General features: G+C 42.2%; 1 protein-coding gene and 3 long non-coding RNA genes across 6 annotated transcripts in view; 1 reads left to right on the top strand and 3 right to left on the bottom strand.

The window, feature by feature from the left end:
* The first annotated feature begins 7,450 nt into the window (after positions 1-7,450).
* Positions 7,451-13,994, top strand: LOC138980686 (orexin receptor type 2-like). The gene is made up of 2 exons (XM_070353594.1): positions 7,451-7,568; positions 8,368-13,994. The coding sequence occupies exon 2, from the start codon at positions 8,400-8,402 to the stop codon at positions 9,525-9,527; it is 1,128 nt and encodes a 375-aa protein (XP_070209695.1). The 5' UTR covers positions 7,451-7,568; positions 8,368-8,399; the 3' UTR covers positions 9,528-13,994.
* Positions 13,995-38,577: 24,583 nt separating this feature from the next.
* Positions 38,578-43,400, bottom strand: LOC138980817 (uncharacterized). Its single transcript, XR_011460451.1, has 3 exons — positions 43,340-43,400; positions 42,514-42,575; positions 38,578-38,676 (listed from the first exon to the last, which is right to left on the bottom strand). It is a non-coding gene; the product is annotated as an uncharacterized lncRNA (long non-coding RNA).
* Positions 43,401-45,587: 2,187 nt separating this feature from the next.
* On the bottom strand, positions 45,588-49,862 carry LOC138979976 (uncharacterized). Its single transcript, XR_011460198.1, has 3 exons — positions 49,081-49,862; positions 48,198-48,288; positions 45,588-47,192 (listed from the first exon to the last, which is right to left on the bottom strand). It is a non-coding gene; the product is annotated as an uncharacterized lncRNA (long non-coding RNA).
* Positions 49,863-69,997: 20,135 nt separating this feature from the next.
* The window catches only part of LOC138979974 (uncharacterized), a 7,258-nt gene continuing 5,166 nt past the window's right edge, over positions 69,998-72,089 (bottom strand). For all 3 annotated transcript variants that reach the window (XR_011460196.1, XR_011460195.1, XR_011460197.1), the window contains one exon: positions 69,998-71,748. This is a non-coding gene — a long non-coding RNA (uncharacterized lncRNA). The remainder of the gene's footprint in view (positions 71,749-72,089) is intronic.

Raw genomic sequence — 72,089 nt, 5'->3', positions numbered from 1 at the left:
GTGTGTGTGTGTGTGTGTGTGTGTGTGTGTGTGTGTGTGTGTGTGTGTGTGATAACACGTATGTGTGTTTGTGTATGTGTGTGTGTTACGAACATGATTTTGATTAATTGGGTATAATATAATGTCAAGTGCAAGCACCTATGGATGCTAGGGTTGACAGCCTAAACACCCTCGGATTTTTGTCTTGTCACGTTGCACGTGAAGTTTTTGTGAATCCAACCCAACTGGTGGACGGGTGAGCTGTCCCGGTCACTTTTACCTGCATTGTCACAGAGGACGGATGGAAGTTAAATAGAGTGAATGACTTGCCGAAGTGAGGTAAATATTCTTTGATGTTGTATAACCGATTTAGTTAGAGTATCGAATTATTAGTAGTGTTTATGTAAACTGGCCAACTCCATGCATATGTATACAACATTGCCAGTTTACATACCAGAGACTTATTATTGTCGTTTTCTTTGTACGTCAGACAAAAGGGAGGAACCGAGGAAGTATGAATCCGGCAACCCCCACCGCCATAGTCTCCTTCGGCAGCGGAGAGCATGACTGTAACATAGCATCTACGTCTATCCAGTGTCACTCGTCATTCCAGCATGTCTACTGTCACCGTATTCATCTCTGTCGTCTACAATTGGTCCTGGTAACATGATTATCACCATTATGCACATCGTCTTCATCTTTACCCTGTGTCATTCGTCGTCGTCGTCATCATCATGGAAGACTCAAATGTGGTAACGTGAGAAAGTGAAGTATGCATGTGTGTGCGAGTAAAGGCCAGTTTGATAATTGATTTTGTGTATGACCAGAATTGACAGTTGAATAGTTTGCGTGTTGGCATTAGATGTATACATGTGCATGTATTGTGTAGTATTTGGATGCAAAGGACGAAAGTAAATTGTTAAACTGTTTTTCCCTTCTTGATTATTGTTATGAGTGATGTCGAACCTGGAATAGAGATTATCCCTCCCTCTGCTTCTTTCTTTCTGTAAACTTGTAGGGCTAGTTATTTTTCGGTAACTTACCCAACAACCAAAATCACTTACCCAACAACGGGCCTGAATCCTCGATAGCTCATGGGTAGAGACTGTACACATTGTGGATCTACTTTTTGCGACTCAAAAGTTCAGAACACTCTAATGTACAAAATATACATTTCTGGAGCAAACAATACAACCATACCGTATTTAAACCAGCAACTACAGACTTGAACACATGAATCTCCATATAAAATCCATGAGTTTGGTTGTTTTCTGAATTCAGATCTGCCGTGCACAATCGTTTATCGCTCGCAAGATTCCAAGGAAAAGTAACTCTCATACTTTGTCTAGCGACACGAGTAGTTCCCCTTCCAGATTTCGGCTGCACCGACAAGACTGCAATCCGACGGTCAGTTTTCAACAATATTTCATTTTATAAACAGATCACACGCAATCAATTGCAAACATTTAATCAACGTAAAGAACATGCAGCGGTTTCATACACTATTTTGCCCCAGAAAACTAAACTTCATACAGTTTTTAACGTTGGAACACGGGTGTAAAACTTCGTCTGCTAGTCACATTCGAAGAAAGAACATTTCCTGAGCGATACCAAAACATGAACAGAACACACACTATCTGCCTTTACCGCCACAGCAGAATGACAACATAACTGTGTACTTGATTTTAGTTCAAAACATGGAAACTGACAAGAAGTGTTAACAAAATTGAATGATTTGCACGGAACTATACAACCGCGCATTAATCGATCGCCTGCGCAGGTAGACTGGTTGGGTGAATATGATTCGATCAAACTTTCGCACAAAAACTCCTCTTTTCTTTGAATAACTGAAGAAAGGAGGGATAAAGAGGTTACATACCTCGTCTCAGTGATTATGAAAAATAATGGTCTCAGTTCGCGGTCATGAAAAAGCTCGCTGAAGCTCGCATTTTTCATGATCCGCTAACTTCGACCATTATTTTTGATAATCACTGAGACTCGGCATGTAACCTCTACTTATGAGTAATTTGTGAGTACATGTACATCATACGTAAATTTACAAAACCCATTCGTAACAGTGTGATTACACGTGTGTGTGGTGTGTGTGTGGTGTGTGTGTGGTGTGGTGTGGTGTGTGTGTGGTGTGTGGTGGTGTGTGTGGTGTGTGTGTGGTGTGTGTGTGTGTGTGTGTGTGTGGTGTGTGTGTGTGTGGTGTGTGTGTGTGTGTGGTGTGGTGTGTGTGTGGTGTGTGTGTGGTGTGGTGTGTGTGTGGTGTGTGTGTGGTGTGGTGTGTGTGTGGTGTGGTGTGTGTGTGGTGTGGTGTGTGGTGTGTGTGTGGTGTGGTGTGTGTGTGGTGTGTGTGTGGTGTGGTGTGTGTGTGGTGTGTGTGGTGTGGTGTGTGTGTGGTGTGTGTGTGTGGTGTGGTGTGTGTGTGGTGTGTGTGGTGTGTGTGTGGTGTGGTGTGTGTGTGGTGTGTGTGTGGTGTGGTGTGTGTGTGGTGTGTGGTGTGTGTGTGTGGTGTGGGTGTGTGTGTGGTGTGGTGTGTGTGTGGTGTGTATGTGTGGTGTGGTGTGTGTGTGGGTGTGTGTGGTGTGTGTGTGTGTGGTGTGTGTGTGGTGTGGTGTGTGTGTGGTGTGGTGTGTGTGTGGGTGTGTGGTGTGTGAGGTGTGGTGTGTGTGGTGTGGTGTGTGTGTGTGGTGTGTGGTGTGGTGTGTGTGTGGTGTGGTGTGTTTGTGTTTGTGGGTGCATGTGTGTGAGTGTGTTTGTGTGTGTGTGTGTGTGTGTGTGTGTGTTTGTGTCCCTCGACGCGTGACATTATTTTGAGTTATTTCTAATATGCTGACTGTTAGCAAATGATAACGGGCATGTCGAGAAAAAAGATATCATTATCAAGCATGAGCCTTTTAGGCGAATGCTGATATCGTTTGTGAGACATGACTGTTATCATTTGCTAACAGTCAGCATATTAGAAATAACGGTTTTATTACCGTTTAATTCGACCAGAACAAATTTCCAAGCGACCCCGCGAATTAGACAGAACAGCCGCAATGGGAACTTGAGCGCTCCTACCTGATTATGCCTGTCAGACAAAGAATTCTCGTGACCTGGGTCAGCCAATCAGAGTAATACTCCTGACGTGATGAATATTCACAGATCAAATGCGTTTGACACACAACAATCTCACAAGATAAACCATGTTGAACATGCGTTTCGGTTGCTTCGCTTTTTCTTGTTGAATAGAGAGCGACAGATTTAGAACCGACTCCAGACGGATGGGAAATGACGTAAAGATACATTTGACGTAACGCGAGTGACGCAATTTCACTTGATTTTCCGAACTTGGTAGGTAATTTAGATTTTAAGTGAGCCGGTCGGCATTTCACACTCAGAGGATGGGCGGTACCTTGCTGTTCCGTAAAGCACCCACCGACAAAACTCGCTTTTCGGTATTTTTTTAGATAAAGAGAGTATTATCTGACAGCATTTGAAGTGTCATTCTGTAGAATAAATCACGCTGATATTGTTGATTTAAATGTTTACTTTGTCTTGTAAATTTTTAGCTTGATAAACAAAAAGGGTCCCTGCCTGAACGTTATAACAGTTAACAGGTCACCTAGATTCCGTCCTGATTGGTCAAAAAGACATATGGGGCACTGAATTGGTAATAAATGCCAATAAGTTGAACAAAAACAGGGTTCAAGTGGGAACACCTGAACGAAAGCAGAAGGCCAAGGGGGACGGAATACACTTTATAAACTCAGTTTTTTACTGCGAAATTTTGGCCTGGGAGAAGACGCCCCATCCTAAGTTTTTCTTCACCTACCCGTGAAGTATGCTTTAGGGCTTGACTGGACAACCCGATTGCGCTCACTACACGGTATAAAGAGAGCGCCGTTCAACCCTGCCGATTCCTCGGCTGACGTCACGCGTCCAAGGGAAGTAATGTTCGAGAGGGCTGCATTGACTCAGCCAAGAATGCAAACTTTCTTCGATTAAAGACATTGTAGCATGTCTAAAATCTTCGGACTTGTGTTATCAAGCTGTTAAAATCACCAAGTAACTTTTAAATATAGTTTCAGTTACATGAAAACTCATTCTGATGAACAGATTTTGAGAGCCACAACCCAACAGCTGCCTTTTAATCTTGATGTTTTGATTTTCGTACAGTTACAATTCAGTTCCAATAGTGAGCTTCTTTTGGGTAGGGCGGCGGCCATATATATTGCGCATGGGGTTGCTGTTGAACCTGTCTAGGTCCCACAGTCGTGGCGGTCAACCCCAAACTTTTGTGCGGGTTATGTTATGTAATATTTTTGCTAAGGCATGGCTCAGGCTTAAGCCAATGCTGGATTGCATAATTTTTGTAAAAAAGGTTGTCATTGAATGTTAGTGCTCAACAGCACAGGTATGTTTTTTTTTTTATAATGTTGTGTTTTTATTTGCTGCAGGGTTGGTCCCGTATACAGATTACAAGATGTACATTTTTTGCAATATCAAAGTCTGTGTAGCGGGACCACCCCTATTTTAATACAACTGGCACTTTAAAAAAAATGTAAGTTGCCCTTCATCAATCTAACTTTGTACATGTGTCCTCTGAGTTTGTGCATAAATGGTTTTGTGTGATCGCGCGAGCATAAACAGAGAAAATGACAGAGTGAAACCTGTATTCGGCGCTTCTATATATATATATATATACGACTTGTGTCTCTCTCTGTGTGTGTGTGTGTGTGTGTGTGTGTGTGTGTGTGTGTGTGTGTGTGTGTGTGTGTGTCCGCGATGCACGGCCAAAGTTCTCGATGGATCTCTTTCAAATTTGGTGGCCATATTCAGGTACACCCCGGACACAACCTGGTCGATGAGATATTTCAACACGTGCTCTCAGCGCGCAGCGCTGAACCGATTTGGGTTTTTCTCTGGATCCATTCCCAGTAACTCTTCCTTATCTTCTCCAGTGTTTTGCGTTTATCTCCCTTCCTTCGTGTGGCGTCAATCCATATTCCCGTTACTACGTTACTATTTTTAGAATGTCACTGCACTATCCAGAACGCTTTCCTTGCACCCTTAAGTTGTCCTTACTGTAAAAGTGAAAAGGTCGAATCAATTTATAGCCACGCGAAAAATACACTGTCATCTATTTTTATTACCAATTCAGTGCCCCATATGGCTTTTTGACCAATCAGGACGGATTCTAGGTGACCTGTTAAATGTTATAACGTTCAGGCAGGGACCCTTTTTGTATATCAAGCTAAAAATTGACAAAACAAAGTAAAAATGTAAATGAACAATATCAGCGTGATTTATTCTACAGAATGACACTTCAAATGCTGTCAGATAATACTCTCTTTATCTAAAAAAAAATACCGATAAGCGAGTTTTGTTGGTGGGTGCTTTACGGAACAGCAAGGTACCGCCCATCCTCTGAGTGTGAAATGCCGACCCGCTCACTTGAAATCTAAATTACCTAAGTTCGGAAAATCAAGTGAAATTGCGTCACTCGCGTTACGTCAAATGCATCTTTACGTCATTTCCCATCTGTCTTGAGTCGGTTCTAAATCTGTCGCTCTCTATTCAACAAGAAAAAGTTAAGCAACCGAAACGCATGTTGAACATGGTTTATCTTGTGAGATTGTTGTGTGTCTAACGCATTTGATCTGTGAATATTCATCACGTCAGGAGTATTACTCTGATTGGCTGACCCAGGTCACGAGAATTCTTTGACTGACAGGCATAATCAGGTAGGAGCGCTCACGTTCCCATTGCGGCTGTTCTGTCTAATTCGCGGGGTCGCTTCGAAATTTGTTTTGGTCGAATTAAACGGTAATAAAACCGTTATTTCTAATATGCGGACTGTTAGCAAATGACAACAGTCATGTCTCCCAAACGATATCAGCATTCGCCTAAAAGGCTCATGCTTGATATCTTTTTTCTCGACATGCCTGTTATCATTTGCTAACAGTCAGCATATTAGAAATAACTCATACTATAGATATATATATACATATATATATATATATATATATATATATATATATATATATACGGTGTGTGTGTGAGGGGGGGGCAACACCTGTGGATTGTAGAGTTCTGTTTGTGATGTGGTATGGCGGCTTTGGTGTGTCTGTATGTTCAGGCCTTCCTTTCAGAAGCCATAACAGTTATTCTCAATCCCGTTTGAGTGGACTTCGCCTTCAAAGGTGATTGTGGTGTTTCGGCCCTCGGTTACATTTGGCGTCGTCGACAGCGATGGGACTCGACATGAAATGTTCAGGCCACTGAATCATTTTCGTGCTGTTCCCATTCCACCTGGAGGGACCTAAGCTTGGCGGGTCCATAATTCGGAACTTTGGGGACAAAGTTCATTCAAAGGGGGTCGAGTGTGATAGGGAGACTACCGTCGCCCTTCACAGCAGACTCTGCAGAGTTGTTCGCCTTAGAAGTTGTGGGCTTTCCTTGCATGTACCCGTAAGTTGTCCTCACTGTAAAAGTGCAAAGGTCGAATCTATTTATCGAAAAATCCACTGTCATCGATCTCTATATATTTATATATATATAGATAGATATATACGGCTTCTGTGTGTGTGTGTGTGTGTGTGTGTGTGTGGAGGCAACACCTGTGGATTGTAGAGTTCTGTTTGTGATGGGGTCTGGCGGCTTTTGTCTGTCTGTATGGTCTTGCCTTCCTTTGAGTGGGCACAAACTGGTGGATGAAAATGTTCACACGTGCTCTAAGACGGCGAACCGCCACGCTCTCTGTCTCGCGATTCACCCGGCGAAGCCGGGTATTCCTCTAGTTATTATATAAAGGCGGCGTAAAACATACATGGAGGGTTCTTAAAGATTGTTTTAACAGTCTTGCGCCAGGTAACATATGGGCCGATGTTGTTGTTGTCGTACCCAATCCTTACTGTGTACGGCCTTCAGATTACTCTGCACTTCATTAAAACACTTCGGTCGGCTCAGTGGCTTATCATTTCTGGCTAAGGCCCTGCATTTGTTTTATGACGGGAAGAGTCATGAATTTGCGCAATAAGTATTTTGGACATCCCGAGAGTGTGCGCGAGTGTGTGTGAGTGTGAGTGTGTGTGATAGGGTGTGTGTGACGGTGTGTGTGTGTGTGTGTGTATGTGGTTTGTGTGTTTGTGGTGTGTGTGTGTGTGCGTGCGTGTGTGTGTGAGTGTGTGCGTGTGTGTGTGGCGGGTATGTGTGTGTGTGTGTGTGTGTGTGTGTATGTTTGCGTGCGTGTTTGCATGAGTGTATGTATGTGTCAATGCGGGAGAGCACAGGCACGCGAAATGCGTGCATAGCATAAGTTGGGGTACGAATAGGTTTTGCAGAGTCTATTATGACATCTGGTGGTCTTGGTAAACGAGACTAATTATTTAGCATTACGTGAGGGAATTAACTAAGAGTACGTCATTACAACATGTTGTGATGTCATCGTGTTCTTACACACGAAGTCTGTCAGCCGACTTGTTGGGAGAGCTTTTTGGCGCTGAGTTTTCAACATTCTTCAAAAAGCTAGAAGCCGTGGATTTGTCTCGCCTGCTAAAGCGTGTTTCACTCTGGAACTGTGTATTTTGTTACTGACGGTAAGGATGTATTTCTTTGTTTGTTTGTTTAATATCGAAACTTTAATGCTTTTTCTCCGTCGCGATATAACCTTCGTGGTTGAAAACGACGTTAAACATCAAATAAAGAAAGAAAGAAAGAAAGAAATGCTTTCGTCTCACCATTAGTTCTGTTGATCGCATAAAACGTCAAAAAGTAGAGGTTTTTGCGTCAATTTTGAGATATGCCTAGATAAAAAGCGTTATATTTCAGCAATAACAGGGTGCATTGCTTTAAAACTTTCAGCATACTATTTCGACATTCACGAAATACTTTCAGAAAAAACTTATGTAGGCCTACAAGTTCAGGTATTTATGTTCAGATATTGTGCAACCTATCTGAAAAGAGTTTAAAAAACCCGTTACAGGTTTGAATATTTGCATACATCTAAAATAAACAAAACAAAATATAATTTTGCGTGGATGCACACAAGTAATACAAAAGTTTCATTTGAACGTGAGCACCGGTGTAAACTTGGATGTCATGTAAACACGAATGACATTATTTGGATTATTGCTGTACAACAGCGATGCCCAGTCATGCATGATCGCAGCGTGTTCAGAGACGCACTCAGAAACAATCGCTTTCTCTGGAAAACAGTTTAAAATTTCTTTTTCCTCGCATGTGTTTGGAAGACTAGAACCTTTTAATTAGTGAGTATGTTCAAATGAACATGTCGTATCCCTTTTAACAATCAGTTTGACATCGACACCCAGTCTTTAGCTAGTTTCGAGTGTACTAAACTATGTGCGTCTCACCAGCAGTCAATGTTTTCTCCAGGTTCTTGAAACGTCTATCAGCGTCTACAGAAGATGACGAGTTACACAACTACTCTCTCCCATGTCACCTTCGACCAGAGTACCCCGCCTGCCACAGACGACCCAATGACTTCAGTTTCAGGGTCATCCATCACTGGCGACAATGATTCTGATGATGAAAGAGACGTCTTCTTGCATGGGGAAAACCTGAAGTATATATCTTCCTTAGCACCAGGTATTACTTATCTCTCTGTCCTCATAGTGCTTGGTCTGGTGGGCAACACCCTCGTCTTCGTGGTGTACTACCGGAGGTACAAACCCAGCGTGAGCCGAGTGTACATCCTGGCCATGGCTGCGTGCGACTTCCTGAACAACGTCCTGGTCATCCCGATGCATATCGTGTGGGTCACTTTCCGCGTCACCTTCTACGCCACGTGGGGCTGCAAGGCCATCTTTGTAGGCAGCTCGGCTTTCGTTCTCTTCACGATGGCCATCCTAGTGGCCGTGGCCGTTGACCGCCAGAAGGTCATCTGCACGGACCGACCTCGGGCCCTGGGCTCTTTTCGCGGCGCGTACAAGGCTGTGGTCATTTCTGCCCTGTTTTCGCTTCTCGGGGCCTGTTTCTTCGCTGAACTCGCCGGGGATCACATTATAACGTTCCCACACTCTAACATCACGGGAGTCGGGTGCGCTACCGCTGACAAATATCAACACACTGCGTTTGCTAAGGTCTACAATGCGGTTCTGGCTTTGGTGTACATTGTGTGCGTGACGATTATAGTCGTGTCGTACGCACGTATCGCACGCTATTTGTGGCAGCACCAGGCATCCACGTCCAGTTTATATCTGCGGTCTCGTCGCACTTTCCCTATCTCCAACCCTCCTGGTGCAAGTGTCAAACCAGTTCCTGCCCGTACATCCCTGATGCTGTTTGTCTTCACTGTGGTCTTCATTATCAACTATCTCCCCTCCCTGGTTGTAATCTTCGCTTTAGATGCGGATCCAAAGACGTCCGAGGAAGACCTGAAGAAGAATGTTCGCTTCATTTTTTTGCGATGGCATTTTGTCAACAGTGTCGCCAATCCCTTCGTCTACAGTTTTTTCTCCTGCAAATTCCGAAACGAGTGTCGGTCTTTATTTGGTTTTACAGTCGAACGTGCCCTTACGACCACCTGTGCATAAAGGCCACCTGAGACCACCCCAAAGGATCCTCAACAGTTTGTACTATATAAATCACCTGTTCATAAAGACCACCTGCCTGTCGAGACCAAAGACTACTCAATTTCGGTCGCAAATAACAGTTTCAACCTGTCATGGAAGACCACTCGATGTCTTTTCTAACTGTGGTAACAAACCCAATTTACATTACATGGTAGAACAATCCTATCTGCCTCTCCTTTTTCGTGCTGGTGAAAATGAGGTCAAGTATGGGCCACAGCAAATGTATTGTCTGACTGATCTCATGAAGACTTGACAGTCACTCCTCGACCCCCTCCCTCCCCCCACCTCATCTATCTCAAGAACACATCGCAACACATTCATCTCCAGTGACACGTCAGCCCCCGGGCATCTAGACCGCCAACTGCAATGAGATGGCTAGCTTGTGACGAGTGACTGGCGGTTATCTTTTGATATGATATGAGACTGGTCGTTCCTTTTCTTCCCTGCCTGGCTGGACAAGTAAGCAGTGGAGCAACAACCGTAACTAAGTGGGTGGTAGACGACAGAAGCAACAAGGAACTAAGTCGATAAATATCGACAGGGGGCCGACTAATGGTTTAAATGTGAAATGTGTGTATAATAATGGGTGTGGGTCTGAAATGAAGTTCGGTAGTAGTTAACATTTGTTTTGAATAATTAGTGGTATTTTGACAATGTGGGTAGCATGGAAATGTAAGCATTTGAATGTAAGTCTTAGGTACCATTGTACCCAGGAAGAGAGACCAGAGATAGGAGTAGGTTGCAATAGCTTGTGTGGTCTTTGAGTTTTGTTTTTGGAAAGATATTGTTAAAGAAAAAGAAGACAATTACAGTAATGCAATGTTTATTGTGAAAACCAACGATTGTACAAAGAACATGTGGAGCAACATTATGTCTATGATGATGTGAAGAAAATTAGTTATGATTTATACTATTATTATTTAGACTTGAGACTGACAGTGTTGTGACGAGCGTTGGCTAATGGTAACGAGTACATATGTGTGTAGTTGTGGTGTGTGTGTGTGTGTGTGTGCGCGTTGGTTTGGATTATGGGTGTAATTTGTGTAGCCAAGTGGCCTGCCCCGTCTCTTTGTGTGTGTTATCTCCTGCCCGACCCAGTTGCCTCCCCTGTCTATAGCTATTCCCTGTGTGTGTGTGCTAGTCACATTGGGTTTACCTTTAAAAAATGCCCTTTGTGCTAAATCCCTAACTTGAAATGATGAGAAGCAGCAGCGTAACCTCTAACCATCAGTGCCTAAGGAGTGACTAAATAATACCTGGTTGTCTTTGTGCATTGTACTTTATTGGGTGTTTACTATCGTAGGGTAGACCCTGACCGGATGCATTTCTAATCTCTTATCTCAGATTTAGGTGGTCGTTATGTAATGTGTCGCCAGGCTGTCTGGGTATTATGGACTCGGCGTTTTGTCAAGTGGGTGTCATTTCTTTTGACAGGTTACATCTTAGAAGATGCCAGGTGGCTTGGAGGTTTTAGTCTCTTACCCCCCCCCCCCCCCTTCTTTGTAACTGGTTGTAATCTAATGAGCCTTATCCGGTGTGCGTAATATTTCCGGTGTGTGACACCCCTGTAACGATTTCTGCCTCTTTAACGATCCCTTTCATTTGGCAGGCAATCTTAAGTAGAACGCCCCCCGTTGTCTGACACCTAGGTAGCCTTCCTATTGGCTATTGGGAATCGGAAGTGGCCAGCCTTTAAAAGGGAGAGCATTAGGCTAGATCAGCAAACGCGTTTAGTTTCATCGAGCGAGCTGTGGTGCTCCCTTGTTGACGTGAACGGTCGAAGCGCTGCCCAAATTTGTCGCGAAGTTTGTAAGCCGTCGATCGCGACTTGTGGTGTTAAATTGCGATACCTGTGCTCTTGTGTTTACTGTTTCTTTCAAGTGTGCTCACTGAGGAAAATCTGTAAGTAACTAAATGCTTTATTCATTCCTTTTGCTTCATTCTTATGTTTCATTTGATGCTATGATGTTTGCATATGTACATTTTGACGCTGATTTGGTCCCGGGCGATGTCCGACCGGTCTCGCGTCAGAGTTGATGACGCCATTTTGATCTATCAGAGAGATGTGTTTTCTAGATCAGTTTCTAATTACTTTTATGATTTGACGCTGAAATTGAGCGTTAACAACCTCTAATATTTGATGACCAGTTGTTCTAAAGTTGTTTTAGAGTCTTGTAAATTAAAGACTTGTAAGGATCAAGTAAGGCAGACTCGTTCTCATACGTTTCGTTTTCGCTGAGAAAAAGCCTGTCTCGCAATATTTTATGTCGAGAAGACCCATGTGTATCGTTGCGATCTTTTTCCCATTTTCATCACATATTATTTCTGGAGATCAGTAAAATCTGAGTAGTAGTCGGTTAAAAGCCCAAAGTTAAGCCCCCAGTGCCATTGGCCCGTAAAGCTACCTATTTACGATTTAGGCGCAGAAACCCCTACAATTGATGAACGGGAATTATGGTTGACACATATATTTTGGGTAATGAACTCGATGAGAAAAGCTTGTCCCACTAAGTCGAGTAGACCTATGTTAGATCTCCTTTGTACAAGGACAGTTTAATAACGATGAAGTCACTGTCCGGTAAGGTAAGTCGAACCTTTCTCAGATTTCGGTTTTCGATGAGAAGGGATTTGAATACTTTGCTGGACGGAATTCCGCTTCGTAGCCAGTTTGTTGAGGAACAAAGAAGTTCTCAGTTTTCGCTTCGCTGAGGATCGTTCTTTGTTTCCAGCACTGTAACCGTAACTTTGTAGGCGAAGTGTACAGCAACATGACATGCTTTATAAAGGTTTGTGATGCGTTACGTTTCATGTGTTTTATCATGTTGCTGCATTTCAAGCCGTATGTCGTTGACGGTTGATTGGCTGATGTAAGAGTAGTGTCCGCCATTTTTGACCGGCGTCCCCCGTGTAATGATGTCAGAGCGCCCCCATTCCCCCAGGTCCGCCCCTAATACACAGGTACATGGCTTACCTTCCCTATCTTTTGTCTGGCTTTGTGTGAGCCAGTCATGTTATGTATTCTGTCCTGTGTCACTCTACTGGTTCTACTCTGTTTGTCACATGCATTTTCATACTCTGATATTTTGCTAGTCTTCATTTGTATTACCCTTTTACCTGTACATAATCTTATGAGTTTTGATTATCATTCCTTTGATGAATTCAGGCATGAGGATGATAGAGATCTTCTGAGTTAAGATCTCAGACAATAGGAAGATATTGTCTACAGGATGCACAATTTTGATTGTTAATTCTCATGTTGCACTTTAAAGGCGCTTGCCTGCAGAAGAACTTTGCGACTGATAGAAATGAACATTGTGTGCAGTCGCGCTTGCACTTAAAATGTGTTTGCCTACAGAAGAGCTAGCGACTGATAAAAACCTAACATTTTGTGCAGTTGCATAGGTGCATAGCAGACTTTTAATCTAAAGCGATATGATTTAGTCGCGTTTCCCTGTAAAGTAATAGACTGTTGTCTAACGCTTCATTGTGAAGCATGAGAGCTTGCGCTTATCCCATGCCTGAGTTATCTTTCTTATTCTTGTCGTTATTATTCAACTCGATGAAGATGTGTCTTCATGGCGATGAACACGCTTAATAATAACAATTATTTTGCAGTTGCGGTTCATGCAGTTGGTTAATTTATGTAAAGCATGTTCCTATGCAAGGCTTAGGCCTAAGGGAAGATGTTGGTTACTTCCCTTGACATTAGCTGTTGTGGAGTTGTTTAACTCACTGTGAATTCTCTTTCAGAGAATGCTGTGTCTGCAGGATTTTGGCTAGATTGTTACTTGTCTATATTTGTCATGATTATTTTGACAAATGATACAATTCATTGGTTTATGCTTTGTATTATGTCATGTGTGACTTAGAAGGCATGTTGTTTATACTTGTATTTTCTTTTCTTTTTAGTGCTTTCTTCTTTACACTGCTTTCTGGTTTGCACCAGAAATACATATTGTTTCTGGTTTACACCAGAAATTCTGGTTTCATATTCATAGTTATATTTCTGGTTGATACCAGAACTCATAGTTTATATTTCTGGTTTGCACCAGAAATACATATATTGTTTCTGATTCTGGTACTGGTAGATACCAGAACTCATAGTTCCTATTTTTGGCTACTAGAATAATTCATAATTGCTATTTCTGGTTTTAGATGTAAGCATTGCTATTTCTTGTATTAGAGTTCTGTTTATTGTTTCTATTTTATAACTGATAGCATTGTTTCTAGTTGCAACCAAATTTAGCTAAACTGTTTTGGAATATTTATGATTTGGATAAGCTAACTGAGTGGTTATTTTTAGTTACATTTCCTTCAATAAAAGATAAGTTAAAGCAACCTCTGTCTTCGGTGTCTTAATTGTATGCTCCTCTGCCTGTGCTATATATCCTTGTCCTTCCACCCGACATTCCCACATCTGTAAAACAGATGTGACAGTAATAATGGAGTTCACATCAGTGAGGTTAGTTTGAATAGGAACACACGCACGTTTTTGAAAAAAACAATATGAAATTTTGAACCATGAGATCTTTATTAAATAATAAACTGAACATCAGCAAAACATCAAAGCAATTATTAATAAGGTTTGAAAAGCTTGACTTACTACGTTAAATAGTGGATTGAAGGCTGAAAACGTCATTTATAAATTACATCTGAGATAGGGAGGGCGGGTGGGGGAAGTGCTGAAAGTGTGGATGAGAATTAAACAAAAATATGCTGAGTGACAACAGGGAGGTTAAAGGCTGCGCCCTTTTCGTAGTGTTCATTAATCAATTCCTATTGTTTACATGTGCCAATAATGTTATAAAACTGTACCTAAGGGGACATAATAACGATTGGCTGTAGCTTTCGAACACAGAAAAAATTATTTCAGCATTGCAAAGTGGTTTTGATAGTGTCCAATGTAAACAGAACAGTCTCAAAGTGAAAGTGGATGTTTTCTGGAAATTGCGAAGTTAACAAGAATACCGGCAGAAAAGCGCGCTTTCCTGCTTAGCACAATACGCTACCGCACTAATCTGGCGTGTCAATATCACTACGTTTTGGACGTGGAAGGTGAGCGATTTCCTTCCGCCCTCAGCTAATTCAAGAAATCACCCCCCTCCTAGGTACACGTGCACTGAAGTTAACCTCTGCTTTGACCTGTGTGCCAAGAGTCAGATGAGAGAGAGAGAGAGAGAGAGAGAGAGAGAGAGAGACACACACACACACACACACACACACACATAGACAGACAGACATAGAAAGACAGAAGCGGAGAGGCTCAGAGGGAGACACAGACAAAGACATACAGAGAGAGAGAGAGAGAGAGAGAGAGAGAGAGAGAGAGAGAGAGAGAGAGAGAGAGAGAGAGAATGTAACTGATCTCGTGAGAACTGTTGAGGCCTTGCAAGGTTTTGACGGCAACAATAATTATTGTAGTTCTCTAAGACTTTATTTCTGTTTGATTTGTAATATGTTGGGAAGACATATTTATCAATTGATCAACAAAATACAACATAATACAAAACGACAAAACATTGTTAAAATCATTATTCAATCAATCAATCAATCAATGACGCTTATATCGCGCATATTCCGTGGGTACAGTTCTAGGCGCTCTGCAGTGATGCCGTGTGAGATGAAATTTTATACGGCCAGTAGATTGCAGCCATGTCGGCGCATATTTACCTTTCACGGCCTTATTCCAAGTCACACGGGTATGGTAGACAATTATTAACTGTGCCTAAGCAATTTTGCCAGGAAAGACCCTTTTGTCAATCGTGGGATCTTTAACGTGCACACCCAATGTAGTATACACGGGGGGTGGTTCGGACACCGAAGAGAGTCTGCACACAAAGTTGACTCTGTGAAATAAATTTCCGCCGAACCTGGGATCGAACTCGCGCTGACAGCGGCCAACTGAATACAAATCCAGCGCGCTACCAACTGAGCTATATCCCCGCCAACGTTGAACGTTTACGAAGGCCTCAATCTTCCCGCGCCGTAGACCAGATTAATAGGTGCTTGATTTAGGTATTTTGATTTACATAACATTTCTTGGGGTTCATGGTCATGGCAACAGCCATATTAATATTATAAGATGTATGATTTTATATTTAAGCATATGTGAATTACATGTCATCATACCAAACTGTCATACATTTTTATTCCTACACTAGCAGTTAAGCCCGGCTTCGCCCGGGAGTAAGCGGAGCCCTGTAGCAATTTAAGGTGTTACGAGTGTGTTCGGGTTGCGGTTCTTGCTCATGTTTATACTCACTGAGTTACTTGCCTTGATTGCGACGGCGTATACGCACGGTCCAGTGTGCGTTCGACAGGGGGTGCCCAATATGCACTGTTAGAACTAAGATACTTCTTGATTTCAGTAAATAGTTTCATCAGAGACTATAGAATATACTCTATAGTCTCTGGTTTCATTACATGTCAACTAGTTTGTTTTTAAATGATTTTTTAGAGATCGCCAAATGGTATTGTGTGAATAACATCATTCGGTCGATTGTACGCACGGCGCCGTGCTTCTAGTAGCTCTCAGTCCATTCCTTCTTTCCGGTGTGGAAACAGACGTGTTTCTGGCGAAAGAATCGTCGTTTTCAAATCGCCATATCTTCATATTCATTTGGACTAGAATAACGAAAGTATGACTTTCTTGTAAAAAATATCCCGAGCCTTGCGACTCTGGTAGTCATTTTGTTACGCGAAGCGGCCTTTGGCAGGTACGACAGTTTTAGTCATCCAAGTAAACGCACGTGGACGAGTTTTTCAATGGCGTTTTGAAGTCTGTGAATGTTGTGATTACAAATCATTTCGGGGCACCCCTCAGTCTATACGTACAGACAAAAAAATTGCATGGAACGAAAGTTGAGAGGCTGGACTGTAAGTTGTTGTTTTGACTTCTACAAATTTCGCAGGTCTTTTATGCAAAACAGACTCAAAATTGCATTTTTCACGCAAGTGTAGATGACGAGACTATCGAAGGAATAGAATACACTTACCCAAAGATATAATAGACAGATACTGTGTATGACTTACCCTAGCCCATATGTTAGAATAAAGAACATGCTTTGCTCTTTTGAATGATGTATGATTTGGCACTGTACACAGGATTTTAGACCTGCCCCCGAAGTGATTTTTTCCATAAACCCGTCAAAAAGGTCACTCTGTTTTGGCCGTAAAAAGCGCCCAAATGCAGTCAATTTATAACCTGTGTCGTGTGTTCGAAGGAGTACATCTCAGCGATGCCATTGCCTTGCAACCTCAAAGAAATATATTTTAATAATCCGCTAAATGAACGATGTTTTAGTGTGAAATAAAAGCCGGAGATTTGCTTCGTTTCTTTGCTGCGACACAAAACCAAAACCAACTATAGATCTGCGGTGACATTATGACGGTTCGTTTTCGACATTGCAGTGAAGTTGCGCGGATCTTCGACGATTCCCGTTCGGTTTAATGTGGATGGAGCTTTGATTGAATGTAACTGCTTTGAAAAGTTACAACATGAGTTCTTGGGATCGATGTTTTTCGGTAAACTTCTTCGTATCCTTGACTTTACTTTTGACTTGAATAGATCCAGATCGGCTGGGGCTGTTGATCGCCTACACAGATCTATATGAAGTTGACTCGACACGGCAAACCGCCGAATCCGTGCCCTCTCGTCGGTCCTACCCCCAAATCCCTTACCAGCCGCAGACCCCATCTCACCGTGGCCGATCTAACCTCACTGGCGCACAATGTGTGATTATCCCTTCCTCATGTGTGTGTGTGAGTGTGTGTGTGTGTGTGTGTGTGTGTGTGTGTGTGTGTGTGTGTGATCAAACGTTGACGAGGGCGGGCGGGGGAGGGGGGGTGTTTGGTGGGTTGGGATTGCGCCGGGGCACTAAGGACACTAATTTTTTGTTGTTCGATTCAGGCAAAACTACGGGACAGATGTTTATGTAACCTTGCAAACAAGTTTTCTGACCCCCACCCCTTCACCCGCATTCAAACACTTGGGTCAGTGCTCTTCCAACTGACCTGCTAGGCTCACAAATGATTTGTATCTTCACCTTTTTTCAGCCAAGATATGGGGTGGGGCGGGAAACATTTTTGAGTAAGAAAAAAGGAAACGCTTTTAAAAAAAAATTTTTTTAAAGGTATTGTGAACAGTGAACTTTTCTGTATTCAAATGTGGTTATAATTTGTGATGACATTTTGTGTTATAACGTTTTTACCACTAAATTAAAACAGTCTGGTTTTATTCGCGTTTTCGATGTACACTCTTGATTTATAAATACTGACACTCATCTTACAAACTGTTTGATCCACCATGGTGTGTGTGTGTGTGTGTGTGTGTGTGTGTGTGTGTGTGTGTGTGTTTGTGTGTATTTGTGATTAGTGGGGTGGGCGGGTGGTGGAGGGGGTGGTATTGGATCGGGGGGGTGGGTGGAGGGGTTGGCAGGTGTCACGTAAAATTACGTGAATCCATGTCCAGCGACTCTATGTTTATTGTTTTGTTAGGGTGGATATTATTTTGTTGTGAAATAAAATGAATAAATGAATGTAGTGGTTTTTTTGACTCACATGCGAAGCAAAAGTGAGTCTATGTACTCACCCGAGTCGTCCGTCCGTCCGTCCGTCCGTCCGTCCGGACGTCCGTCCGTCCGGCCGTCCGAAAAACTTTAACGTTGGATATTTCTTGGACACTATTCAGTCTATCAGTACCAAATTTGGCAAGATGGTGTATGATGACAAGGCCCCACAAAACATACATAGCATCTTGACCTTGCTTCAAGGTCAAGGTCGCAGGGGCCATAAATGTTGTCTAAAAAAACAGCTATTTTTCACATTTTTCCCATTTTCTCTGAAGTTTTTGAGATTGAATACCTCACCTATATATGATATATAGGGCAAAGTAAGCCCCATCTTTTGATACCAGTTTGGTTTACCTTGCTTCAAGGTCAAGGTCACAGGAGCTCTTCAAAGTTGGATTGTATACATATTTTGAAGTGACCTTGACCCTGAACTATGGAAGATAACTGTTTCAAACTTAAAAATGATGTGGGGCACATGTTATGCTTTCATCATGAGACACATTTGGTCACATATGATCAAGGTCAAGGTCACTTTGACCCTTATGAAATGTGACCAAAATAAGGTAGTGAACCACTAAAAGTGACCATATCTCATGGTAGAAGCACCATTGTACTTCCTATGTCTTGAATTAACAGCTTTGTGTTGCATGACCTTGGATGACCTTGACCTTGGGTCAAGGTCACATGTATTTTGGTAGGAAAAATGTGTAAAGCAGTTCTTAGTGTATGATGTCATGAAAGGTCAAGGTCAAGCATGTGAGTCGTATGGGCTTTGCCCTTCTTGTTTTGTCTATGTTTTATCAAATGTAATATAGCAAGTGCCTGTGCATTGTAAGGATAACCAAGACCGGAACGGAAATACGTCAGTTCATTAATGACGTCATATCATTTGTTGGGAACTTAGAAACAGACAGGTCAGTTCAAAGGCCGCAGGTAGCGACAACATTATGATTGGGCAGCGATTCTGATAAAGCCACGTAAGTGTGAGGCTAGTCGGTTGGTCGTCAAGTGAACGGCACATCCAAATCGAGGCAAGGCTATCAGTTGGCGAACGCACGGCAAGCGAGAAGTTCTGTTCTGTGAACGTTAGATTCAAGTTCAGAAGCGATACAAGCCGGAGGAGATGAGAATTAGCGGTGAAGGCCTCACGAAGATATCGAAGTCATCGGGCGCGAGGCTAGGGGCTGTATGAGATGCAGATCAAGCGGGTCCAGAGAGAGAAGAGGAGTCGGCGGTCGGGCGACGAGCGTGGGAGCGCGGCGGCCTGGGAGAAAAGAATGGCGACGCTCCAGTTGCTAAGCCGGACACCCTCAAGTTTTGGGTCCCTATAGTTGTGTTCATCATGTTCTTACACCGTTAGGGTACGTATATTTGTGATGGGTTATTCATTTCCGAACTGGTGACCATTTCATTGTTTTGCTAATGCATAGCCCTGATGGCAGGTTTCACGGTAATCAGGGGTGGGCACAATATCTTTGCTTGTAGCAAAAGTAATATTGTTTGTAGCAGAACTTAGTCGACGGCGCGAAGCGCCTAGTTTGCTAGGGGGGTCCGGGGGCATGCCCCCCCGGAAAATTTTGAAAAAAAGGAAGCAAATGGTACAATCTGGTGCATTCTGAGGGTGATAATTGCCAGTTTCTGGCAGCAGATTTTGTCACTGATTTTTGTGGAAAATCGCCTGTTTGCCCCTTAACATACACTTAACATACCAGTCAATACACTTGGGCATACACCTGTTGGTACCCACTGTTGTAGATCGAAAGGCCTCAGCCGATTTACTGTTCAAACACCTGAACGCTAACCAAAACACAGAAGTAGTATTTCTGCAATAAATTTGATTGCAAAAGCCTTGTTGCAGTTGTAACGAGACACGGAAGAGGTGGCCCATCGTTTTGAGAATCTCCCAATTGCATCATTTCGTTGCCAATCCCTGTGAATCTTTTTCTATTAGCCCCCCCCCCCCCCCCCTCCCCGGCTCTTTCCGCTTTAAGTTTATTCAGTGCCTTTTGTTATCAACTTCCCTACCTGTCTCCCTATAACGGCAGGTGCAGATTTTACGTTGTTTTGGGATTCCCCTTCTGGCTTCACCCCCCCCCCCCCCCCCCCACCCCCACCCTGCTCCTCCTCCAGTCATTCCAACACGAGCGGCAACCGGAATTAACTCAGAACGAAAAACAGATTCTGCACAACAAAGAACAGATCTATCACAATGATTCAATGTCGGTCAGTCGACCTTCAACAACAAGTTGTCTGCCAGGCGCCTACATCAAATTGAAATGAAAGTGAAAGAAGAAGAAGCAGTGAAGATGCTAGAAGAAAGCCACACCAAGCGTGATCACCGGGCAGATCTGCATTGGTACTTTGCATTTTAGATTGAAGTACAACGGCTAACAACACATTATGAAAGCCGTACCTTTTGAAAAATGAACGAATGTCCAGCGTTTTCCTTGCGCTTCGGGCGCTTTCTTCGTTTTCCCTCGCTTCCATCTTTGAAAAAGACGCGATACGACTTTTCCAGACTTCAGAACAGAAGAGTGCCAAAGAGTGCTCGATATGGTCAGGCTACACACCACCGATTGATCAGCCTTGGAATCAGCTAAAATAGATCTGGGGAAAAAAACACATAGCAAATTTAAAAAGAGCACTCTGTCGCAACTTGTCGCAATTTCGCCTATCGCAAAATCGGCTTCCCTTGTCGCAAAAAAATGCGACAATGCGACAGGTGCCCACCCCTGCCCGGGCGGTAATCAGACTCTTTGATGTGTGTAAACTTTGCCTTCAAATTACTTGCTTACTGTGTTGATTTTCATCATTTTTTCTGCTTGGCATGAGTAAGTATGGTATTTGCAATACAAACAAATAAATAAAAGCTAAAATGTTTGTGTTTGAGCAATTATTTGAGCGCGTTTTTCGAAGCGAACGTGTGAATCCTGACAGACACCATTTCCTTCTGTCACATGACCCCATCTCAAAGTGTGATTCAACAGACACAAAAATAACACACAAAACTTATGATAATGGGGTTATTAATTCAATTAATACACAAGGTTAGTCTCTGACTAGAGAAAATAGGGAAACAATATCAAATGGGAGCATAAAACCGTTTCTGGAAAAATTTTCAATCACCACCGAAAGTGTCTGTCAGTAAAAAAAACACGTGCTTTGTTTGCAAAGCAAAGCCTAATTTTACACATCGCGTGCTTTTGTCTGTTATTCTTGCTTGTGAACATCATTTTATTGATGTTCTTCACTGGAAAGCAGGTGTATCATCAACAGTATCACAAAATCGCAAAGAATGAACATTTTTGTTGTGATCCGACCGGTGTCTGTAGACTGAATCACACGTTCGGCAAACTTCGTTTTTAACGGAAATAACCGAGCCTTTAATCGGAAACGACGTTTCAACCGCTTCATATCGTCTGCAGGAAGAAAAAGAGGAATGCGATACCCAGTGAGTAAAACATTTAATCGTTTTTAGTGCCTTTTGATCAAGTTTTGTTGCGTCTGTCAGCAACGTTCGTCAACCCAACGTTCGGCACAGCGACGCACGCATACGGATTTGCAGCGTTTGCATTCGGAAAGTGAGGGATTTGTGAGTTCGTTTGCATAATTTCAATCGCTAGTAGGTTTTCCCTTCGTCTCCCATTCTTGTGTGTACATGTTATTGGCATTTCATTGTGTAAATTGAAAGTTTGTGAGTAACAGTAGTAAAATCTGTCGAACGTTGGCAACGCTGACAGACGGAAATATCGAACGTTGCCTTCAATGACAGACTGGCTTGGCGATCGTACTTTCGATTCGTAGGAACACAATATATAGAGACAACAATGTGCGCTCGTTACCACAACGGTCATGAACCGGTGTAACACAAAATTTTTACTCCACGAAAAATTGACTCGGACGGAGTAAACTTCCAGTAAAAATCTTGTACGAAAAAAGAACTCACAAGGAACTAAATTTTTACTCCCCAAATATTTACTCCCAGTAAACATCTCGTACGAGAAACTTAGGGCCTACTCCTTCGTTTATAATTCGCGCAATATCCCATTTACGTGCAATCCCGTTTTGCCGCCGTCCCATTTTGGCGACATTTAACAAGCCAAGCGTCATTTTACTCCCGCATCCCATTTTGGCGCAATCCCGTTTCGCCGCTATCCCATTTTTTTGAATTTTTTTTTTCTTTTTACATTTAGTCAAGTTTTGACTAAATGTTTAACATAGAGGGGGAATCGAGACGAGGGTCGTGGTGTATGTGTGTCTGTGTGTGTGTGTGTGAGTGTGTGTGTGTGTGTGTGTGCGTGTGTGTGTGTAGAGCGATTGAGAGTAAACTACTGGACCGATCTTTATGAAATTTGACATGAGAGTTACTGGGTATGATATCCCCGGACGTTTTTTTCAGTTTTTCGATAAATGTCTTTCATGACGTCATATCCGGCTTTTTTTTAAAAAGTTGAGGCGGCACTGTCACACCCTCATTTTTCAATCAAATTGATTGAAATTTTGGCCAAGCAATCTTCGACAAAGGCCGGACTTCGGTATTGCATTTCAGCTTGGTGGCGTAAATATTAGTTTATGACTTTGGTCATTAAAAATCTGAAAATTGTAATTAAAATTATTTTTTTATAAAACGATCTAAATGTACGTTCATCTTATTCTTCATCATTTTCTGATTCCAAAAACATATAAATATGTTATATTCGGATTAAAAACAAGGTCTGAAAATTAAAAATATAAAAATTATTATCAAAATCAATGGACGTCTACCCACAACACGCCACTGGATGCCGCGTGGTGCCAGTCGTGAAAACCAGGTTCTTTGTCCTACAGTGAGACATTCAAGTTGGGGACTTTGTGACCGCTGACTTTGTCAGCATGGATGGAAAGGTGGAGAGATACAGGGCGGTGATCATCCCCAAGTCAACCCATTTCCCCGATGGGCCAGATCGAGAGGAGATCTGTGTGAAGTGTTTGCGCGCAAAAGACAATGGGAGATACTATGTCTTTCCTAATGTTGATGACATTTCATGCTTGCCAATGGCTCAGATAAAAAAAAATCCCACCAACGAACCATGAACAACAGGGGGGATTACTATTTTGACATGTGACCAAGTCTCATTTGAGCGTTCACAGTGTTACCTGAGAATAGCACACCCCCTTGAATTGGGACCAAAGAAAAAGCGTTGTATATATGCATTTTTGAATGCTTTTCTAAAGTCATAAGTTCATTTGTGAAAAAAATAAATTTTTAGGGATTGTTTTGCTGAATGCATGCAGTTAAGAAATTGACCCCGTTTTCAAATTTAGGGGGTAGGGTTGCCCCATAGCCCACGTATGTCTGTGTGACTGTGTCAAATATCAATCTACTTTGCGTACAAACTGTATAGATGTTTGTTTTTCGATTTTAGAATGATTTCTTAAGCTGGTTAGAACTTCTGAGGTCTACAGGAAACGATAAAGATAAAAAATGTACAAAATATAAGTAGCGTCCTTCATCTTACCATTGTTCTGATCAATACTGTCCCTTTATTTGCAAGTTAACCGTTTTTATTAATGTGTTCAAGGAGTATGTTAAAAATTATTATCAATGGTTGCTTTAAACAGCACCTTTGGGCAGTTATTATGCACTGAAGTTGTAAAAGCATGTTTTGGGGGTTTTAGGATATAGCGTCTTGGAACGCCAATCATCTTGGAAATACGAATGTTCATATAATTTTTTTTACTGTTTTGGATAGATAAAAAGTTGAACTCTTGGTGCAAACTGTTTTTTGGCCCCTGTTTGACTATTTATTATTTTGGAATATTGTGTGTGAGAGGGAAACTGCAATCCTCAATATCATGAAACGTGCCTGATGTTTGAATAGAAGTTACTGGGAAATTATTGTTGTTGGATTGATTGTTGATGTTGAGTCTATGAATCGTAGAGAGAATGGTGTCATAACCCTGCAAGTCAGTTTGTGATGTCACGGATGAGAGAAACTGTTGAAAAAGCCGTGAGTGCATAAAATTAGACAAAATCTTACTTTCCAGGTGTGTTACCTGTGGGTTATTTCCTATTCCTACTCCGTCTCCGGTTTCCAGTTCGGAGACCAGTTACATTTTGTATTCGAGAGATACCAGTGATCCTGATCGTCGATTTCTTCTATCGTCACCGACGGGGAAACCAGTGATCCTGATCGTCGATTTCTTCTATCAGCACCGACGGGGAAACCAGCGGCATTCAGCTAAGTTTGACTTTCAAGTGTATACAAAAAGGAACTCAAACCATTTCGGAACTCTAACAGCACGTCCACAAATAAAAATCCGATCGCGATCGTAAAAAAAAAAAAAAAAGGAAAGATAAATAAAAAAAATTACGATGCATTCTATCTAAGATTCATTTGTTTTCTTTGTGGAAGAAAAACATATCGTGTCAGTGCGTGTCCTTTGTGTCTAAGTTTGATAGAAAAAGAATCTTGCACTAGCGAGACCTCACTCAAACATTACATGCGCGACATATATGGGGGCTCATGTCCGGAGATAAAACGGGTTAAATTTTCAATTTTATCGTAGTTGTACGCACTGACAAATTTTTTCTCTGCAAAGAAAAAGACTCAAAAGTTATTTTCTTGATCATTCGAATTTTCGGAAATGGTTGTTCTTATTACACTCGAACACACAATTTGTACATGGTTGCATGACGCATGATTAGTAAGTAAGTGGATAGTTTGTATGTTGATTAGTGGCCACAATTAGCATATTTACAACTACTAGAGTAACTTGATCAGATATGTTCATGCAGTGAATTGTGTAAATTAGAAAGGCAGTGAAATGAGTCACCAGTTCTGAAAGTTCTATTTTGAAATGCAAAATTAAAGCAACGAGTGGAAATTTTGGAACCCAAAAGTAAATAATTCAACACCAGTGCTTGACTGGAAGTTTTATTCATATGCGTAGGCATATGATTGGTAATTATAGTGTGCAAGTATACGTGTATGCTTATAGTTACCAGAACCTGTTCTTTATAAACTTTTCTTGTACGGGACAAGAAGAAGTGTATAAAGTGAAAAAGATAAGTTGTAGGGTTTGTGAAACAAACCGTGTGAATGAAACCGAACAAGGGGAAGTAGGTTTCACAAAGGTCAAATAACCAAATCTGTTGAAATACGGGTGTTATTTTCATCAGATATCTGGAGACAGATTGGACAAAAGATTCCTTTGGTTTTTTTTTGAGAATTATATGTGGCGTTAGACACAGTATAAAGGTTGAATACTAGTGTCGAGTCACAGTGATCAGATATACAGTGTGATAATCAGGTGATTATCATAGGTGTATATCGGGATATAGAACGACGTTTGCGTTTGTATAGGAAGAGAGATTCTTCGTAGAATAGTGGTAGGTGTAAGTGATTTGGTTTGACGTTCGGGTCAAGGTCACTTAGCGTGCATACATCCGTAAGACTGAGTTCATAGTTGTTGTAGTGTGTAGGCAACAATGGCGGGGAGAAGAGGTCGTAATCGTCAGGATGATGACGAGGTAGACCAAGATGTGAGTCTTTCAAAGTTTTTGAAAGATGGTCGTTTGCTAGGTTTGACGGGTAAAAATCTAGGAGATTATGCGGAGAAGAGAAGACAAGAGTACGAGGAGGAAAAGAGAAGAAAGGAAGAGTTGTAAAGACAAGAGAGGGAGCGGCGAGAAGAAGAAGCTAGGAAAGCGAGTGAAGAAGAAAGGAAGAGTTGTAGAGACAAGAGAGGGAGCGGCGAGAAGAAGAAGCTAGGAAAGCGAGTGAAGAAGAAAGGAAGAGTTGTAGAGACAAGAGAGGGAGCGGCGAGAAGAAGAAGCTAGGAAAGCGAGTGAAGAAGAAAGGAAGAGTTGTAGAGACAAGAGAGGGAGCGGCGAGAAGAAGAAGCTAGGAAAGCGAGTGAAGAAGAAAGGAAGAGTTGTAGAGACAAGAGAGGGAGCGGCGAGAAGAAGAAGCTAGGAAAGCGAGTGAAGAAGAAAGGAAGAGTTGTAGAGACAAGAGAGGGAGCGGCGAGAAGAAGAAGCTAGGAAAGCGAGTGAAGAAGAAAGGAAGAGTTGTAGAGACAAGAGAGGGAGCGGCGAGAAGAAGAAGCTAGGAAAGCGAGTGAAGAAGAAAGGAAGAGTTGTAGAGACAAGAGAGGGAGCGGCGAGAAGAAGAAGCTAGGAAAGCGAGTGAAGAAGAAAGGAAGAGTTGTAGAGACAAGAGAGGGAGCGGCGAGAAGAAGAAGCTAGGAAAGCGAGTGAAGAAGAAAGGAAGAGTTGTAGAGACAAGAGAGGGAGCGGCGAGAAGAAGAAGCTAGGAAAGCGAGTGAAGAAGAAAGGAAGAGTTGTAGAGACAAGAGAGGGAGCGGCGAGAAGAAGAAGCTAGGAAAGCGAGTGAAGAAGAAAGGAAGAGTTGTAGAGACAAGAGAGGGAGCGGCGAGAAGAAGAAGCTAGGAAAGCGAGTGAAGAAGAAAGGAAGAGTTGTAGAGACAAGAGAGGGAGCGGCGAGAAGAAGAAGCTAGGAAAGCGAGTGAAGAAGGAAGGAAGAGTTGTAGAGACAAGAGAGGGAGCGGCGAGAAGAAGAAGCTAGGAAAGCGAGTGAAGAAGAAAGGAAGAGTTGTAGAGACAAGAGAGGGAGCGGCGAGAAGAAGAAGCTAGGAAAGCGAGTGAAGAAGAAAGGAAGAGTTGTAGAGACAAGAGAGGGAGCGGCGAGAAGAAGAAGCTAGGAAAGCGAGTGAAGAAGAAAGGAAGAGTTGTAGAGACAAGAGAGGGAGCGGCGAGAAGAAGAAGCTAGGAAAGCGAGTGAAGAAGAAAGGAAGAGTTGGAGAGACAAGAGAGGGAGCGGCGAGAAGAAGAAGCTAGGAAAGCGAGTGAAGAAGAAAGGAAGAGTTGGAGAGACAAGAGAGGGAGCGGCGAGAAGAAGAAGCTAGGAAAGCGAGTGAAGAAGAAAGGAAGAGTTGGAGAGACAAGAGAGGGAGCGGCGAGAAGAAGAAGCTAGGAAAGCGAGTGAAGAAGAAAGGAAGAGTTGGAGAGACAAGAGAGGGAGCGGCGAGAAGAAGAAGCTAGGAAAGCGAGTGAAGAAGAAAGGAAGAGTTGTAGAGACAAGAGAGGGAGCGGCGAGAAGAAGAAGCTAGGAAAGCGAGTGAAGAAGAAAGGAAGAGTTGTAGAGACAAGAGAGGGAGCGGCGAGAAGAAGAAGCTAGGAAAGCGAGTGAAGAAGAAAGGAAGAGTTGGAGAGACAAGAGAGGGAGCGGCGAGAAGAAGAAGCTAGGAAAGCGAGTGAAGAAGGAAGGAAGAGTTGTAGAGACAAGAGAGGGAGCGGCGAGAAGAAGAAGCTAGGAAAGCGAGTGAAGAAGAAAGGAAGAGTTGTAGAGACAAGAGAGGGAGCGGCGAGAAGAAGAAGCTAGGAAAGCGAGTGAAGAAGAAAGGAAGAGTTGTAGAGACAAGAGAGGGAGCGGCGAGAAGAAGAAGCTAGGAAAGCGAGTGAAGAAGAAAGGAAGAGTTGGAGAGACAAGAGAGGGAGCGGCGAGAAGAAGAAGCTAGGAAAGCGAGTGAAGAAGAAAGGAAGAGTTGGAGAGACAAGAGAGGGAGCGGCGAGAAGAAGAAGCTAGGAAAGCGAGTGAAGAAGAAAGGAAGAGTTGGAGAGACAAGAGAGGGAGCGGCGAGAAGAAGAAGCTAGGAAAGCGAGTGAAGAAGAAAGGAAGAGTTGGAGAGACAAGAGAGGGAGCGGCGAGAAGAAGAAGCTAGGAAAGCGAGTGAAGAAGAAAGGAAGAGTTGGAGAGACAAGAGAGGGAGCGGCGAGAAGAAGAAGCTAGGAAAGCGAGTGAAGAAGAAAGGAAGAGTTGTAGAGACAAGAGAGGGAGCGGCGAGAAGAAGAAGCTAGGAAAGCGAGTGAAGAAGAAAGGAAGAGTTGGAGAGACAAGAGAGGGAGCGGCGAGAAGAAGAAGCTAGGAAAGCGAGTGAAGAAGAAAGGAAGAGTTGGAGAGACAAGAGAGGGAGCGGCGAGAAGAAGAAGCTAGGAAAGCGAGTGAAGAAGAAAGGAAGAGTTGTAGAGACAAGAGAGGGAGCGGCGAGAAGAAGAAGCTAGGAAAGCGAGTGAAGAAGAAAGGAAGAGTTGTAGAGACAAGAGAGGGAGCGGCGAGAAGAAGAAGCTAGGAAAGCGAGTGAAGAAGAAAGGAAGAGTTGGAGAGACAAGAGAGGGAGCGGCGAGAAGAAGAAGCTAGGAAAGCGAGTGAAGAAGAAAGGAAGAGTTGTAGAGACAAGAGAGGGAGCGGCGAGAAGAAGAAGCTAGGAAAGCGAGTGAAGAAGAAAGGAAGAGTTGGAGAGACAAGAGAGGGAGCGGCGAGAAGAAGAAGCTAGGAAAGCGAGTGAAGAAGGAAGGAAGAGTTGGAGAGACAAGAGAGGGAGCGGCGAGAAGAAGAAGCTAGGAAAGCGAGTGAAGAAGGAAGGAAGAGTTGTAGAAACAAGAGAGGGAGCGGCGAGAAGAAGAAGCTAGGAAAGCGAGTGAAGAAGAAAGGAAGAGTTGTAGAGACAAGAGAGGGAGCGGCGAGAAGAAGAAGCTAGGAAAGCGAGTGAAGAAGAAAGGAAGAGTTGTAGAGACAAGAGAGGGAGCGGCGAGAAGAAGAAGCTAGGAAAGCGAGTGAAGAAGAAAGGAAGAGTTGGAGAGACAAGAGAGGGAGCGGCGAGAAGAAGAAGCTAGGAAAGCGAGTGAAGAAGAAAGGAAGAGTTGTAGAGACAAGAGAGGGAGCGGCGAGAAGAAGAAGCTAGAAAAGCGAGTGAAGAAGAAAGGAAGAGTTGTAGAGACAAGAGAGGGAGCGGCGAGAAGAAGAAGCTAGGAAAGCGAGTGAAAAAGAAAGGAAGAGTTGTAGAGACAAGAGAGGGAGCGGCGAGAAGAAGAAGCTAGGAAAGCGAGTGAAGAAGAAAGGAAGAATTGTAGAGACAAGAGAGGGAGCGGCGAGAAGAAGAAGCTAGGAAAGCGAGTGAAGAAGAAAGGAAGAGTTGTAGAGACAAGAGAGGGAGCGGCGAGAAGAAGAAGCTAGGAAAGCGAGTGAAGAAGAAAGGAAGAGTTGTAGAGACAAGAGAGGGAGCGGCGAGAAGAAGAAGCTAGGAAAGCGAGTGAAGAAGAAAGGAAGAGTTGGAGAGACAAGAGAGGGAGCGGCGAGAAGAAGAAGCTAGGAAAGCGAGTGAAGAAGAAAGGAAGAGTTGGAGAGACAAGAGAGGGAGCGGCGAGAAGAAGAAGCTAGGAAAGCGAGTGAAGAAGAAAGAAAGGCAAGAATACAACTCGAAACTCTAGCGATGCAGCAAGATTTTGAGATGAGGAAAATCAGAGAAATGGCTGAGTTAGGGTTGAATGTGAATCAGAATGCAAATCAGAGAGATAGAGAGTCAGCTAAAAAGATAGACATCAAACTTCCGTTTTTAGATGACAAAGATGATGTAGAAGTGTTCTTACGACAGTACGAGCGGATTGCGAAGCTGTTGGAATGGGAAGATAAAGAAAAGGCTATTAGATTAGCGGGGCAACTCAAAGGCCAAGCTAGGCAGGTGTATACTGAGCTGTCTGATGAGGATGCAGTGAAGTTTGATGTTGTCAAGTCAGCGATCTTGCGTCGTTTCCAGTTGACAGCGGAAGCGTACAGAAAGAAGTTTCGTGATTTCAAGCGCAAGAGCCATGAAAATGTCAGAGAATGTAAGTTACGCATGAGCATGTATTTGAATAGATGGATTGAGCTATCCGAGAAAGAGGGAAGATCTGGTGATTTGAAGGATTTGATTCTATCAGACAAGTTGATGGATACTTTCAGTCCAGATCAAGCTAGGTTTGTTAGGGAAAGAGTTCCTAAAAACTTGAATGAAGTTTTGTTGCATGCACAGACCTTTGAGGATGCACGCGAAGCAGAAGGTCGAGATCACAACAAGAGGTTTGGGACAGGTGGGGATGGCCACGGGCCCAAACAAAAAGTTGAAAATAAGAGCAGTGTGTCAATGCCTCAAAACCAAGGGGGTAAGCCTATTGGTCAGAAAAACACTGGGGATTCGAATCCAAGACCCAGTAGGCCAGATAGGAAGTGCTATAGATGTGGAGGTCCACATCTGATTCGAGATTGTCCAAAAATGGAGAAACAAGGAGGAAATCAAGCGTCCTCTGTGGTGGGAGCAGTACAAGCAGCAAGAGAGGGAGAATCTTGCCAGCGCTGTAGGGAAGATTTCGAACCTATGTGTCAGCTGAAAGTCGGCGGAAAAACGGTGATCGGAATGCGCGACACTGGAGCAAATTGTATTTTGGTGGATTCAAAACTAGTGCCAAAGGAGAGATATTTGGGTCAATACCAAAATCTGACGCTCGCTGATTCGTCGAACCGGAAAATTCCGATAGCAGAGGTGGAATTGGAAACACCATTTTTTGACTCACATGCGAAGCAAAAGTGAGTCTATGTACTCACCCGAGTCGTCCGTCCGTCCGTCCGTCCGTCCGTCCGTCCGTCCGGCCGGCCGTCCGGAAAACTTTAACGTTGGATATTTCTTGGACACTATTCAGTCTATCAGTACCAAATTTGGCAAGATGGTGTATGATGACAAGGCCCCAAAAAACATACATAGCATCTTGACCTTGCTTCAAGGTCAAGGTCGCAGGGGCCATAAATGTTGTCTAAAAAACAGCTATTTTTCACATTTTTCCCATTTTCTCTGAAGTTTTTGAGATTGAATACCTCACCTATATATGATATATAGGGCAAAGTAAGCCCCATCTTTTGATACCAGTTTGGTTTACCTTGCTTCAAGGTCAAGGTCACAGGAGCTCTTCAAAGTTGGATTGTATACATATTTTGAAGTGACCTTGACCCTGAACTATGGAAGATAACTGTTTCAAACTTAAAAATTATGTGGGGCACATGTTATGCTTTCATCATGAGATACATTTGGTCACATATGATCAAGGTCAAGGTCACTTTGACCCTTATGAAATGTGACCAAAATAAGGTAGTGAACCACTAAAAGTGACCATATCTCATGGTAGAAAGAGCCAATAAGCACCATTGTACTTCCTATGTCTTGAATTAACAGCTTTGTGTTGCATGACCTTGGATGACCTTGACCTTGGGTCAAGGTCACATGTATTTTGGTAGGAAAAATGTGTAAAATATTGTTTTTCTCAGTTTTATTGAGTCACTTGAGAAAAAGTGACTCTATGTAATCGGTCAGTGTTAGTCTGTCCGGCCGGCCGTCCGGCCGTCCGGCCGGCCGTCCGGCCGGCCGTCCGTCCGTAGACACCACCTTAACGTTGGACTTTTCTCGGAAACTATCAAAGCGATCGGGCTCATATTTTGTTTAGTCGTGACCTCCAATGACCTCTACACTTTAACGATGGTTTCGTTGACCTTTGACCTTTTTCAAGGTCACAGGTCAGCGTCAAAGGAAAAATTAGACATTTTATATCTTTGACAAAGTTCATCGGATGTGATTGAAACTTTGTAGGATTATTCTTTACATCAAAGTATTTACATCTGTAGCCTTTTACGAACGTTATCAGAAAAACAAGGGAGATAACTAGCCTTTTCTGTTCGGCAACACACAACTTAACGTTGGGCTTTTCTCGGAAACTATAAAAGTGACCGGGCTCAAATTTTATGTGAACGTGACTCATTGTGTTGTGAATAGCAATTTCTTCCTGTCCATCTGATGCCTCATATAATATTCAGAACTGCGAAAGTGACTCGATCGAGCGTTTGCTCTTCTTGTTGTAAAATTATTCTGAAAGAAAGATCAAGGTCTGTTCAGCATTTGAGTCGTGTGGGCTTTGCCCTTCTTGTCTCAGGATTGACCAGAGTGTTGGTAGTGAAGACGCTGATTCATCCAGTTCTCATTGGTAACTACAGGATAACCGCTGAGGAGGAAAAGTTGAACGTACCTGTATTCCCAACGATGGAAGTGAAGATGACGTCACCGGAGGCTGCACCAGTGCAGACTAGACTCCAGGAGGAAAAAGCAAAGAGGGGAGATGAACCATGGTTACCGAAACAGGTGGATCTCGGTCAGATACGGCCGGAAGACTTGTCACGGGAACAAAAGAACGACCCGAGTTTGGAGAAAATACGAGACCGAGCCGGGAAAGGACCGCAGGATGGAACGCACTACGAATGGAGAAAAGAAATTCTTTATCGGGTGTACATGAGCGAAGGCAGTTCGTGCAAACAAGTAGTGGTACCAGAGTGCTACAGATCATATGTTCTGAAACTAGCGCATGACTCGGCGATGGCAGGGCATCAGGGAGTGCGACGGACCAGGGATCGCGTTTGGCGTGATTTCTACTGGCCAGGGATATGTGGAGACATCAGGCGATACTGTGCTTCCTGCGATGCGTGTCAGCGCAGTACCAAGAAAGGAGCGACAAAGAAAGTGCCGCTAAAGAAGATGCCACTCATCAGGACTCCATTTGAGAGAATAGGTGTCGATATAGTCGGGCCGATTGTGCCAGCGTCAAACAGAGGACATCGATACGTCTTGACGGTTGTAGATTATGCTACGAGATACGTAGAAGCTACCCCACTGAAGGACATCAAAGCAGAGACGATTGCTGATGCACTTTTCGTCATCTGGACAAGACTGGGAATACCCAAGGAGATTTTGACGGATCAAGACGGCCAATTCATGGGTGAGGTCATGAGCCAACTCAACAAGCTGTTGAACGTGAAAGGTGTTCGTACGTCACCATGGCATCCGCAAACGAATGGGCTGACAGAGAAGTTTAACCAGACGTTGAAGAGTATGCTGAAGAGACTGTGTCAGGAGCAACCGAAAGATTGGGACCAGTTTCTACCGGCGTTGCTGTTCGCGTACAGAGAGACACCACAAGAAAGCTTGAAATTTTCACCGTTTGAGCTGTTGTTTGGACGTGAGGTGAGGGGGCCAATGCAAGTACTTCGTCAAGTGTGGACAAGCGAGGATGTAGAGGAAGAGGCCAGATCTACAGTCAGTCACATCGTGGATCTTACCAACAAGATTGCAAAAACGTGTGAGATTGCTAGAGATAACCTCAGCAAAGCAGCAATCAGATACGCCAAGGCCTATGACAAGAAAACGAAGGAAAGATACTTTGCCGCAGGAGACAAGGTACTGATGCTGTTGCCGGAAAAGCGGAACAAGTTGCAGTTGACATGGAGAGGACCGTACCTAGTTTTGGACAGAATTGGAGGCTGTAAGTGTAACTACAAGGTGAAGGTCAAGGATCAAGAAAAGATTCTACATGCGAATCTGCTGAAGCTGTACGTGGATCGCGAGACTGACGGAAGTGGAAAGCAAACAACGCCAGTTTGCGATGCAAAACAGGAGGACACACAAGAAGCTTGTGTAGTAGTGGATGAAGTTCAAGAGGAGAAAATGGGGGGTTTGGGAATAGATTGTTTTCCCATGTTGTCCTTGCAACCGAAAGAGGGTCCAAGCGACGTGAAGATCAACCCGGACTTAGCGCCACAGAAAAAGGCAGAACTTCAAGCAATCTGCGGGAACCGAGCCAAAGCTTTGAGCGATATACCAGGTCATTGTGTGCTTGAGGAGTGCGAGTTGAAACTCAAGTCAACGGAACCAGTACACGTGAAACCATACCCATTGCCATTTGCACAAGTGGAAACAGTGAAAAAGGAGGTCGACGACATGTTGAAGCTTGGAGTCATCGTGCCTAGTGTTTCACCGTATAACAGTCCTATTGTGTTGGTGAAGAAGAAGGATGGGACGATTCGCTTCTGTATTGATTACCGGAGATTGAACAAGGAATTGGAATTTGATTCTGAGCCAATACCAGATGTGCCAATGATTTTCGCAAAACTGAAGAAGAAGAGATATTTGTCAAAAATTGACTTGAGCAAGGGCTACTGGCAAATTGGAGTGAAGGAATCAGACAGGCCAAAAACTTCGTTCTCAACCCCAGCAGGGGAATTCCAGTGGAAGAGACTACCCTTCGGGCTCAAGACCAGTGGTGCCGTGTTCACGAGGATGATGCGGAAGCTGTTAGAACCGATGAAGAGTGATGACGTTGAACACTTCATTGATGACATCATCGTGGCCACTGAGACGTGGGAGCAGCATGTAGAGGCAGTCGACGCTGTGCTGAAGAGGCTGGAAGAAGTGGGCCTGACAGCCAAACCATCCAAGTGCTATCTTGGATATTCAGAGCTGGATTATTTGGGTCATCATGTGGGGCAAGGGATGATCATGCCAGATGAAGACAAAATCCAGAAAATCAGAGACGCCAACAGACCAGTCACGAAGAAGGAAGTGAGAGCATTCCTGGGTCTAGTGGGGTACTACAGGCGTTTTGTCGACAACTACGCGGAGATCAGCGCTCCACTGACAGATTTGACCAAAGGGGGACAACCAGAAAAGGTGAAATGGAATGACGAGTGTGAAGCTGCGTTCATCAAGCTCAAGGAAAAGCTGATAAGCAAACCAGTGTTGCTGTTGCCAGATCCCAGCAAACCTTTTGTTCTAAGGACGGATGCATCGGATATCGCAGTGGGAGCTGTATTGATGCAGGACCAAGGACAGGGATTGCAACCACTGGCGTATGCGAGCAAGAAACTGAGCAAGGCGGAGAAAAACTACTCAGTGATCGAGAAGGAATGTCTAGGAGTGGTGTGGGCGGTCAAGAAATATGAGCAATATTTGTACTCCGTTCATTTCACGCTGGAGACAGACCATCAGCCATTGACGTATTTGCAAAAGACCAAGACTGAGAATGGTCGTCTGATGAGATGGGCAATGCAATTACAGCAGTATTACTTCACTGTCAAAGTCATCCCGGGCAAAGACAACGTCGGAGCTGATTACATGAGTCGCATACATGAATGACTTAGCTCAAACATGACTGTTTTAGCTTCAGAGGGGGAGCGTAATGTCACGTAAAATTACGTGAATCCATGTCCAGCGACTCTATGTTTATTGTTTTGTTAGGGTGGATATTATTTTGTTGTGAAATAAAATGAATAAATGAATGTAGTGGTTTTTTTTCTATGTTTTATCAAAGGTAATACAGCAAGTGCCTGTGCATTGTAAGGATAACCAAGACCGGAACGGAAATACGTCAGTTCATTAATGACGTCATATCATTTGTTGGGAACTTAGAAACAGACAGGTCAGTTCAAAGGCCGCAGGTAGCGACAACATTATGATTGGGCAGCGATTCTGATAAAGCCACGTAAGTGTGAGGCTAGTCGGTTGGTCGTCAAGTGAACGGCACATCCAAATCGAGGCAAGGCTATCAGTTGGCGAACGCACGGCAAGCGAGAAGTTCTGTTCTGTGAACGTTAGATTCAAGTTCAGAAGCGATACAAGCCGGAGGAGATGAGAATTAGCGGCGAAGGCCTCACGAAGATGTCGAAGTCGTCAGGCGCGAGGCTAGGGGCTGTATGAGATGCAGATCAAGCGGGTCCAGAGAGAGAAGAGGAGTCGGCGGTCGGGCGACGAGCGTGGGAGCGCGGCGGCCTGGGAGAAAAGAATGGCGACGCTCCAGTTGCTAAGCCGGACACCCTCAAGTTTTGGGTCCCTATAGTAGCATGAACCAAGTATATTTTATTTTAATTAACAAAAATTTATTTTTTATTGGATAATAATATTCAATGCTTTAGAATATCATTTCCAAAAGCAGAATTAAAAAATATGGAACGGTGAATTTACTATGAATTTTTAAAGTGACTGACTATCAGTACCCCATTTTGACGTTTATGCAAAAACGCGTCCCCGTCCCAATACAGACAAGATTTGATCACAATGCAGTTGAAAATTACACAACAATATTGGGTTACATATACTTCTTAAAAAAAAAACCACCCTGAACAAAGATTGTTGTGAGGAGTAAAAAAAAAAAGATGTTTCTTTGTTTGTGTTTCACAATTTTGCTGCGTTTTTCCCTTAAAATGATGACAGACTCCTTTTACAACACTAATTTTATGTTTGAAAAGCTAGATTATGAATTGTAATGATAATGAATGATTGCATTCAGCATAATCAGCTTTACTGAAGCATTAAAAATATATTAGTTAGTTAGTTAATTGGTATTTAAGGTCGTTTTTAACCGCGACGGATGGTAACGTGTCCCAAACATTATTTTTTGGGTTCTATTTATTTTTGTGGGTTTAAAGTAGAACAAAAAAACTCTTTAGGGTAGACAGGAATAAAATTGTGTTTACATTCGCCATTAAACCATGGATATTTTTTGCTTGTTGTACCAGACACTTTCTGCTTCCATTTCTTTTTTCCAGGGTTTTTTCAGCATATCTAATTTACATGCAGCATCCAACATCAGATTACATACATTTTGTGTCAAGTCATCAACATCAGTTTGCAAAACACAATCCATATTTGTTGCCAATTCATTCAAGCGCCTATCAACTACCATAATTTGTTCATCATCAATACATTGCACAAAATTCTGTTCTTCACCAACTCTCCATCTTGATTTTACAACATCAGCAGAAAAACAATCATCCTTAACTTTACTTTTTTTTTAATCTTCAGCATTTATACCATCAACACGGCCTACAGAAAGACTAAAGTGCACAGGGCAATGTACATCAGACATACATTCATCAAAATCACCAACGCTAAAACTATCAATAAGTGAAAATACACTTGGGGAGGCAATTACATAGTCAACTAGGCTAGCATTCTTACATGGTAACTTGCCTACTCCTTCATCAGCCCCCATCCTACCATTCACAATCAACAGACCTTGGCTTTTACAAAAATCAATCAGGGAATGACAAAGGTTATTTATTACTTTATCCATTGAACTTCTAATTTGTCTTATTCCATGCATTCTAATGATATCCATAGACCAAACATTATCAATCATTTCGTCCATCTCCTGGCAATCCTCCACAAAATCTTTTACTTTCCCGGTCCTGGCATTCAAATCCCCAACAATTAATATGTTATATATGCCCAAAAACAAAATAGTTTCCTCTATTTCCTGAAAGGCGTTTAGTCTAGCATATGGCGAGCCTTCCAGTGTAATTTTTCATCAATCCTCTTTCTAAATAAAATGTGCTTAACAATCTGAATGCCATCTATATATGTATTCTTTTCTCAAATAGACTGCGACTCCGCCTGATTTACGCTTACATACATTTCTGCTTTTTCTAATCGACATCATCCAGTTTGGTTTCAGTTAAACAAATAACATCATTGCAAGAAAATACATCATCAAAGTTTCATTTTGGATAATAAACCACAGACATTTAAAGAAATAACTCTAAGGCCTGTAAACTTTCCGGGGTCGTTTCCAGTCTAAAATTCCTTTATCATAATATGAAGTGGTTACGTTGTTTACAAACGTTCCAGCCCTAGTGTCATTTTGTCCAGCCCTGTTGTTAATGTTTAGTCGGTGGTCGAAGTCTTAGTCACATGGAGGCTTGGGGATAGCAGCCAATCACTGGCCGGCTCAAAACTTTCATTCATCACAACACAATCTCTTTCAATCAATCAATCAATCAATATGAAGCTTATATAGCGCGTATGGTCGATCGTGTCGAAGGCCGCGGAAAGGTCCAGCAGCACAAGGGCAGAGACGAGACCGCTATCTGTTGCGTTCAGGAGGTCCGTGGTGATTCGCAGGAGCGCCGTCTCGGTGCTGTGGTGAGGGCGTTACGCTGACTGGTACACTGGCATCAGCGAGTTCCGAGACAGGTGGGCGCTCAACTGCTCCAGGATGATACGCTCCAGAAGCTTGGAGAGGAAGGGCAGGTTGGACTCATGACGGTAGTTCTTCAACTCGTTGACGTCAAGGCCGGGCTTCTTGATGAGTGGGCGGACAACGGCAGACTTGAAGCAGTCGGGAACGACGCCTGTGGCCAGGGAGATGTTGATGATATCTGTGATAGACGGCAGGAGCTTGTCCAGACACTTGGTGAAGAGGAAGCCTGGCAGGGGGTCTAGCTCGCAGGTCTTGATGGCCGTCTTGGTGATGAGTCGCTTGACGTGGTTTTGAGTGACAGGCTGAAAGCACGTGAGGGGGGAGCCGGAAAAGAAGGGGGAGGGTGGGGACGGGACGAAGGGCTGCTGATCGAGTGTTTTCCGAAGCTTGTCAATTTTGCCCTTGAAGAACTCCGAGAATAACTCCGGGATATCTTGTGGTGGGTGAGCAGTGGGTAAGGGGGCAGCGGGTGAGGAGCCATGCACGCTCCGCTCGCCGTCTCTCGATCTTGGCGGCTGTGATGTCCTCAGAGAACCAGGGAGCCGGCTGTCGCTCAGAGACTGCGCATAGGGATGGCGGGGCGTGTTTGTCGAGGAGCTGTTTGTCATTCACACACACCTTCACCGGGTCAGCCTTATTTGCATACAGAGGTAAACTAAGTCTATTCGGCGTTGCTGCTACAAATGATTGAAGAGGATATAGAAGAACACAACGCCCCAAGTTGCAAGCTTTCAATTTATTGCAGCAAATTGTTGACTGAAGCTGCAATCTTACACTTACAGCATCTACAAATCCAGTCGAGGTTTCTTCAATGGTGGCAAATGAAAATCTGGTGGAGGGTCTTTGACAGCAGATGGTGGAGAGTCAACAGCATCTGAACAGAGAAAACACAACTGCATTCTTTTACAGCAAAGTAGTAACCAGATGCAGCCAAACAGAGGGAGGTGGGGTGGTGGAGAGGGGGGGGGGGGGGGGGGGCGTTGTTATACTATAGGAAGAGGTGGCTGTTATTTCAATAGTTTATGAGTTGTTCTTTGCTACTGGTCACAAGTGGGGGTCAGCTCAGACGGACGCATTTTTTCAATACAGTCTAGGGGAGAAACTGGTCACAAAGCACCCAGTACATGCCAGAGAGATAGGAGAATCGGCACAATCAAAGAAAATAACAAAATCATTCAATAGATATGGAAATATTACGATTTACTGTGAAAATGCTAGCAAAAATGGCGTCCAAAAATGGGAACGCACACTTGGTGCGTCTTTGAAGACTTACCTCCCGTTCTGTGTTGTTGATAATAGTCGTGTTTGTGCTGTTTTTGTTGAAATAGTATCTAATAAAACTGTTGCAGTTCTTGAAATGTTGCAAATTATTGTTGTCTTTGTGAAATGCGAGAGTGTTCTGAGGCGTAATCTGCATACGGCTGATGTCCCACATAGGGTACCCCACTTCGATCAGCGTATCACTCCAAATGAGCTTCATAGCAGAAAAGCAGATACACTACCAAAACACTGCATAACAGATCTACAAGTCTGAGCCAGAATCATTGAAATTTACTTTCTGTATAAAATATTGCAATCAAATTTGTTCACGCCGTCCCACAAATAACGCAGGTTACCCTCGCCTTCGATTCAAAGTAACTCCAATCTGACTGAATTACCATCGAAACGCAGATGACGAACTGATTCACCACACATTTGTGGTATTTTACACACAAATTTCAACTGTGTTGTTTCGCGATAAACAGCCATAAACAAACAAATGTGGCGCCGTCACGTCGCCTCGGAAGGAATAACGCAGGTGACCAAGACTTGTTTCCGATACCTGTCTGATTAAAATCATCGTTTTTTTCACAAATGACGGCTCTTTGGCAGATCTGGTGAGTTGGAAACTGTCTATGAATGTTTCATTTAATGTCAAATGCGTACATTCTTGTCGATATTGTTACCTTTGGGCTCATAAATTAAGTCAATCGTCGTGTTGTCCGAAAGTGACTTTTGTCAGCATAGAACTTACTGTGCTTTGATCATTGACTGAGAAGAATCTTCCGATGACACTATAGTCCAGGCATCTTAGCCACTTTAGTGAAGGGAACGTTGAAGTGACAATGACTAGGTTTAAAATGTCCCTTATCAGAAAGTTCAACCTCAGTCCTTTGATGTTTATTAAACACATTTTCAAATCAAGTTGGCGCTTCATATGGAAAAGTGGCTTTGAAATTGACCCTAATCCTTCTTTGGGCTCTGTAAATGTCGTTTGGGGCTATGGTTGTAAAACGGTATCTACTGGTCACCCCAATGTATAAACTGAAAACTCTTCCTGCACCAGAACACGCAGAAAGGATTGTATCTGCCTGATGTCTGATGCTTTTCAAAATCCCCAACCACTAACACCTTCAAAACGGACATTAACTGACACTGTTGTTTTTCCCTATATAATCCTTACTATTTTTCCGAGACGTCATCGTGTTGTGTATTTAGCTTGCCACAACTTCATACATGGTCCTAAAAGTTAAAGTTGAAGAAAATACTAAAGATAAATGAACAAGCTGACGCAGTGTCATTCGCACCGTGAATCCCCCCATGGGAACATACTAAAGTCTGGTTCCAAATAGGCTCAATTTCCTTCTATTTCTTTGTATTTCTGCCTCGTAGGGGTAGGGGTGTTCAAACCAAAGGCACCTTTAAACCAAAATTCAAATCACACATCTTACAATACTAAGACACTCAGCAGTGAAAGGGTGTCTGCTGGTAAAAAATTCCAAACAATCCTAAAAGTACTTCACTACTAAACGTGCTTTTAAAAAGAGCCGTTATTTTTCCCTCTATAATCAGTATTGTGTTTTCTGCGAACATGTAGTCTATTTAGATGGTTGTCATGTGCACATGAGTTGCTAAAGCGTTTTCAGTTGGGCATATGTCAAAAAGCAAAGAATTAGCCCTTTGAAAACCATCAGAACTGTCACACAAAAATAACATTTACCTATCTCACCAACTGACCAAACATAGGGCTTTTCCTTATGTATTATGTATTGTCGTGTTTTTTGTAGCATACTTGTGAAAACAGCCACCACTGTTGTAAATGATACTTTAAAGAGCATTATTTCATTTTTACAGTTGAAGGACAACCTGGACTGCCGTATATTACAGCTGTTTTACAATCAGCCAAAATTTTCTTAACAAACGTATGTTAAGAACAACTCCCATAGTGAAATTGAAGGAAAACAAAGTGAAAATCCGCCTGCCATAGAGGAGCTAAAGAATCAACAATAAACGACTGCATGGATAGCTTGATGCACGAATGCATTGCGGACATGTTTGTCTCCAACCAAGAGAAAGTTCCAAAAAATCCCTTTTGTGCTTCTTATTATACAGTGACGTCAAAGACAGCCTTTTCTGCTGTTCATACATTCAGGGGTTATGGTTACACTAAACGACGTAGTTGTAGCCATACTGCCATCCAGATTTATTTTTTCCTTGCGAGCAGTCACAGGGTGTTTGTGCTGTCTGCCAACCGTCAGACGACCCCGCCCAAGTCTGTTAAGGGACCGTTTGACCGTTATAGAACGCGTCTTTTTGATTTTTTGGCACACAAAGTTGACTCTGAAATAAATTTCCGCCGAACCTGGGATCGAACTCACGCTGACAGCGGCCAACTGAATACAAATCCAGCGCGCTACCAACTGAGCTATATCCCTGCCCCGCTTCGAGTGTATCTCCCCGTTAACCGCATTTGAAAACGTCTTTTAACAAGACCATGTTGCGACAGCCCAGACGGGGAGGATCCTCGATAGCTCACAGGGTATATAATGTTTTCCGCCGTTTTTTGAAGAATCCTTTCAAATTTACTATTCCAAAAGTACCTTATGACACGACTCGAGTGGCAAAGAACATTCTCTGCAATTCCTGTCTCAGTCCGTGCAGCCGTTTCGGGTCCTATCGTCATCATACAAACATACACACAGACACACAAGAACCAGCTTTAAAAGTTAGATTATGTAGGAACCATGTGAACCAGTGATTTTTTCTTATGTACAACAGATACTACAGTATTTCTGCTTTATGAAAAGCAATATTTCAAAAACAAAACTAGAGATTTGAATTTTGACCACTTTTCCCCCTTTCTGTCACCAGTACTGAAGAACAACTCTTATGCTATATGCATTATGTCATGACTTGTCATTTTTTGGCTGAGAAAAGAAAAAAAGACTATTCCACAAACATTTTGGAAAAAGACCAAATATTATTAAATTCCCGATCCTCTTTCAGGGTCTTCAACAGGCAATAATAATAATAATAACGGGCATTTATATAGCGCCTTACCAGAAGTTCAAAGCGCGGATGCCGTGTGAGATGGAATTTTTTACACAATATATCACGCATTCACATCGGCCAGTAAATCTCGAGTCATTTCGGCGAGTATTCACTTTTCACGGCCTATTATTCCAAGTCACACGGGTATTTGGTGGACATTTTTTATTTTTTATCTATGTCTATACAATTTTTGCCAGGAAAGACCCTTTTGTCAATCGTGGGATCTTTAACGTGCACACCCCAATGTAGTGTAATACACATATAATATAAATAACCAGAAGAAAATAGCAATATAAAGATGCAGAATCACTGCTTGATTTTGGCATGCTCTTTTACACTGCATGGGAATTGTGGAATATAATCTAAGTTAAAAGGTTACATGTATATTATATATACTCACTCATAATATATAACTGTTTCTGCCTCACTTTCAGGCTCCTCGTCTGTACTGGAAACCAGGCTCTGAACATAATTATAACCACATGATTTAGACTGTTTGCCCTGAAATGAAGCTGTGTCATTGCTATGCATGATCATTAATTTTACAACCTGTTGGAATCAGCTACAATTCCCTGGGTAACTAAATTAAAATAAAGTAGCTTGAAATGTTATCTTGACTTGGGATTACACTCAGCCATCTTCTTCTTTCATCATAGCTGTCTTCCTTCATCAAGTTAAAAATTCTGACATAAATAAAAGTTCACCAATATGGCACTTGAACTTCACTCGTATTTCATTCGTAGCTTTTAAATGTTCTTATAACTTAGTTCATACTTCAGCAAGTGACTCCACAAGCGAGGGTGGAATTCTGTCCGACCAGGAGGACTGGGAGGAGTCAGTATCGGTATCGCTGGAGTAAGCGGACATGTCAAACACCTTAACCGTTAAGTTAACGGGACACGGACAGAATATGATCTGCAATATTAACAAAAATACATGTGACTGCAATGTACCTCAGCTATTGAAGTATTTTCAAACGATCTAACCATCCGACATTCGAGTGATTTCATTGTGATTGTTGAAAATATAAATCAGAACTGGGGTCGGGGACAAGTGAAGTCACGACACTCGACAGTCAACACAAGTTTCGGGTTGTTTCAATTTTGCGGATGAATCCTTCAACTTCAAGGCTTCATAAATGCTTACAAACATTCCTTTAAAACATTCTGTTTTTTTAAATTCAATGATTTCAAATGTATGTATATGTAGGCAAAGACATTACTTACTTGTTCAGAAGACGAAAACTGCTTCGTAACTAAGAACGCCGTCAACGGACGTCATTCCAAGAAATCAAAATGGCGGTAAACACCGGCAGAGTTGCCCGCCCTTGGATCGCAAATGTCCGTAGGGAGAGGTCTTTCCCAGCTGTTTTTCAGTATGTTCTGCTAAATGTTTTGGCTGGATTTATCTCTTATCTTACAGAAAATATGTCGAAGTATTTAAAAAAAACAGTCATTAAGGGCTGCGCGCTCTGTAAATAGCCTTAAAACTATTATTCACTTTTTATTTACGTTTTTCACTATCAAATTACTTTCGTTTTGGCTCGAAAATTTGGTGCTACCCCGGCGGAAGCTCTTAACTATACATAATCATGTTCCTGCATCACATCCGAGCCATCAGAAAAGAGAAAATCCAGCCGGAACGACGGTACTAAAAGCAGGCAATTTGGGTACAACATTGGAGATAATACGGAACTATTCAGGAAAAGATAACTCGTGAGGTTGGTTCACGCTACCTATAGTTGTGTTCATCATGTTCTTACACCGTTGAATAGAAGTTACTGGGAAATTATTGTTGTTGGATTGATTGTTGATGTTGAGTCTATGAATCGTAGAGAGAATGGATCGTATGAGGGTGTCATAACCCTGCAAGTCAGTTTGTGATGTCACGGATGAGAGAAACTGTTGAAAAAGCCGTGAGTGCATAAAATTAGACAAAATCTTACTTTCCAGGTGTGTTACCTGTGGGTTATTTCCTATTCCTACTCCGTCTCCGGTTTCCAGTTCGGAGACCAGTTACATTTTGTATTCGAGAGATACCAGTGATCCTGATCGTCGATTTCTTCTATCAGCACCGACGGGGAAACCAGTGATCCTGATCGTCGATTTCTTCTATCAGCACCGACGGGGAAACCAGCGGCATTCAGCTAAGTTTGACTTTCAAGTGTATACAAAAAGGAACTCAAACCATTTCGGAACTCTAACAGCACGTCCACAAATAAAAATCCGATCGCGATCGTAAAAAAAAACAAAAGGAAAGATAAATAAAAAAAACTTACGATGCATTCTATCTAAGATTCATTTGTTTTCTTTGTGGAAGAAAAAAATATGAGAGAGACAGAGAGAGATGGCGAAAGAGAGAGAGACTTAGACTTAGACTTAGAACATTTTATTCACATAAAGGGTAGACATTTTAGGCCATAGGCTTAATCTTACAATGTGCCCTTTACATTCACACAAACACATATTCACGCGTGCGCCCGACTAGAATCATAGAAACATCAAACATACAGTAGTAATAAATGAGAAAAGTAGTAGAAAGAGAGAGAGAGAGAGGGGGGGGGGTATGGGGCATGCAACAGGCCTAGGGAAAGCTGGAGATTCAAGTGGAGAATTATCAACTGTTATGTGGTCTATACAACGGTCAAATAAATGAATAATTAAGCAGAGAGATCGTTTTTAACAGAAATACCAAAGTGTGCCTGAAACAATAAACACACACACACACACACACACACACACACACACATCGAATTCTGTTCTTCAACAAATCTGTTTATTAGGCCATAACCTTGTACCCAAGAATGTAACAATGAAATAAAAACAACAACAACAAGAGGCGAAGCCTTCAAGGCTCACGTAAGAAATAGACAAACAGTAACACAAACTCAATCACTCCGTCACACATACACACCCACACACACAGATCTAGATCTAGATCTGTCTGTCTGCATGTAGTAGTCCAGGCATCTTAGCCACTTTAGTGAAGGGAACGTTGAAGTGACAATGACTAGGTTTAAAATGTCCCTTATCAGAAAGTTCAACCTCAGTCCTTTGATGTTTATTAAACACATTTTCATATAAAGTTGGCGCTTCATACGGAAAAATGGCTTTGAAATTGACCCAAATCCTTCTTTGGGCTCTGTAAATGTCGTTTGGGGGTATGGTTGTAAAATGGTATCTACTGGCAAAGAAACTACAATGGGAAGAAGGATAACTTCCTCATTGGGCATGCTTAGAAATGAGAATGGCTAAATATGAGTTATTCCCCTTTGCTGCATGCTGACCAGACTGTCTCCTGCTTTGTTATGACTAGTACAGTCGATCTTTCTCATGTTGTGACTTGCTTTATTTTCACATTTTCGGTATTTAAAACAGCAAACACACACACACACACACACACACACACACACACACACACACACACACACACACACACACACACACACACACACATACACTGAAGAAGTTTCCATTCTGATTCGGTTATTTTATTTGGTGCTATATGTTTGCTTCACATTGTTTCTTTTTTTTTACATTGCTTGAGGTATCCCCATTCGCTAAACACATCCATAATGCATGCATGGCTCATTCGAAAGAGGGCAACTGAACAACTGATGCCCAATAGCAATAAATACTGAACAACTGAACAATAAATAGCAATAAAATGATGACAGTGCCAAGTTTTTAAGTACAAAGTGAAATCATGTGACTGGACAAAGGCACAATTACAAAATACAAATAAAAAAATCGTGGCCCATTTTAAATTAAGTTCTCAGCTCATGGGGAAGCATAAGATGACCCTAGAAACCGAAATTAGGAGACCTCCCGCCCCCAGGGCAGACTACAAAAAAAAAAAGGGGGGGGGGTAATTTGTGAAAAAGTATAAAAGGAATCAAAAACTGTATACATGTATTTAGTTAATACCCCAAAAAGTTGTATAGTATATACAATGTCAGACCCTAAAGAAAGTTTGTTAGTCATTGCTTAGGCAAAACAAAGCAAAATAGTCTGTTTACGGTATCCCGACCAACCCTATTATTTTTTCCCCGCCAACCCTAGACCTTTTTTTTGGCATTTGGAGAAAAAGAAAAAGAAAAAAAAATCAATTTTGTTCCTGTTTTTTTGCAAAATAATTTAAAAAGATGGTTATAAAAAAAAAATTAAGAAAAGCCGACCTACCGACCCTCTTTTTGTGTGCCTATGTTACTGTAAACAGACCAAAAGGTACATCAAAAACAACACACCAGGGATGCTACTCTCCCCTTAAAAATAGCCATGGGTCATAGGTGTGACGTTTGAATCTTTTAGCTAAATAAAACCATAGGCAATTGATCGGAAATATCAGGAAAAATCTAACAAGTTTATTATTTGTTTGCTTGGACCAATCCTCTTGCCGAAGTGTTTTACAGTAAAAATTGATTTTACGTCAAAAGTATCACAGGAATATCGAATGTTGAGGTAAGGCTGGGATAGCCAAGTTCAAGAATAACGGAAGGTGACTGTTGAATCTTTTTGAAAATGTATAAAAATATAGATGGTAGGCAATTCAAAATTAAAAAAAGGACTCTCGGAGCATGGACTTTTGAGTCAAAAATTAAAGAAGGCTCTATGAGCCGAAGTACATGTTTTGTCTCTTTTTTTTTATTTTGAATTCCCTACGATCTATATTTTGATACAATTTTGGACCCTCTTTGTACGGAGAGAGTTGGCAATTGTTAATCACATTCTCTCATCTCATCGACTCTCCTTCGGCTCCTTGGTAACATGCGTTCCGTCTCTGCCAGGAATGGACACAGCAGCAGATAACCGGTAAATATGTAACAGGCATAAATGGCAAAATAGCTCGCCTCGCCTGATAATATATGAGACAACTGTTCTATTACAAAGTCTTTCTTGGGAGGCTTGGCTAATTTACTCGCTCGTTTTACACGGGGTTCCATCGTTTTCTTTTCTAATCGGAAAACCTTGCTCCTCAGTTTGTTGACCTTCTGCCGAAGTTCCGCTTCACGAGGGGATGGGGAGGATGACGACTTTGATGCTTTACATCCTATGTCCTCCAGGATCGCCTGAATGTCATCTAAAAAAGAAAACACACACACAAAACACACATAAAATAACATAACCATAACAAGTTACAACCTGGAAGAAATTAAAACATGTGTAATTCAATCACAAAATGAAAATAAACAATAGCGTAGGAAGGCAGGCCAGAAATGAAGTGTATTAGCAACTATGGATTCGATGTGGAACAATGATGGAATTGACCTTGTTTGGTACTGAATGGGTGAGGCCATTAGAACTGTACCCACGGAATACGCGCTATATAAGCTTTATATTGATTGATTGATTGATTGATTAGGACAACAGTACCAGGTAAACTCCTCACACACCATGCCTCTTTCTTTCTTTCTTTATTTGGTGTTTAACGTCGTTTTCAACCACGAAGCTTATATCGCGACGGGGAAAGGGGGGGGGGGGGGGGGGAGATGGGAATAGAGCCACTTAATTGTTTCTTGTCAAACCATGCCTCTAACAGGATATGTTTCCCATCTTTACGTGTGGGAACTACAGGTACAATTTCATCCATCCATGCATCCGCCCTATACAGCTTCTTCTTCTTCTGCGTTCGTGGGCTGAAACTCCCACGTGCACTCATTTATTTGCACAAGTGGAATTTTATGTGTATGACCGTTTTTACCCCGCCATTTAGGCAGCCATACGCCGCTTTCGGAGGAAGCATGCGGGGTATTTTTGTGTTTCTAAAACCCACCGAACTCTGACATGGATTACAGGATCTTTTTCGTGCGTATTTGGTCTTGTGCTTGCGTGTACACATGAAGGGGGATAAGTCACTAGCAGGTCTGCACATAAGTTGACCTGGGAGATCGGAAACATCTCCACACTTAACCCACCAGGCGGCCGCGACCGGGATTCGAACCCTCGACCTTCCGAGTTAATAGACCGACGTCTTACCACCCCGCCCCAGCGCCCGTCACCCTATACAGCGATTATCAACTATGTAATGGATGGGTTTAAACATTTTTTGATGTCAGGGTGTTCTTCATGGTTAAAAATCTCTTACCTGGTTGAACAATTTGTGTATCAGGCGACAGGTCGGTGCTGGCTTCATTTGTAGCTACCCTTTGCGATGGTGGCTTCCTCCCACTAGCAACCTGCAAATTGCACAGCTCTTTAACTGACAAACTCACAACCAACACCCAGTCACAATGAAACATTTCTCCCAATTTCATGGCATTGGTCTTAGGCCACACACAAAAAGTGTATGTTTCTGGTAAGGCAAAACAAAAAATAATCTGTTTACGGTATCCGGACCGACCCTATTTTTTTCCCACCGGCCCTAGACTTTTTGGGGGCATTAAAAAATAAAATTAAAATATTCAGATGGCTAAAATACAAAACTAAAAAGCCGACCTACCGACGCTATTTTTGGGGGGCCTATGTTACCTTAAACAGACTTTTTTGTGACCTGACATGACTAAAGGTGGAGATTTTTTTTCTAACCTTTTTTTTTAAAACCATCTTTTAAACTATTTTGTTGAAAAACAGGAAAACAATTGATTTTCGAATACCCCTTTTATTTTTGAAAATGCAAAAAAAAAAAAATGTCTAGGGTCGTCGGGAAAACATAGGTAGGGTCAGGTGACCAGAAACATACAACTTTTTTGTTGTTGACGCCGACCCTATACCTTTTTTGCCATTTGGGGCTGTTTTTTTTGCAAAATAAGTTCATCATATCATCATAATCAGGACGTCGATCCAAAATAAGTAACTTTTTTTTGTTGGCCTTATCATTTTTTTGCGCTAAATGCAAACAGGCATTATTTGATGGGAACAATGCTGTTGTTTTCAATTCTTACATCAGCCTCAAACTTGTCATTACTCAACCTGCATTTAATAGTGTGCTTCTTTGGTTTGCAAAAACCTAAAACCAATAAATAAATAACCTTCGGTGGTGGATTGGGCACTGCAAACAATGTCGGGACAGCATTCCACACAAGTGATCCTCTCTGCAGGATTGTTTTACTGGTTGGCCTCAAAGTGATCAGTACAAAGCTTGAGACCTTGAACAGCAGCTGGCTGCAGCTTTTCAAAGTCCTCTCGCCTTGTGAATTGCATCCATATTCTGCACCTAGTTTGACAATAAAAACAACAATGTTATTGTTAAACTAAGCAAAAAGGAAAGACAAAGAAAGCTAAATCAGATCTTCAGTCTAAATCTAACGCTCTGCCTGAACGCAAAACGGATGAGTGATGTACCTTTGTACTGTAGTTTTCCCGTAAGCAAGGTTTGATAAAGGTTTCGGCAAATATGCCCACGGGTTTGTCATCAAGTGTAAACTGTTGTTTTGTACTGACTGCTGACTCACACTCACAGTCGTAAGTACTCGCTGACGCTGTAGTCTACTGAGTGAGTTGACTCGAGCCATTGCATTCTCATTCTGAAGAAGGTAAACCTGATGAAATAATCACTGCACAACCCACCTTTTTTCTTCTGTAGGGAACTTGTGGAAAGTTTTCCCGAAGCAGCTCTGTTTGTAACGGGCGTTCTTGCAACAAAAAGCCGAGCACAATTATTTACCACCACCTCGCACACGATCGGTACCTACGCGATCCGCCATTTTGTTTTCGCCGCCAGCATGTGACTAGGGACGATAACCCACAAACACTTTTTCGCATTTTCTTCGCAAGTTCCACGTCTTCCTTTTGTACAGTGTTTGCTACTGGTCACCCCAATGTATAAACTGAAAACTCTTTCTGCACCAGAACACGCAGAAAGGATTGTATCTGCCTGATGTCTGATGCTTTTCAAAATCCCCAACCACTAACACCTTCAAAACGGACTTTAACTGACACTGTTGTTTTTCCCTATATAATCCTTACTATTTTTCCGAGACGTCGTCGTGTTGTGTATTTAGCTTGCCACAACCTCATACATGGTCCTAAAAGTTAAAGTTGAAGAAAATACTAAAGATAAATGAAAAAGCTGACGCAGTGTCATTCGCACCGTGAATCCCCCCATGGGAACATACTAAAGTCTGGTTCCAAATAGGCTCAATTTCCTTCTATTTCTTTGTATTTCTGCCTCGTAGGGGTAGGGGTGTTCAAACCAAAGGCACCTTTAAACCAAAATTCAAATCACACATCTTACAATACTAAGACACTCAGCAGTAAAAGGGTGTCTGCTGGTAAAAAATTCCAAACAATCCTAAAAGTACTTCACTACTAAAAGTGCTTTTAAAAAGAGCCGTTATTTTTCCCTCTATATTCAGTATTGTGTTTTCTGCGAACATGTAGTCTATTTAGATGGTTGTCGTGTGCACTTGAGTTGCTAAAGCGTTTTCAGTTGGGCATATGTCGAAAAGCAAAGAATTAGCCCTTTGAAAACCATCAGAACTGTCACACAAAAATAACATTTACCTATCTCACCAACTGACCAAACATAGGGCTTTTCCTTGGCCCGTATGCTTATGGGAGAAGTTCGCGACAACTCCCGAAGTTTTGAGTGACATCGGAAGTACTTGCCTCACTTTCGTATGCATGGGCCGGAAAAAGGGTTTACCTCGAAGCAAAGCGAGGAAGTAACTCAGGGTATTTTGCGACTACTTCTAAAGTTTTGAGTGACATCGGAAGTACATCCTCACTTTCGCATGCATGGGACGAAAAAAGAGTTTACTTTGGAAGCTAACGAGGAAGTAAATGAGGGTAAATGTACTACAGCCAGACCCAGTAGTAAACACGCTACTTCCACAGTTTCTCAGTGCAAAAAGGCAGGGCTTTTCTTCAGTTTTTCATGTCAAACCGAGCTGACGCTCCAAAAGAGAGAAAATAGAGGGAAAAGTCGTATCTTCTGCATGCATTTCGTGCAAATTTCCCTGAATACAAACCTGAGTTGCCAGCTTTGACTTTTGTTTGTTGATCTGGGTCATTGGCCACCACTCTTTCATTCCCGCTTATACGAGGGGGTTACTGTGTTTCTATGAAAATGGGCGTCGTTGTGTGCATGTGTGAGTGTGTGTGTGTGTGTGTGTGTGTGTGTTTGTGTGCATGCGTGCGTGTGTTTGTGTTCGTGTGCGTGTGTGTGTGTGTGTGTGTGTGTGTGTTCGAGTGTTTAAGTGTAAGTTTCTGCTATTTTTTTTGTCATTGCTTTATCTGTGTGTGTGTGTGTGTGTGTGTGTGTGTGTGTGTGTGTGTGTGTGTGTGTGTGTATGTATTTGTGCGAGTGCCTGTCTGCCTGTGTGTGCGTGCGTGCGGGTATAATTGTGCGTCTGTTCCTTCATACGTTTGTTTGCGTGTTCGCGCGTGCCGTGTGTGTGTGTGTGTGTGTGTTTGTGTGTGTGTGTTTGTGTGTGTGTGTTTGTGTGTGTGTTTGTGTGTGTGTGTGTGTGTGTGTTTTCGATGTTATGTGTGTGTTCGACGGTGTGTGTGTTTTCGACGGTGTGTGTGTGTTCGACGGTGTGTGTGTGTTCGACGGTGTGTGTGTGTGTGTGTGTGTGTGTGTGTTCGACGTTATGTGTGTGTTCGACGGTGTGGTGTGTGTATGTGTGTGTGTGTGTGTGTGTGTGTGTGTGTGTGTACCCACTCCCCACACTATGATGAGCTGACTATATTTGCGCCTTGATATTTTATTCATGTTCTTACGTTTTATGCTGTTTATTGTGATTCACCACACCCGAGTTTATCGTAATTGAGATAATAAAGTGTTCTATGTCTATGTATTATGTCTAATACACATGCACACACGCACGTAGGCTACAAAAATCCAATCTTGACTTTGAACTTTATATAAACATACATCCTCTTCACAATTAACGAGGACAAACGTAATTTACAAACACCTAAGTACAACAATTTTTCTGTTTTAAAAATTCGGACACACATTTTCTCAAATAATATGAAATTCGCTGAACTTATCTTCTTTTCACTACACCTTATATCTTGATTCCCCAAAAATGGAGTTCTGCCTTTTTAAATTTACCAGTAACACAAACATTCGCTCTGACCAAACTATTTTTGTCCAGCAGTTTTACCGATACACAATCATTAAAAAAAACACTACAAAAAGAGTTTTAAGTTAACCGACTTCGCTACCACATAAACAACCTTTTTTTTATTGTCCCCAACATTCTGGTCAACGAAATCATTATTATAGACAGTCATTCTATTTAAGGACAATCATCACAGCTTTCGTTCAACCAGTTAAAAACAACAATTATAGTAAAAGCTACAGCGCGATCAACGTTTGCCCATTTACGAACTCGCGATGAGATTTGTTTCTTCTGGTCACCAAGCCTACCGTTTACAAACGCATGCGCACTAATTGGGATTCCCCCAATTTTCTCGACCTTGACCTCAGAACTCTCGAAGCCACTACTTCGGCGTTCAATTTAGCTCGTGCATACCGAGTAGCTGGCAACTTTGCTTTCGAAGTTCCCACTTCCAATGTCAAGGGCCTCTCGCTTGACATAATTATACGACGATATCGCATCTCAAGTGTCCTTACCCATCCAAAAGAAACCTCCAGCGCATACTACAATTGCAGGACATTCCGTTTTTAAAGGCAGCTCATTGGGAAATGATCTCAGACACAATATCGAAGACGTGAAATGCGTCAATCGAGCAACTGTCGTAACTTGGCTACAATGAGACGGTCTCCTACCTTGCACCATAGACACGGACTGTGACATTCTTGTTTAATTTAGGTGAAATGCTTAAAAACAGAGTGACTCAAAAGCGACAGTTCGATCAGTTACTGACCGAAAAAAACGTGCTCGAGTCATTCGGCGAAGGTGGCGAGCTTTCAAACCAGCACGACTGAATAACTCAGAATGCCTTTTTTCATCATGCCTCTATTCTACACGAGTAACATAGTGCAGTGGTAACGGTTCCGGACTCTCGTTCATTCGCTCCGGGTTCAAGTTCCGCCGGGAGCTATATATTTTTTTATTAATCTTTTCCTTTTTAAGCATCCGCAATTGCATTCCGGCTGCAAAAACCGGGTTTTGCCTCTGTGTTAATTTTATTCATTTGCAAAAGAAACCTTCCTATGCTTTGAAAAAATCATATCATGTCTTGACTTTCAACTGTACGCGCGTGTGTATATGTGTGTCACTACGGTGAGTGTGTGTGTGTGTGTGTGTGTGTGTATGTGTGTGTGTGTGTGTGTGTGTGTGACGTGTCACTTGTGTCATCATAGTTTCAGTGTGTGTATGAGTGTAGATTGAGAGAGAATGAGAGAAAGTGAGAGAGAGTGAGTGTGTGGTTATTTGTTTGTGACTGTGTGCGTGCGTGTATGGGTGCGTGTGTGTGTGTATATGTGTGCGCGCGAGCGCGCGCGCGTGTGTGTGTGTGCAGTGTGTGGTGTGTGTGTGTGTTTATGTGTGCCGTCAGTGTCACTTGTGTCATAGTGTCAGTATGTGCATGAGTGTACGTTTGTCTGTGTGTGCATGTGTCGCCAGAGAGAGAGAGAGAGAGAGAGAGAGAGAGAGAGAGAGAGAGAGCGACACTTCTTTGGCAATTTCAGTTGGACCAGACAGCGTCTTTATGTTTAACAGCCTGTTAGACTGTTCTGTAAACTTGGTGTTTACTGTGTTTTTTTCTAATTAACTGTTCTGAAATTTGGACAGAATAACCGTTCTTTCGTAAAACACTTCTGTCAAGAGTACAGCAATTTCACCATCTGAAAAAGGTGCAGAACGCCCCTCCGTGTCTACTTTCTTTTTGAGCGGCACACGTGCCTTGCCATTTTCGTTGACTGCCATGTTGATAGAAACGTGCGCATGCGTATTAGTAGGGATTCCCCCAATTTCCCCGACCTTGACCTTAATACTCTCGCTGTCACTACTTTGGCGTTCAAGTCAGTTCATGCATTGTGAACAGTGTTAGAAAGTTGACTTCGGGAGTTCCCACTTCGAAAAGAGGCCTCTACTTCCAGTGTTTCTTACTTCTAGTTCATGCATACGGGCCCTTATGTATTATGTATTGTCGTGTTTTTTGTAGCATACTTGTGAAAACAGCCACCACTGTTGTAAATGATACTTTAAAGAGCATTATTTCATTTTTACAGTTGAAGGACAACCTGGACTGCCGTATATTACAGCTGTTTTACAATCAGCCAAAATTTTCTTAACAAACGTATGTTAAGAACAACTCCCATAGTGAAATTGAAGGAAAACAAATTGAAAATCCCCCTGCCATAGAGGAGCTAAAGAATCAACAATAAACGACTGCATGGATAGCTTGATGCACGAATGCATTGCGGACATGTTTGTCTCCAACCAAGAGAAAGTTCCAAAAAATCCCTTTTGTGCTTCTTATTATACAGTGACGTCAAAGACAGCCTTTTCTGCTGTTCATACATTCAGGGGTTATGGTTACACTAAACGACGTAGTTGTAGCCATACTGCCATCCAGATTTATTTTTTCCTTGCGAGCAGTCACAGGGTGTTTGTGCTGTCTGCCAACCGTTAGATGACCCCGCCCAAGTCTGTTAAGGGACCGTTTGACCGTTATAGAACGCGTCTTTTTGATTTTTTGGCACAGTTGGAAACGGTTGATTTTTATCCCTACCATTGTTTCCAAACATTATATAGGAATGTTTTGTGAACAACGGATAATAGCCGCTACTCGCATGTGTAGCAAAAGTGAGCGTACATACTCACCCTGGTCGTCCAGCCGTTGTCCGTTGCCCGTCTTTATCTGTCTGTACTGAACATTACCTTTGGATATTTCTCCAACGCTATGAAGTGAAGAAACACCAAATGTTGCAAAATGTTGTATGACCCCAAGAGCTCAAAAAAGATACTTGAGAACCTTGACCTTACCTTAAGGTCAAGGTCACAGGGAGAATGAATGTGGTCTAAAAACTGCAAAATTTCACATTGTGCCAGTTTTCTGGAAAACAAATTAAAAACAGCGGGCTTAGTTTTGTATGGTATACAAGAAAAAGAAAGCCTTATCTTCTGATACCATTTTGGTTGACCTCGCTTCAATGTCAAGGTCAGAGGAGCCCTTCAAAGTTGAATTGTAGACATATTTTGATGTGAGCTTGCCCCTTTAACTTTACTATGGACGATATCTCTTACAAACTTAAACACTGAGTGGGCCTTTGTTAGAATTTCATAGTGATCCACATCTGGCCATATGTCGTCAGTGTCAAGGTCACATTGACCCCTATCAAAAATGTGACCAAGACGGGTAAAAAAATCACTATTTAAAAGTGACCATGTGTCTTGATAAAAAGTGTTAAAAAGCACCAGTATCCTTTGTATAATTATGTTGAATTACTGGTCTTATGTTCAGTGACCTTGGCCCTTGACTTTGGGTCAAGGTCATATGTATTTTCGTAAGAGAAATGTGTAAAACAATTTGTATCGAATGATGCTATTGACAGTTTCAATTGTTTGACCTTGAATTTCGAGGTCACATAAAGGTGAAAGTCATGTAAAGGATACAGTTAGCATGTTTCAATGTATATTTTATTAACCAGCTGTAAGACAAGTCCTACGGGCCTAACGCTTTCTTGCATTGAAATGCCTTTTCTCTTTTGCCTTCTTCTACGGTACCCCTTGGTTATAGAGGATCCAGCTCTGTATACATGTTTACCCACAAATGTATCCAGGCATCGTGACCACTTTGAATTGATAGCCTTGTGATGTGTGACCTTTGATGATCTTGACCTTGGCCAAAGGTCATGTGTAATTTGGTAGGAAAAATCTGTAAACCAGTTCTAATAGTGTACAATGTCCTTGCCAGCTTCAGTTGTTAGACCTTCACCTTCAAGGTCACCTGTAGGTCAAGGTCACTTTAAGACAAAGGTCAAGCATGAGAGTCGCATGGGCTTTGCTTTGTTAAGATTTTTTACCAAGAGACATGGATTTCTTTACCCGGCTTGGTCACATTTTTCATAGGGGTCAATGTGACCTTGACCCTAACGATATGTGACCAGATGTGGATCACTATGAAATTCTAACAAACGCCCCACTCAGTGTTTAAGTTTGTAAGAGATATCGTCCATAGTAAAGTTAAAGGGGCAAGCTCACATCAAAATATGTCTACAATTCAACTTTGAAGGGCTCCTCTGACCTTGACATTGAAGCGAGGTCAACCAAAATGGTATCAGAAGATAAGGCTTTCTTTTTCTTGTATACCATACAAAACTAAGCCCGCTGTTTTTAATTTGTTTTCCAGAAAACTGGCACAATGTGAAATTTTGCAGTTTTTAGACCACATTCATTCTCCCTGTGACCTTGACCTTAAGGTAAGGTCAAGGTTCTCAAGTATCTTTTTTGAGCTCTTGGGGTCATACAACATTTTGCAACATTTGGTGTTTCTTCACTTCATAGCGTTGGAGAAATATCCAAAGGTAATGTTCAGTACAGACAGATCGATAAAGACGGGCAACGGACAACGGCTGGACGACCAGGGTGAGTATGTACGCTCACTTTTGCTACACATGCGAGTAGCGGCTATTATCCGTTGTTCACAAAACATTCCTATATAATGTTTGGAAACAATGGTAGGGATAAAAATCAACCGTTTCCAACTGTGCCAAAAAATCAAAAAGACGCGTTCTATAACGGTCAAACGGTCCCTTAACAGACTTGGGCGGGGTCATCTAACGGTTGGCAGACAGCACAAACACCCTGTGACTGCTCGCAAGGAAAAAATAAATCTGGATGGCAGTATGGCTACAACTACGTCGTTTAGTGTAACCATAACCCCTGAATGTATGAACAGCAGAAAAGGCTGTCTTTGACGTCACTGTATAATAAGAAGCACAAAAGGGATTTTTTGGAACTTTCTCTTGGTTGGAGACAAACATGTCCGCAATGCATTCGTGCATCAAGCTATCCATGCAGTCGTTTATTGTTGATTCTTTAGCTCCTCTATGGCAGGGGGATTTTCAATTTGTTTTCCTTCAATTTCACTATGGGAGTTGTTCTTAACATACGTTTGTTAAGAAAATTTTGGCTGATTGTAAAACAGCTGTAATATACGGCAGTCCAGGTTGTCCTTCAACTGTAAAAATGAAATAATGCTCTTTAAAGTATCATTTACAACAGTGGTGGCTGTTTTCACAAGTATGCTACAAACAACACGACAATACATAATACATAAGGAAAAGCCCTATGTTTGGTCAGTTGGTGAGATAGGTAAATGTTATTTTTGTGTGACAGTTCTGATGGTTTTCAAAGGGCTAATTCTTTGCTTTTCGACATATGCCCAACTGAAAACGCTTTAGCAACTCAAGTGCACACGACAACCATCTAAATAGACTACATGTTCGCAGAAAACACAATACTGAATATAGAGGGAAAAATAACGGCTCTTTTTAAAAGCACTTTTAGTAGTGAAGTACTTTTAGGATTGTTTGGAATTTTTTACCAGCAGACACCCTTTTACTGCTGAGTGTCTTAGTATTGTAAGATGTGTGATTTGAATTTTGGTTTAAAGGTGCCTTTGGTTTGAACACCCCTACCCCTACGAGGCAGAAATACAAAGAAATAGAAGGAAATTGAGCCTATTTGGAACCAGACTTTAGTATGTTCCCATGGGGGGATTCACGGTGCGAATGACACTGCGTCAGCTTTTTCATTTATCTTTAGTATTTTCTTCAACTTTAACTTTTAGGACCATGTATGAGGTTGTGGCAAGCTAAATACACAACACGACGACGTCTCGGAAAAATAGTAAGGATTATATAGGGAAAAACAACAGTGTCAGTTAAAGTCCGTTTTGAAGGTGTTAGTGGTTGGGGATTTTGAAAAGCATCAGACATCAGGCAGATACAATCCTTTCTGCGTGTTCTGGTGCAGAAAGAGTTTTCAGTTTATACATTGGGGTGACCAGTAGATACCATTTTACAACCATACCCCCAAACGACATTTACAGAGCCCAAAGAAGGATTTGGGTCAATTTCAAAGCCATTTTTCCGTATGAAGCGCCAACTTTATATGAAAATGTGTTTAATAAACATCAAAGGACTGAGGTTGAACTTTCTGATAAGGGACATTTTAAACCTAGTCATTGTCACTTCAACGTTGTTCTCTAATATGCCTGGACTATAGCCTACTTACAGGGACACGACTGCCAAATAGTCTCGGCCCGCTCAAAATAACAATGACCGAGACCACACACACCACGCGAGAGAGAAAGACTACAGGGAGGCATGCCGTCATGATGCATTAATTGACGTCAAACACTTTTGACCGTGACGTAATCTTATGCGAGCTTTATCCATAGTCTTGGATAACCACTCACACATAGACTCGGAAATGTTAAAGTTTCTACCACAGACATACACACGCACACACACACACACACACACACGCACAAACGCACAGACAGACAAAGTTACGATCGCATAGGCTACACTTCGTGAGCCAAAAACAACAACAAAAGACCTGGTGTCTAAAAATTGATGTACAAAATAATGGCTTTGTTTTGCAGGCGGAAAAGAAAATAGACAAAAAAACAACACTTAGATGTTTACTTAAACTATCAAGCAATTTACAAATAGAAACTGGTGAAAACAATTCAAATAAATTCATTTGTAATGAATTTAATTATCCTTGTCTTTTGGAACTACATATTTATGGAAAAATGGATTCTTTTTTCAAAGTAAAACTGAAGCACAACTTGACAGTGTTTACAAATGCTTAACTATCGCGACACTAGCAATCCAGTTGGATTAAAATAATAGTGTCGTTAAATAATAATCTTCCCATAAATGAACGCAAAATGAAATGGTCAACACAGATCAGCAACGATACATTTGAATAAGAAAAATTGCGTGACTCTATAACAGAACAAACAAATTCAAGTTGCAAAAGTTATACCTTTGTTTCTGCTTTGCATTTTCGTTATAACCGGTTTGTTTTTAGTGATAACTAAGAACACCGCTGGCAGGGAAAAAATGAAATGTTTGTTATAACCAATATTCGTTATACCCGGTTTCGTTATAGTGATAACTAAGAACACCGCTGGCAGGGAAAAAATAAAATGTTCGTTATAATCAATATTTAGTAGCCATCTTGTTGTATGAATTACTTCCCAAAGTTGACGTCATAAGTCATAAGTTACGAAAAAGTTGGATTTGCGTCATAGTTTCGTTCTAACCGGTTCTTTTTCTGGTCTGGGAACAAGAAATGTTGACGTTGTAAGCAGTTTCTCGTTATAACCGGTTTCGTTATAACCAGTTTGTTTTTAGTGATAACTAAGAACAGCGCTGGCAGGGAAAAAATAAAATGTTCGTTATGACCAATATTCGTTATAACCGGTTACGTTATAAACGATTCCGACTGTATATATATATATATGTGTGTGTGTGTGTGTGTGGTGTGCGATTCATAGAAATTTACTGGACAGATCTTCATGAAACTTTGCACACAAATGTTCCGACCCCCAACCCTTCACCCTGATTCAAACTCATGTATCACAAGTCCAGCGCTCTACCAACTGACCTACAGCGCTCCCAAATTATTTCTTTTTATCATTTTTGTCAGTCAAGATAATGGGGGTGGGGTTGGTACGGGAATAATTGTGAAGCAGACAATAAGGCAACAACTTATTTTGTTTACAGGTATTGTATATGTATACAGTGAACTTAGCTGTGTTCAAGTTTAGTTATGTTTCTGTCGAGCGAATTTTTGGCTCACGAAGTGTAGCCTATGCGATCGTAACTTTGTCTGTCTGTGCGTTTGTGCGTGTGTGTGTGTGTGTGTGTGTGTGCGTGTGTATGTCTGTGGTAGAAACTTTAACATTTCCGCTCGGTTATCCAAGACTATGGATAAAGCTCGCATAAGATTACGTCACGGTCAAAAGTGTTTGACGTCAATTAATGCATCATGACGGCATGCCTCCCTGTAGTCTTTCTCTCTCGCGTGGTGTGTGTGGTCTCGGTCATTGTTATTTTGAGCGGGCCGAGACTATTTGACAGTCGTGTCCCTGTAAGTAGGCTACATGCAGACAGACAGATCTAGATCTAGTGTCTCTCTTTCTTGCACAGTGTCACCTAAGCTTACTGTGTGTGTGGGTGTGTATGTGTGACGGAGTGATTGAGTTTGTGTTACTGTTTGTCTATTTCTTACGTGAGCCTTGAAGGCTTCGCCTCTTGTTTTAAATACATTTTTACTACTAAAGGAGTGATAATTTTATGTGTACGCCCTCGAGAAACCTCGATCATTTTCTGAAAATGCACGTTGATAAGTACCGTTTTATGATAAAGTTATACTCTCCATTCATTTATATACACAAACTAATGTTTCATTTATTATTTGTAGAGCTAAATATATCGGTTGGGATCATGTTAAGAATCGCAGTGTTTTTCGCAAAATCGTACTTGACAACCCCCAGTAAAAAAATTCTAAAAAAAAAGTTAATACGTCGACCACCTCTTTTCTTTGTACAGATGTGTCCATATTGCTTGGAGGAACCTGTGCACAAAATGTGTAATGTTTCTTTCACGCGAATTGTTTTTAAATACGTTTTTACTTCTAAAGGAGTGATAATTTTATGTGAACGCCCTCGAGAAACCTCGATCATTTTCTGAAAATGCACGTTGATAAGTACCATTTTATGATAAAGTTATACTCTCCATTCATTTATATACACAAACTAATGTTTCATTTATTATTTGTAGAGCTAAATATATCGGTTGGGATCATGTTAAGAACCGCAGTGTTTTTCGCAAAATCGTACTTGACAACCCCTAGTAAAAAAATTCAAAAACAAAAGTTAATACGTCGACCACCTTTTTTCTTTGCACAGATGTGTCCATATTGCTTAGAGGAACCTGTGCACAAAATGTGTAATGTTTCTTTCACGCGATTTGAACACACAATTAACCCCTTAAGACGCTCGCTATCCCATTATCATTAGCTTTACCTCCTTTGTTTGGATACAAAAAAAGAGTTATCTCCCTTACCTTCTAGAAATTTCCGGAACTGTCCAGTTAATTTTTGACTCACATGCGAAGCAAAAGTGAGTCTATGTACTCACCCGAGTCGTCCGTCCGTCCGGCCGTCCGGAAAACTTTAACGTTGGATATTTCTTGGACACTATTCAGTCTATCAGTACCAAATTTGGCAAGATGGTGTATGATGACAAGGCCCCAAAAAACATACATAGCATCTTGACCTTGCTTCAAGGTCAAGGTCGCAGGGGCCATAAATGTTGCCTAAAAAACAGCTATTTTTCACATTTTTCCCATTTTCTCTGAAGCTTTTGAGATTCAATACCTCACCTATATATGATATATAGGGCAAAGTAAGCCCCATCTTTTGATACCAGTTTGGTTTACCTTGCTTCAAGGTCAAGGTCACAGGAGTTCTTCAAAGTTGGATTGTATACATATTTTGAAGTGACCTTGACCCTGAACTATGGAAGATAACTGTTTCAAACTTAAAAATTATATGGGGCACATGTTATGCTTTCATCATGAGACACATTTGGTCACATATGATCAAGGTCAAGGTCACTTTGACCCTTATGAAATGTGACCAAAATAAGGTAGTGAACCACTAAAAGTGACCATATCTCATGGTAGAAAGAGCCAATAAGCACCATTGTACTTCCTATGTCTTGAATTAACAGCTTTGTGTTGCATGACCTTGGATGACCTTGACCTTGGGGTCAAGGTCACATGTATTTTGGTAGGAAAAATGTGTAAAGCATGTGAGTCGTATGGGCTTTGCCCTTCTTGTTCATTCTTCATTTCTTCCCCTCATAGGAGCAATAGCGAGTCTCTAATATCACTGGCATGATGTGCTTGCTACAGGTGAACAGTAGGCACTGAACTGGTCTTGCACCATATAGGCTGTATTCAATAAATGGGAGGTCCATAATCTGAGAAAGGAAACAATGAATCAAGAAACTAAAACCCAGGTGCACATCTGCGGCACCTAGGGAGTGTACGTGCACACTATCTTGTTCCTGCCTCTTGCCATCTCAGAGGTATGGCGACCACAGACAAAAAAGAGTTATCTCCCTTACCTTCTAGAAATTTCCGGAACTGTCCAGTTAATTTTTCATTCTTCATTTCTTCCCCTCATAGGAGCAATAGCGAGTCTCTAATATCACTGGCATGATGTGCTTGCTACAGGTGAACAGTAGGCACTGAACTGGTCTTGCACTATATAGGCTGTATTCAATAAATGGGAGGTCCATAGTCTGAGAAGGGAAACAATGAATCAAGAAACTAAAACCCAGGTGCACATCTGCGGCACCTAGGGAGTGTACGTGCACACTATCTTGTTCCTGCCTCTTGCCATCTCAGAGGTATGGCGACCACAGACAGACACACACACAGACAGACACTCTCTTTTATTTATATGTACTAGCAGTTAAGCCCGGCTTCGCCCGGGAGTAAGCGGAGCTCTGTAGCAATTTAAGACGCTCGCTATCCCATTATCATTAGCTTTACCTCCTTTGTTTGGATACACAAAAAAGAGTTATCTCCCTTACCTTCTAGAAATTTCCGGAACTGTCCAGTTAATTTTTCATTCTTCATTTCTTCCCCTCATAGGAGCAATAGCGAGTCTCTAATATGCCTGGCATGATGTGCTTGCTACAGGTGAACAGTAGGCACTGAACTGGTCTTGCACCATATAGCCCAGCCAGCAAGACATTAGCGGCCGATAATCGGCCGAACACCCTTCAAAAAGTCGGGCCGGTGACGTCAAAACATACGACGCGGGTGTTGGCCCGACTAACTTTTGCAAAGAGGCAACGAGGCGGCCGACAGGCGGCCGAACACCTGCACTATGGCGGCACGCATCCGGTCCGATGTTAATCGGCCCGATGACTTGTTGGACCTGCGGCCCGACACCTTATGCCGACATCGGGAAGATATCGATTTCAGCGGGAAGACATCGGGACGATATCGGCATAAGGTGTCGGGCCGCAGGTCCAACAAGCCATCGGGCCGATTAACATCGGACCGGATGCGTGCCGCCATAGTACAGGTGTTCGGCCGCCTGTCGGCCGCCTCGTTGCCTCTTTGCAAAAGTTAGTCGGGCCAACACCTGCGTCGTATCTTTTGACGTCACCTGCCCGACTTTTTGAAGGGTGTTCGGCCGACTATCGGCCGCTAATGTCTTGCTGGCTGGGTGCAGCTACAGATACAGCAGTATGTACAACCCGCCCCCCCCCCCCCCCAAGTGTAACAGTGCAAAATTCACTTACAGCTACAGCTACAACAGTACAACCCCCCCTCCCCCCAGTGTTACAGTGGAAAACAAACCTACAGATACAGCAGTGTGTACAACCCCCCCCCCCCCCAGTGTAATAGTGCAAAACACATCACCAGCTACAGATACAGCAGTATGTAGAACCCCCCGCCCCTACCGCCCTCACTGTAACAGTACAAAACACACCTACAGCTACAGATACAGCCGTATACACCCCCCCCCCCCTCAGTATTACAGTATAAAACACACCTACAGCAACAGATTCAGCAGTATATACAACCCCCCAAGTGTAACAGTGCAAAAATTACTTACAGCTACAGCAGTATGTAAACCTCCCCTCCCCCTTAGTAACAGTGCAAAACACATCACCAGCTACAGATACAGCAGTATGTACAACCCCCAACCCCCCCACCACTGTAACAGTACAAAACTCATTTACAGCTACAGATTCAGAATTATGTACATCCCCCTCCCCCCGCTGCCACCACTGTAACAGTACAAAACATACCTACAGCTTCAGATACAGCAGTATGTACAACACTCAACCGCCTTCCCCCGTGTAGAGTGCAAAACACACCTAGACCTACAGATACAGCAGTATGTACAACCCCCCCCCCCCCCCCCCCCCTGTGTGCAAAACACACCTACAGCTACATATACAGCAGTGTGTTCAACCCCCCCCTCCCCGCCTACTGTAACAGTACATAACACACCTACAGCTACAGATACATCAGTATGTACAAACCGCCCCCCCCCCCCCCCCAAGTGTAACAGTACAAAACACGCCTACAGCTACAGATAGATCAGAATGTACCCCCCCCCCCCAAGTGTTACAATGCAATACCTACAGCTACAGATACATCAGTATGTACACCCCACCCCCCAAGTGTAACAGTGCAAACCACACTTACAGCTACAGATTCAGCAGTATATAACCCCCCCCCCCCCCGTGTAACAGTGCAAAAATCGCTAACAGCAACAGCAGTTTACCCCCCCTCCCCGTACAGCTACAGCAGTATAAACAAGAAGGGCAAAGCCCATACGACTCGCATGCTTGACCTTGACCTTTACATGACCTTGACCTTCAGGGTCAAGGTCAAATAACTAAACCTAGCAATGACATCATACACTAAGAACTGCTTTACACATTTTTCCTACCAAAATACATGTGACCTTGACCCAAGGTCAAGGTCATCCAAGGTCATGCAACACAAAGCTGTTAATTCAAGACATAGGAAGTATAATGGTGCTTATTGGCTCTTTCTACCATGAGATATGGTCACTTTTAGTGGTTCACTACCTTATTTTGGTCACATTTCATAAGGGTCAAAGTGACCTTGACCTTGATCATATGTGACCAAATGTGTCTCATGATGAAAGCATAACATGTGCCCCACATAATTTTTAAGTTTGAAACAGTTATCTTCCATAGTTCAGGGTCAAGGTCACTTCAAAATATGCATAGGGGAAGGGAGGGTAAGTCGACCCCTCTAACGAATGCAGCTTATACCTCTCGTCTTTTTAAAAAAAATATTGTTTTTGTTGTAAAACCTGGTGTGTTCTCTTTCGTGTAAGCGTTGTGTGGAATATGAACGATCCAACTGGCACAGTTTTTAAATAAATAATAAAAGAAAAAAATCCTGAAGCATGGACGACTTGCCCTCCATGGAGGGCAACTCGTCCATGGAGGGCGGGTAATTCGTCCAGGTGGAAAAGGTTGTTCATATTACCCAATAGCATCACCTCGACATATGAAATTGACTGAAGTAACTGTTCTGTGTCAGTTTTGTTAATCGGAAGTGAGAATGACGTCATAATGAGTCGGCCTACGTCAGAAGTCGATCGACGTCTTTGCTATGCAGGGAGGGTGAGTATTTGAAGGGATAGATGTTCAAACATCTATACTTATTAGTTGCTCTGGTTCAAAGCGAAGCAAATGGGAAAATATATTTACAAATTGGACTTGTAATTGATTTGTGTCGCCCATTTCAGGTTGCGTGAACGTGAAATAGTTTAATAGGCCTACTAGTGTACGCGCACTTCCAATGACGGGAAAGCGCACCCCCCCTCTCTCTCTCTCTCTGTCTCTCTCTCTCTGTCTCTCTCTCTCTGTCTCTGTCTCTCTCTCTCTCTCTCTCTCTCTTAATTAATCAATCAACACACAACTTCGAATATTATTTTTTTAGGCTACGTTCACTTTTATTTCAAATACAAACAAAGAACTTTTTTTAAATAGTTTTGACATTCACAGAAGAGAGAAAGATGCTCTCTCTCTCTCTCTCCCTCTCTCTGTCTCTCTCATGCACTCACACACACACACACACCTACTCGCACACCCACATACACACACACCGCATAGTGATAAGCTTACACCTACACATACACACGCGCGTGCACATAATTTAAATCAACAATACGTCAATTTGTCTGTTAAAAATAAATAATAACATAAAAGAGTGTGCATTATAACAGTCCATCTTTGACGATGTCAACCGAACCACACAGTCAGAAGGGCAAAGCATCCAGAACATTTTAAACGTTAATTGTAGCCTTACAACAAAGACTGAACCGTCAAACAAATAAATATTATCTCTTCTTCTTTAATAGGTTGAAATAGCGATTGACCGCTTCTCGGTTGAACCCCTCAGCCCGAGCAAATGAGGTTGCTTCTGGCTGTCGTAGGCTGATTTCAGGGTGTCTCCTCATGAAATGACGATACCAATCTTTCCCCGCGGTCTTCTTTTCCTTGTTGAAGGAATGGTTTATTCGATTCATTTCGGCAATTTGGTATGCCATTTTCATTAGGTAGTTTCTGGTGAGACCAAAGAACCTTCGTTCCCTCATGAGTATGAGTTCAACCAATTCCTGTTCGACCTCTTCTGGTAATGTTTGGTAACTCCCCATTACTTTGATGTCACCATTGGCAAATTTGTCTTTAACCCCCTTCAACCCATCTCTATCTCTCTTTAACAGCAAAAATCACAAACATAATCACTCGTGTTCGTTCCTGCGCACGCAATGTGAGCCCACCCCTCACAGCTCCTGCAACGTATCATGTTCTCAATGTTGTATTCTCCACATAAAATACAAAGCCAGTCCTTCATGGTGTAGCCGTCAGAAGTTTTCTTGGCGGTGGTTTTCTTAGCGGTGGTTTTCTTGGCGGTGGTTTTCTTGGTTTTCTTTGCGACACCCTTCGCTTTTTCCTCTAATAGTTTTTTGTAAGGGCTTGAGGTTAGGACCTCAGACGATGTTCTCTTACGCCGTCTTGAAGACGGTGTCGGAAGCACGTTGCCAGTTGTGACTACGAGTTCATAATGCCCGACTTCATCTCCCCATGATGTATATCGGAGTGTCACCGGATGTTCAAATTCCTCTCCGTACTTTAGAGTGTTTCCTCTGTTGTCTGTTGCGTCGATGATAACGATTGTTTTTTTCAGCACTTCAGATGTTTGTTGTATCTCAAACTCCCCGACCATTGCTGTATTGACAGACATGGCCATGACTCTTTCGTGAACAGAGGAAAAACGGATGCGCTGGGGCATATCAGCATTCAGTGTATCCCCAACAAGATTCTGTGCATGATCGTCAATTTTTGTAATGATGTGAAGCATCACTTTGTTTCGTAAATTGTCAGCCTCCACTTGCTCTCTCAATCTTAGACCAGGATCTATTGCTTGCCCATTTATTCGCCGTGCAGTTTGCAGGTCTGTGTCAGCTGAAATAACGAGGCTTCGGAAGAAGCAACGTCCATCTGACGCAGGGTTAATCACCGAACATGTAGTAGTGGGAGATGTTGCTGCATGTGTCATTGATCCTGTCGCTGGAGGCATCATTGGTTCTGTTGCGCCATTGGTCATGTTGACTGTTGCACCATTCGTCTTGTCGCTGGATGTGTCATTGGTTCTGTTGCCTGTTGCGTCATTGCTCCTGTCGCTGAATGCATCATTGGTTCTGTTGCTGAATGCATCATTGGTTCTGTCGCTGGATGCATCATTGGTTCTGTTGCTGAATGCATCATTGGTTCTGTCGCTGGATGCATCATCGGTTCTGTTGCTGAATGCATCATTGGTTCTGTTGCTGAATGCATCATTGGTTCTGTTGCTGAATGCATCATTGGTTCTGTCGCTGGATGCATCATTGGTTCTGTTGCTGAATGCATCATTGGTTCTGTCGCTGGATGCATCATTGGTTCTGTCGCTGGATGCATCATTGGTTCTGTTGCTGAATGCATCATTGGTTCTGTTGCTGAACGCATCATTGGTTCTGTTGCTGAATGCATCATTGGTTCTGTTGCTGAATGAATCATTGGTTCTGTCGCTGGATGCATCATTGGTTCTGTCGCTGGATGCATCATTGGTTCTGTTGCTGAATGCATCATTGGTTCTGTTGCTGAATGCATCATTGGTTCTGTTGCTGAATGCATCATTGGTTCTGTTGCTGAATGCATCATTGGTTCTGTCGCTGGATGCATCATTGGTTCTGTTGCTAGATGCGACATTGGTCCTGTTGCCTGTCGCTAGATGCGCCATTGAGCATGTTTCCGGATGTGAAGAGGAGAGTGTTGCCAACGAAGGGAGAGCCTCAGCGATAGATGCCTCAAACTGAGAGTCCTCAAAAACCTCCCTTGAACATGGCCAAATACCACATGATCTGAACCCGTTCATAGCTGTCTGCATTGTTGCTGTTTTCAGGTAGGCCTCGTTGAATAAACTGCAAATTTGAAAGGGGGTGACCAGTCGTCCTGGGTTGTTTCGCAGCCAGCGTTCTATAGCCTGGTCGTAATAAGCTTGCAGAGGTTTGAAAACGGAGCGATCCATTGGCTGTGTCTTATGCGTTGTGTGGGGGGGCAAAGACAGCAGGATCACGCCGTGTTCTCTTGCAAGATTAATGGCATCGAGATTGCTGGTGTGGCTCTTATGTCCATCGAGTACGATCAGCACCTTTTCCTCAACGTTTGGCTTCACGTGTTTGATGAAGTGCTGCAACCATGTATAAAACATGTTGCCGTCCATCCATCCACTGTCGTTACAGGTAACAACAGAACCAACTGGCGATCCTTCTGCCAGGGAAGGAGGCATACGTTTTCTCTTGAATATGACAAATGGTGGAACATAGTTCCCGGCAGCTGAAGCACATACCACAATAGTTGTGTTGACTCCTCGTTCACCACTTGACATTGAACCGATTTGATGCTTGCCCTTCTGTGCCAGAACCTTTTGGCATTTTTTCTGCACAGTACTTATCCCTGTTTCATCCATGTTAAAGATCCGGGATGCGTGCAAGCTGTTGTCATCGACGAGTTCTTCCAATAGGTTGAAATAGCGATTGACCGCTTCTCGGTTGAACCCCTCAGCCCGAGCAAATGAGGTTGCTTCTGGCTGTCGTAGGCTGATTTCAGGGTGTCTCCTCATGAAAAGACGATACCAATCTTTCCCCGCGGTCTTCTTTTCCTTGTTGAAGGAATGGTTTATTCGATTCATTTCGGCAATTTGGTATGCCATTTTCATTAGGTCGTTTCTGGTGAGACCAAAGAACCTTCCTTCCCTCATGAGTATGAGTTCAACCAATTCCTGTTCGACCTCTTCTGGTAATGTTTGGTGCCTCCCCATTACTTTGATGTCACCATTGGCAAATTTGTTGGTTTTGTTTCGGTGGCGTCTTAAAGTTACTCTTGGAATGTTAAAATGTTCTGAACATGCATGCAGGCTCAATCCTTTCTGTAAGGCGTCCATCGCAGCAGATAGTGTTTGTGATGTCCATTGGGGCCTGTAAAATAAAAACAAACGACCGTGCGAGATCAGCGTGCAAAAAAACTCGTTCATCAAAGAACACCAGGAACTATACGCAGCTTGGAAACTTTTTACATTAAGAAATCGAGAGGTTTTTTGTGTGCCCAAGTAAAAAAGTACTACACTATGTACTATAGTATACCATAGTACTTGTACTATAGTATACTATAGTTTACTATAGTACAAGTACTATGGTACATTGAATTGTACTATGGTATACTATAGTTTACTATAGTACAAGTACTATGGTACATTGAATTGTACTATGGTGTACCATAGTTTACTATAGTACTAGTACTATAGTACAAAAGTACTATAGTACAATACATTAGTGTGTACTATAGTACATTGTGGTAAATGTACTATAGTATACTATAGTAAACTATAGTACATTTAAATGTACTATAGTATTTTGAGCACTTTTTTGCCAAAATGTACTATAGTATACTATAGTAAACTATAGTAAACTATAGTTTACTAGAGTACATGTACTACAGTTTACTAGAGTAAAGTGTAGTACAGCGTGGTACTTTCGTAGAGTACATTTGTACTATAGTACTTTTACTATAGTTTACTATAGTACAGCGTGGTATTTTTGGCATGGTACATTTGTACTATAGTACTTTTACTATAGTTTACTATAGTACAGTGTGGTACTTTTGTTGCTGTAGATTTTGTACTATAGTACTTTTACTACAGTTTACTATAGTATACTGCAGTACTTTCTTGAAAAAGTACCATAGCCTTAAAAATTACACTGGATGTAAATGTGGCCCCAATTTTTGCTGAATCAATTGTTTTGTGTGAATTGAATGTGTGTGTGCACGATCAGGCCACTCGCTGCAGTCAATCTGTCACATTTGGTAGGAAAGTAAAGGTTCATCACATGTTTTAAATTTTATTTTCATTTTTCGGCAGAGCATTAATAGTCAAACTTATGTAAGAACATTTTAAAATATCCACTAACATGTAAAAGACCCAATTAAATAATAATTTTAAATAAGGTGTCCATCTTGCACAGTGAGTAACCAAGCTGTTGATTTTTGGTAAATGTCCCAATGCAGAAACAGCTTTAATGCAATTTTTTTATAACCCTGTTAACCAGAACAAGTAATAATAAAATGCACGAAACAGATTTATTATAGCACTCTTCTTTGTGGGAATTCATCTTTAGCACAACACATATTTTCTCAAAATTATCTCCCCTACAGCCAAGTTAAATTTCTATGATTAGCTTTGAAAGTGACCATGCATACATCAGTACATGAAAACTCTGTGAACAATCAAAGGAGACAATGATTGTCCCTATTATTGACCGGAACTCTACCCCAATCTGAACTTGAATAATGCAAACTATCAAGCTGACTTGATGTCATCTAACCCTGTATGTGTGTGACCTTACACAGATAAAGTTATTGAGTTACTTTCTTTCTTTATTTGGTGTTTAACGTCGTTTTCAACCATTCAAGGTTATATCGCGATGGGGAAAGGGGGGAGATGGGATAGAGCCACTTGTCAATTGTTTCTTGTTCACAAAAGCACTAATCAAAAATTTGCTTCAGGGGCTTGCAACGTAGTACAATATATGACCTTACTGGGAGAATGCAAGTTTCCAGTACAAAGGACGTAACATTTCTTACATACTGCTTGACTAAAATCTTGACAAAAATTGACTATATTCTATACAAGAAACACTTAACAAGGGTAAAAGGAGAAACAGAATCCGTTAGTCGCCTCTTACGACATGCTGGGGAGCATCGGGTAGATTCTTCCCCCTAACCCGCGGGGGGTTATTGAGTTACAACGATCTTGCTTCAAACACATTCAAAATAATACCATTTCTCTGTTATTATTATTAATTTCTGTGAACTTAAAAGTTTATGAGGGTCAATTTTACATGGGTCACATCTACAGGTCATCCAACTTCAATAGCCTGTAAAGTATCAAAAATCTAGCTTTCAAAACATTTCAGAAAAATAAGAACACATGCTTTCGCAACACATCCTTGATATTTGTCAAAAATGTGGTTTTGAAAAAATGCCAAATGTGGTCATGTTTGAAATTGATCAAACCATAGCAGTATGTTAACTTTGTAAAGTCTATCCCGAAAACCATCCAAGAAAACAACAATGTTCAATTCTGTCTACCCATTGTAAGTCAGCCTAATTATGCTCCCCATCAGTGACATTCTCCTGACCTGGTGAGTCAAAACTCACTAAATGTCCAATGGAGAGTTTTCAGCATGCAACCAGAAAGTATATAGTGTGGTGTTATGTCCCTTTTTTTCAAAACAGGGTTATATATGTGGCAATAATCACATGAAATGTTCTCTGTCCTCCACATCTGTTTGATTTGTGATTGGTGTCCAGATTATTTGCTACAGGCATCTGATTAAGTTTATTGTAGCTGCTGTCCGGTTCCCTTTGCCAGTGATATCTGCTTTCCTGTTCTGTAACTTGTATTTATGTTCGCCGATGGCACCCGCTGAATAGTTTTGGTTGTTCTCCAATGGCATCTAGCTAGCTGCTTTGACGTCTGTAAGTGGTATCAAGGTCCTTCACCATGCATTCATCTGCTGGAAGTGAACAGGAGGCTCTCTTGCTTATGACACCCACACCAGAGCATGGAATGAAACCTGCAATGACACAGCAGTATGACTATGAGAAAGCATGCAGACTGAAGCAAAGAGGGCCAAACTTTAAGAGAATGATAATGAAACCTAACTTAAAGTGCCGTGGCTTTTAGTGCATATATATCTAACTTTTAAAAATTGTGTCCGTCTGTGTGTGTATTATGATGACTAAAGGCTCCGAAACAGCTGCACCGACTGAGACGGTGGTGGTTTGAAACGTGCTGGTGCGTGTATGTTTGTGCTTGCGTGTGTGCAGGCATGAATATGAATGTCTTTGTCAGTATGTGTGTGTGTGTGTGTGTGTGTGTGTGTGTGTGTGTGAATTTATGAATACAATTGAAGGC

Source organism: Littorina saxatilis, linkage group LG11 (genome assembly GCF_037325665.1).
Source record: "Littorina saxatilis isolate snail1 linkage group LG11, US_GU_Lsax_2.0, whole genome shotgun sequence".
In the NCBI taxonomy this organism is placed as follows: domain Eukaryota; kingdom Metazoa; phylum Mollusca; class Gastropoda; order Littorinimorpha; family Littorinidae; genus Littorina; species Littorina saxatilis.
The sequence above is the reverse complement of the archived record's forward strand: the minus strand, read 5'-3'. Positions and strand labels throughout refer to the sequence as shown.

Bases quoted from the DNA above. Each gene is read 5' to 3' on its own strand.
- LOC138980686 (XM_070353594.1), top strand. From the start codon at position 8,400: ATGACGAGTTACACAACTACTCTCTCCCATGTCACCTTCGACCAGAGT.